This window comes from Camarhynchus parvulus, chromosome 26 (genome assembly GCF_901933205.1).
Source record: "Camarhynchus parvulus chromosome 26, STF_HiC, whole genome shotgun sequence".
Classification (NCBI taxonomy): domain Eukaryota; kingdom Metazoa; phylum Chordata; class Aves; order Passeriformes; family Thraupidae; genus Camarhynchus; species Camarhynchus parvulus.
In genome coordinates this window covers 2946314-3015757 of record NC_044596.1, presented here as the reverse complement: position 1 = coordinate 3015757, position 69444 = coordinate 2946314, and the positions used below count along the sequence as shown (strand labels likewise).

At 47.1% G+C, this 69444-nt stretch overlaps 4 protein-coding genes across 10 annotated transcripts; 2 read left to right on the top strand and 2 right to left on the bottom strand.

Annotated features, from left to right (window-relative positions):
* Nucleotides 1-14361: 14361 nt before the first annotated feature.
* C26H1orf116 (chromosome 26 C1orf116 homolog) lies at nt 14362-22935 on the bottom strand. The gene is made up of 4 exons (XM_030965865.1): nt 22481-22935; nt 19199-19328; nt 16640-16802; nt 14362-15650 (listed from the first exon to the last, which is right to left on the bottom strand). The coding sequence occupies exons 2-4, from the start codon at nt 19283-19285 to the stop codon at nt 14533-14535; spliced, it is 1368 nt and encodes a 455-aa protein (XP_030821725.1). The 5' UTR covers nt 19286-19328; nt 22481-22935; the 3' UTR covers nt 14362-14532.
* A 4580-nt stretch (nt 22936-27515) lies between these two features.
* YOD1 (YOD1 deubiquitinase) lies at nt 27516-31554 on the bottom strand. Of its 2 annotated transcripts, none has more exons than XM_030965750.1 (2): nt 31321-31554; nt 27516-30743 (listed from the first exon to the last, which is right to left on the bottom strand). In XM_030965750.1, exons 1-2 carry the CDS (start codon nt 31526-31528, stop codon nt 30037-30039), a joined length of 915 nt encoding a protein of 304 aa, XP_030821610.1. In that variant the 5' UTR covers nt 31529-31554; the 3' UTR covers nt 27516-30036. The 2 variants fall into 2 exon arrangements, with proteins under 2 accessions (XP_030821610.1, XP_030821611.1); XM_030965751.1 differs by lacking the exon at nt 31321-31554 and adding an exon at nt 31050-31194.
* Nucleotides 31555-31710: 156 nt separating this feature from the next.
* PFKFB2 (6-phosphofructo-2-kinase/fructose-2,6-biphosphatase 2) lies at nt 31711-51460 on the top strand. 6 transcript variants are annotated; one of them, XM_030965746.1, is made up of 16 exons: nt 31711-31745; nt 32929-33054; nt 33147-33243; nt 33556-33622; nt 33756-33830; nt 33948-34004; nt 34415-34539; nt 35499-35706; nt 38128-38274; nt 39760-39864; nt 40517-40646; nt 43180-43242; nt 43754-43827; nt 45101-45343; nt 46535-46598; nt 48321-51460. In XM_030965746.1, exons 2-15 carry the CDS (start codon nt 32943-32945, stop codon nt 46559-46561), a joined length of 1530 nt encoding a protein of 509 aa, XP_030821606.1. In that variant the 5' UTR covers nt 31711-31745; nt 32929-32942; the 3' UTR covers nt 46562-46598; nt 48321-51460. The 6 variants fall into 6 exon arrangements, with proteins under 6 accessions (XP_030821606.1, XP_030821605.1, XP_030821603.1 ...); XM_030965745.1 differs by lacking the exon at nt 31711-31745 and adding an exon at nt 32174-32342 and having other exon boundaries at nt 45125-45343; XM_030965743.1 differs by lacking the exon at nt 31711-31745 and adding an exon at nt 32174-32342.
* Nucleotides 51461-56614: 5154 nt separating this feature from the next.
* On the top strand, nt 56615-66048 carry LOC115913499 (complement component receptor 1-like protein). Its single transcript, XM_030965544.1, has 13 exons — nt 56615-56627; nt 56773-56964; nt 57790-57889; nt 58403-58488; nt 58908-59120; nt 60306-60488; nt 61451-61639; nt 62016-62213; nt 62862-63044; nt 63466-63654; nt 65297-65476; nt 65591-65760; nt 65893-66048. The coding sequence occupies exons 1-13, from the start codon at nt 56615-56617 to the stop codon at nt 66046-66048; spliced, it is 2052 nt and encodes a 683-aa protein (XP_030821404.1).
* Nucleotides 66049-69444: the final 3396 nt, after the last annotated feature.

Here is a 69444-nt window from a genome sequence, read left to right as displayed (position 1 = left end):
GCCCATCCCGCGTGCCCTGCTGCTGTGCCTGGCTGTGCTGTGGCCAGCAGGATGTGGTGCTGTGGCTCTCTCAGGAGTGGCTGTTCCTGGGTCCCATGAGGAGCAGGTTTCTACAGAGAAAGGCTTTATTATTGACTTATTATTTATTCATTATTTTAATATTTATTTATCATTTATTTATAATTTATTATATTTTATTTGTTTGTCATTATTAATTAATTAATTATTAATCATTATTAATTAATTAATTAATAGTATTTTGTTTTTTATTTGGAGGCTTTAGTACCCAGCCTTTGGCAGGGGCAATATGTTTGTTAGTTTTACCACAGATTTACACATTTCACCCGTCATCTCGTGTGAAAAACCACCAGACTCGGGTATTCCTGGGAGTGCTGTAAAAGCACTGATGAACACCTGGATACCTGGCAAACATTCCTGCCTTAACCCCCCTCGTTGTGCCTTTGCCAGAGGAGCAGTTCCATGGATCTGTCTATTTACCCTCTGCAGTTTCTCAAACTGCAAAATAACCTTCAGCTCCTCTTCAGAGCCAAACACCTCCCTGTGCTGCACTTGCCAGGACCAGGATGTCAAATCCCAGGGGTTTGCATCATCACTAATCAATAACACCACCCAAACCTATTCCGTTTCTTTGGAAAGCTCAGCTCTCCCACCCCTGAAAACCTTCACCATCACCTCAGCTGCTTGCTAATAATGAAAGGAAAATGTAGAATGGTTTGGGGACTGTTGTATTTATGGGGTGCCTCGTGGCAGGGAGGAATGATGAATCTGACTACATGTTCTTAGAAGACTAATTTATTATTTTATGATATTATATTAAAGAATACTAAATTAAACTATACTAAAGAATACAGAAAGGATACTTACAGAAGGCTAAAAAGATAATAATGAAAACTCGTGACTCTGGAAAGAGTCCCAACATAGCTTGGCCCTGATTGGCCAATGAGTCAAAACAATTCACATGAAACTGATGCAATGAAAATGAAACAATCTCCAAACACATTCCAAAGCAGCAAAACACAGGAGAAGCAAATCAGATAATTATTGTTTCCCTTTTCTCTGAAGCTTCTCAGCTTCCCAGGAGTAAAATCCTGGGCGAAGGGATTTTTCCAGAAAATATGAATACCACAGGGGACCACCCAGGCCATGCCACCCACCATGCCACCTACCCTTGTGGATGAGCAGCTTCAGGGGGGCTGTGAGCTCAGTGTGCCCACTCCTGGCCCCACACCAGTACCAGCCTGCATCCTCCTCCCTCAGCTGTCCCAGCAGCACCGTGGAGCTGCTGGACATCTGTGCCCGCCCTCGGTGGGACTCCAGCACGAACCCCTCGGTGTCCAGCAGCACCTGGCAGCTCCCTGCCCTCCACCTGCACAGGTATTTCCTCTCGTAGGTCCCCTGGGGGTCGTGGTGGCACCGGAAGGACACTGAGCCCCCCACTGTGCCGCTGAGGAATTTGGGTCTCCTGGGAAGGGTGGAGGCTGCAGGAGAGGGCACAGAGTTAGAATTTCATATCCTTCACCCAGCACTGAGCCCCCCATGTGTGGGAATCCATAAAATCAGAGGGTTTTGGGAAAGCTGCAAAAGGCCTCAGAGACAGCAGAGCTGTGACTGGAGCTAAGCAGCAGCCATGAGATTGGTCAGCAGAAAAATTAAAAAAAAAAAGTAGAAAATTAAGGACAAATAGAACAATGATCTGTGTATTAATGCTTGGCTAGAATAACTCCCTAAGCTGCAGAAAAGTATATCTAGTGAGATATACCATATTAATAGAATAGAATAGAATATATTAGAATATATAATATATAATATATAATATATAATATATAATATATAATATATAATATATAATATATAATATATAATATATAATATATAATATAATATCTAGGGAGCTCTAAGCTTAATAATGGAGCTCTGTGCATTGTGTTTTAAGGCTGACAAGCAGGTATTGTATTCAAAATAAGCAAACATTGTTTTAACCAAAGGTACGTGTGCTTATAGCGGTTGGATAGAACTACTGTCAATATAGAATATATACTATACACATATAAATACTGTCAATATGCTTTTGCTTTGTGTGATTGGTCAAAAAACTTTTAAAGTAAGTTGTAACATTGAGTTCTTTGTCTGCTGCCTGGGATGTGAGCTGGTGGCATCTTCCCATTGCCATAACCATGTAATGAGACTGGTGCTGGAAAATAAAACAGCTCAAGGCACGTTCCCAGCAGTCCTGTCCTGTTTGTGATTTGGACGTAGCGACAGCGAGCCCCCATCTGTGCCACTGAGGAATTTGGGTCTCCTGGGAAGGGTGGAGGCTGCAGGGAGGGCACAGAGTTAGAATTTCACGCCCCTCACCCAGCACTGAGCCCTCCATGCCCTGTCCTACCTGTGGCCACCTGCAGAAGCACCTCCTGTGGGCTGTCCTGACCCTTCAATCCTTTTGTCCCACACAGATACAGCCCCGAATCCTCCTCCTTTAAGTCATTGATCAGGACTTTGAAAGCTCCAGAGCTCTCCTGGGGGGTGATAACGATGCGTCCTTGGTACCTCCTGCCCACAAAGCCGTCGGAGCTGGCGATGGGAGTGCAGCTGCTTCTGCCCACTTTGCACCAGAACCTCTTCTGGTCACTCTGGGTGTCCCCAGAGGGGCACAGTACTGTGACAGAGCCGTGGAGCTGCCCCTGGATGAGCTGGGTTGGCTTTGGCACCGTGGCATCTGTAGGGAGAGAGCAGGACAGGGACTGTCAGCACACAGAGCCCCCCAAACCTGCCCCATCCTTTTGGCTCTACCACTTATCTCAGGCCATGCTGCTGAGCTCTGCTCTAGGATAACAAATATTCATCTCTTTAGCTTAAAATATCTCAAAAAATATCCACACACAGTTCACACCCTGTAGGTCCAGCAGTTATTTCCTTTACCTCCCCAAAAGCCATTCACTCAGACACTTCCCCTGTGCCCCTTCCCCAGAGCCTCCAAACCTGTGTTTCCAACAGGCAGCAGAAGGAGAATCCTTTCACATTTCTGAACAGCTGATTTGACTAAATCTGGGTGCTTTTACACCCCAAAATTATAAAAGTTATAGAATAACTTTATATAAAAATATATTATAAAACTCTATTATCTGGCTTGTCACCGTCATATTTTGTGGAAAAATCCCTTTGCCAGGATTTCTCTCCTGGGAAGCTGAGAAGCCTCAGAGAAAAGGAAAACAATAATTATCTCATTTGCTTCTCCCATGTTTTGCTGCTTTGGAATGTGTTTGGAGATTGTTTACTAACAGGTGATTGTTTCATTGGGTTTCTGCCGTGAATTATTTTGATTTATTGGCCAATCAGCAGCCAAGCTGTGTTGGACTCTGGAAAGAGTCCTGAGTTTTTCATTGCTATCTTTTTAGCCTTCTGTCTGTATCCTTTCTGTATTCTTTAGTATAGTTTAGTTTATTATTCTTTAATATAATATAGTGTCACGGACCTATTTTGTGAAAAATACTTTTGCTAAGATTTTTCTCTTGAGAAGCCGAGAGGCCTCAGAAATGAAATGTGAACAATAATTATCTGCTGCTGTGGAATGCAACAGGTGCATCTTTAATTGGTCTCATGTGGTTGTTACTAATTCATGGTCAATCACAGTCCAGCTGTCTCGGACTCTCTGGTCAGTCACAAGATTTAATATCATTCAATTTCTTTTCTTTTGCTAGCCTTCTGATGAAATCCTTTCTCTTTCTTTAGTGTAATTTTAATATATAATTTTCATATAACATACATCATAAAATAATAAATCAGCCTTCTGAAACATGGAGTCAAGATTCTCATCTCTTCCCTCGTCCTAGGACCACTGCGAACACCACCACAATTTAGACCATAAAATAATAAATCATCCTTCTGAGAACATGGAGTCAGATTCATCATTCCTTTGTCCGGGCACCCCACAAATACAAGACTGGCTAACAGCAAAAAGCTGAAGCACCTGACCCCAAAGCTCTCCCAGGAGCCCAGACAAAACCCTACCTGCCCAAACAGCCAGGGTGAGGCTGGTGTAGAGCCCTCGGTTTGTGCTGCCAATGCCACACCTGTAGGTGCCCGAGTCGCTGCTCCTCAGCCCTGTCATTGTCACTGTGAAGGTGCCATTCTGGGGGACATCCCTCAGGGCCACCCTGCCCTGGTAGTGGCTGGAGGTGAAGCTGCTGGAGATGATGGTGGAGCAGGGCCCGTTGGCTGATATTTTACACCAATATTTCCGCTGGTGTTGGTTGGCTGGCGTGGGAGTGTAGAAGCACTGGTGGGTGATGGAGCCTCCAAGGCTTCCTGCCAAAACCCTGGAGCTGTGCAGGCTGCTGGCCACGGGCCCTGGGGGACAGACAGACAGACAGACAGACGAGGGTTGGGTTACTGCCAGCCAGCCAGCAGAGCCCAGCACGGCTCCTTCCAGGCAGGGCTGGGGTTCTGAGGGCCAGCAGGGCACTCAGGGATCAGGAAATCTATTCTGGATGTGGTGTTTCCTCTCCCTAAGTGCCCCTGGTATCACAAAAAATCTATTTTGGACGTGGTGTTTCCTCTCCCTGAGTGCCCCTGGTGTTACAGTCTCACTACTGTGAGTTCTGCAGCTTTTCATCAGTAAGGCACAAAATGGCCAACAATCTCTTGGTACAAGGTCTTTTAAGCCTAAACGATCTAATTAAGAAATGCCACTTAGATTATTTTCCCTTTTAACTCAATAACTGATCTCTCAAAGCCCTCAATGCAGAATTTTCTGCCCAATTACAAAACATCCCTCAAACTTATGAAGAAGAAGGAAGAAGAAGGTGAAGAAGAAGGAAGAATAAGGTAAAGAAGAACAACTTGATTTTACCCTAAAACCTCCATCTTGCTTCATATTTATTTCTATATTCTAAAACCCCAAACTTTAAAGTTTTCCACCCTGTGACATTACACACTTCTAACCAACTCCACATCCATAATCCCAGTGCTATTAATAAATTTTGGAAACCTTCTCCACAGCCTCAGGTCAATTGTGGTGTTCTCTGGTGAGTCTGTGCCTTTCAGCATAATAATAATAATTAAAAAAAATTAAATTTAAAATTCTGAGCATCCAGGATTCCAACCCAGGTGGAGGTGTTGGGTGTCCAGGGGAGGATCCAGCCTGGTCCCCAGGTCCAGCTTGACCTGTTCCTGTCAGGGGCTGCCACTCGTGCCTTGCTGACTCTTACCTGGCAGCAGAGCTGCTAGAAGGAGGAGAAGCACCATGTCCAGCCCTCCTGAGTGTTCCCCTGGGCAATCCTCACCGTGGGGAGGGGATTTTGCTGATTTCTGTGTTATCAAGCAGAAGAGAGAGATTGTGGCAGCCTCTGCAGTGCTCTGGTGGCCACTCAGGGCAGGGCTCTGCCTCCCTGCTGAACCGAGGCTCTGACCTGTCTTGGGCCAAAAATAAGGGAATTTTAAGAGGAAAAAAAGAGTTAATGGTGCTCTGCAGATCTCACACTCCTGCTCTGAACCCTGGTTTGTGCTGGTTTGGGGCACAGCTCCAGTTTCCCCAGTTTGTGCTGGTTTGGGGTTTGGGGCACAGCTCCAGTGCCCCCAGTTTGTGCTGGTTTGGGGTTTGGGGCACAGCTCCAGTTTCCCCAGTTTGTGCTGGTTTGGGGTTTGGGGCACAGCTCCAGTGCCCCCAGTTTGTGCTGGTTTGGGGTTTGGGGCACAGCTCCAGTGCCCCCAGTTTGTGCTGGTTTGGGGTTTGGGGCACAGCTCCAGTGCCCCCAGTTTGTGCTGGTTTGGGGTTTGGGGCACAGCTCCAGTGCCCCCAGTTTGTGCTGGTTTGGGGTTTGGGGCACAGCTCCAGTCCCCCCAGCTCTCCTCACTCATGGCAGAGCCTCAGCAATTCCCTCACTGCAGCCAACAGAGACAGAATTTGTAAAAAATGGGGATTTTCACTCAAAGTCATAATTCCCACCAGTCTGGAGGACTTGAAGCAATGAGACCTAATAAAAATTACCTGTAAAGAGATGAATGGCTTTTTTTTTTTTAATCAAAAAATCAGTAAAAATGTAATTCCTATGCTTATTTAATTTTTTCTGATGTCCAGCAGTACAATCCCTCTTTTCCTTATTTCTGCTCTGCAGGACAGAACCCTCAGCTCCATTTTAATCTCATTTAATGTTAGTTTTTAGGCAAGGAGTTGTTTTTTAATGCTAACCCACAAACAGGCATTAAATATAAAGCAGAAAGAGACAAGAGCTAGAGAAATCCCAGGAGCAAACCATGAATGGTTGGGGTTTTCCTGTCTTTATTTCAGCCTTATATTGTGAAAATGTTTTTAGGATCCATTTTTTGCACCATCCAGAACTGGGGTGCATTTTACCCCATCCATATAATTTTTGGTTTTGGTTGTTCTTGGCCAAAAAGGGCAGTAATTTAATTTATAGCTTTAAAAGGAAAAAAAAAATAAGGGCACAGTGGGGAGAAAAATCATCCTAAGTCACTACCTTTATTTTTATAGGAATAATTATGTTGAATTTCAGAACTGGTACATCCTGTAGGTGAAATCTTTCTCCTACAATCACTCTACAACAGCACAGTTCTCAAAAAAAATAGTATTTTAAGGGCAAATTGAGATTCACCTACCTTAAAATGTGATGGTTCTGCTGGCTGGAAATTTTCTCTTCCTCCACCTCCAGCTCGGATTTTGTTTAATAAAGTTGTTTTTGCAGCTTGCAGCTCAGTTAGTCTTTGCTTTCCTCTTGATGTTTAATTCTTTTTTTCATATATCGATGTGTAAATTTTAAAATGGGTGCACTAAAAATCTTCTGAGGTCTTGGATTGATGAGCAAAGTGGAGATGGTCAAAATGCTCAGAGGAGTGGCAGAGATGTCATCAAAAAGACCCCAAAATGGTCTTTTTAGCTACCTAGGGATGTGATGACACCATGGAAGGGGAAAAAAAAGGTGAAGAGGCCAGGAGCAGAAATTGCAGAGTTTGAGAGGAATTCCCCTGCCCTACAGACAAAATGCTTTAATATAAAACACGCAGTATGTCACAAAATGGTGTTTGCTGTGAGCCACTTCCAGGCAGAACTTCCCACCAAGAACTTTGTGAAAGGTTCCTCAGACCCCTGTGGTTTGATTGGCCCTTCCCTGAGCTCATGTCTGTGTTTTGATCCTGTTTTGGGGTCAAAAAGCTGATTTCTGCTTCCATTTTTGCCCTGAACCAGTCCCTGAAATGTGAACAGGGTGGGTTCAGACCGTGGGGTGTGAAGAACAAACTCAGGGCAGTTTGTTCCATAAACACAATTCCTCTTTTGCACCAACCAAAGGATTGAGAGGAGTTTATTTGTTATTTATTGATTCATTTAGAGATAGCTCCAAAGCTACAGAGGCATTTCAGTCACTGCCAGGGACTTGGGGCTGCTTTGCCTTTCATTAAAAATGATGGATTAAAAATTAAAAATTCCCACCTGTGGCATCTCTGAGAGGCCCTGGGCTGGCTCCAGCACCCTGAGTGTGCCCAGGACGTGCAGGACAGCATTCCCTGGGTTACTCCTGAGCTCTCAGAGGAGCCCATCCCACCCGAGATAGCTCTGATACTTCAAAAAGCATAAAATCAGCAGGATGGCTCCTGAAGTAGTGCTGGAAACATAAAAAGGTTTAATAAAAGGTAAAATAACAAAGCTCTTCTAGAGAAAAACCGACCTAGGGATAAGGAGGTCCTTGCTCATGCTAAAACACCCCACAAAATTATTTTCTTTATTATTATTATTTCCTTTATTCTCTTCTTTTTCTAGTGAATTATCTAGGCTGGACCTCTTGGCCTCTGTCCAATGGGCAGCCCCAGGTCTGAGGTGAAATCCCCCAGGTCCTATGAGGTGTCTTTGTACCAAATGAAGGAGAAAAACTTCTGGGCTTTGTCACAGACATATTTTATGAAAAATCCTTTCCTTAGGATCTTTTCTCCTGAGAAGCTGAGAGGCCTCAGAAATGAGATGTAAACAATGGTTATCTGCTGCTGTAGAATGCAACAGGTGCATCTGTGATTGGTCTCATGTTGGTTGTTTTTAATTAATGGCCAATCACAGTCCAGCTGTCTCGGACTCTCTGGTCAGTCACAAGATTTTATTATCATTCTTTTCTATTCCTTTCAAGCCTTCTGATGAAATCCTTTCTTCTATTCTTTTAGTATGGTTTGAATATATAATTTTCTTTTAATATATATCATAAAATAAAAAAACAGCCTTCTGAAGCATGGAGTCATGATTTTCATCTCTTCCCTTGTCCTGGGAACCCTGTGAACACCACCACAGGGCTTTTTACCTTTTTAAGCAGACCAAAAATAATAACAAAATTTGGTCACTCCATCAACAGGGAGCACATTCCTACCCCTGGGTGAGGAGTGGGAAGGGTTCAGGGGGAGATTTAGAGATTTTCTCAGTCCTGTGGGCTCCAGGGCCTTGATCTTCCCCTCTGTTTTCTGTGTGAGACAATCCCTGAAGCACTTTGGAATCTCCCTGGCTGGGGATAAATCTCCACTGAGCCGTTTTGTGCTGTTAATGGCGATATGATTAATCCTGGATTGCAGTAATTGTTGTGTTTTGTACCAAACCCAGGCCATAAATTCCCCACTCTTGGCTGGGCTCCAGCAGAACTGAGGGCATTTATTGCCCTGGGAGCAGCAAAGCACCAGGATTGGCTTTGTAGGAGCAATAAAATGGGATAAAAGTGCCGGTGGGAACCCCCTGGGAATAATCAGTGTTATTTCAGAGAACCATAAAATCATGGAATTCCAGGAGACCTTCCTGGGGCAGCACCACTGCCTCGCACCTTACACTGCTAAAGGAGAGTTAAATTTAATTAACGTAAAGTTTAAAAAGTTTTTAAGTGACATTTAATTGAAAAAAACTTAAGTTTAAATTTAAATTAATTCAGGTAATTAAAAGAGAGTTAAATTCTTCTGGGCTGTGCTTGTAAAGGAAATTCCTCTTCCTTCCTCTGACAAAGGTGCTGGAGAGGGAATCTCCTCCCTGGAGCAGCACCAGGACAGGCAGAGGCTCCATCCCACCAATTCCATCCCTGTGCAGATGTGGAGGTCACTGCCAGCGCCTCAGCCCAGCCTGTCTGTGCTCAGAACTGCAATTAATTAATGAGAATAACCCCTGGCTGCTCCTCAGTGCCCAGTTAATGATTAAACCCCTGCTTGGAGCCAGCCAGGGCTGGCTTGGTGCACATAAACCCCTCTGCAAGGAACAACACCGCCCCTGTCTGTCTCCTGTGTTGGGAAGAAAAGAGCTGAGCCCTTGGGGAGCTGGAGACCTGCAGGGTGATCCCAAACCCACCAGGATTTAACAGCAGGAACTCCAGCTCTAGCTCTGCTTTAAGATATTCTCAGGTAAATTTGCATCACTGGCAAATGGAGGAAAGCAAACCCCAAAGCAATAAAATCTGGCTGCTCTAACACAGCAGTGGGAGGCTGCAATGGCCCTGGTGGGGCTGCTCTTTGCAGGGTGTTGGTCCTGTGGGGCCAAGCACGGCTTGGGTGGGAGCTGCAGTGACGAGCTTGGGCCTTTTTCCATTTACAGTTCCATTAGGAACAAAGAACAGGGCCAAAAAGAGAAAAAAAGGATAATGGATGCTGCTGAACCAAGCTGGGGAACAGCAAACCTGGGCTCCAGGATCCAGCTGGGATCAGTGCAGGATCCAGTTGGGATCACCCCAGGATCCAGTTGGGCTCTCCAGGATCCAGCTGGGATCTCTCCAGGACCGATCTGGGCTCTCCAGGACTGATCTGGGCTCTCTCCAGCCCTGTGGGAGATGCTGGAGGTGTCTGAGGCTTTTTAACCCCATTCCAGCACAGTTTGGGCAACAACCAGGAGCTGGGGCTCTGCCCTTTCACAAGGAGACAAGAAGAACCTTCTCCAACCCCACCATGCTCCTCTTCATTATCCTTTTTTTTCTCTTTTTGGCCCTGTTCTTTGTTCCTAATGGAACTGTAAATGGAAAAAGGCCCAAGCTCATCACTGCAGCTCCCACCCAAGCCCCACAGAACCAACACCCTGCAAAGAGCAGCCCCACCAGGGCCATTGCAGCCTCTCACTGCTGTGTTAGAGCAGCCAGATTTTATTGGTTTGGTGTTTGCTTTCCTCCATTTGCCAGTGATGCAAATTTACCTGAGAATATCTTAAAGCAGAGCTAGAGCTGGAGTTCCTGCTGTTAAATCCTGGTGGGTTTGGGATCACCCTGCAGGGCAGGGTGAGGGTCTCCACCTCAGTCTCAGCCCCAAGGCTCCCCTGATGCAGCCCTGGAGGGGCTGTAATTAACTGCAATTAACACAAATTATTTCTGGGTGCAGCTGCTGCTCCCTGACACTGCCAGAGTCCCACCAGCCACTGCTCCTGAGTTTGATCTTTGTAATGAAAGATGTGCACAAGGATGTTTTTAATTGGGACAGGAGGTCTTGACAGGCTCATGTAGACATGGAAATGACAGGTCTGAGCCAGGGTGGGACTGATGGTTAGGAATTAGATGAATATTCTGTGCAAAATGCAAAGCTGGGTGTTTTCTTTGTTGTTTTTGACATTGTTAACTCATAAACTCAGTCTGGATATTCTGCCTGGAGACACTGAGGGTACATTTACCAACCCTTCTGAGACTTGTTCCTTCTGCAAGGCTGTCATCTCTCTTCCTGGCTGTTTTGTGTCTGGGCCCTGCTGGGATTTTGCCTTTCAGGCACAAATCAAGTTAAGTATGCCCAGAATTCAATTCAGAGAATCACAGAATGGTTTGGGTTGGAAGGGACATTAAAGCTCATCTCATTCCACCCCCTGCCAGAGTATGAAGCCTGATTTTGATTTCAGGGGTCCCAAACAAGACCCCAGGAGTTCTGCTGGGCTCTGCCTGAACCTGGGGGTGGATTTTGTTTGTGTTGCCCCCACCCAGCCTTGGAGCAAGCTGGGATAGGGAAAGGGGGATGGAACTGGAGGAGCTTTGATGTCCCTTCCAACCCAAACCTTTCCATGATTTTATGGTGATGACAAACCAAGAGCCTCTGTTCCTTACAGGCAATTTAATTTCCAAACTAATGCAGGCTTTCTTTGGAGAGAGGGGCTGACCCGTGGAGGCAATTACACTGAACAATTAACTGATGTTAATGAACTGCTTGCAGCACCGAGCTGCACTCAGTGCTTGCCATCCCTGACCTTGCAGCAGCAGCAGCAGCACCTTTCCAGGACAGGCTGGGGATACCCAACAGGCTCAGGCTGGCACAGCCCACACCAGGCTTTGAATCCCTCTGGAAGCATCCCTGGAGCTGCAGGGCATCCTCCTCAAGAGCTGCATCACCCCAAAGGTGTGCACAAGGTGCTGACCCTCAGAAAGAGTCCAAGGAATGTGAGGCAGGCAAAGGAGCAGGGTTTGTAGCTGAGCAATGAATTGAATTATTCTGGGGCTGTCCCAGTCCTCAGCCAGGCTTTAAATCTCTCTGCAAACATCCCTGGGGCTGCTGAGCATGGAGAGAAGGGCAGGGCATCCTCTAAAGAGCTGCCCACACCAAAGGTATGCACAAGATGCTGACCCTCAGAATCCAAGGAATGTGAGGCATTGAGGCAGGGAAATGCTGGTTTGTAGCTGAGCCATGAATCCAGTCATTCAGGGACTGGCCAGGCTGATGCCAACCCCTGCAGCAGCAGGAGAAAAGTTCCCAGCAGCAGCAGCAGCAGGCACAGGGAGCAGCAGGAAGGCGCCTGCAGGAGCTCCAGGTGGAGCTGAGGTGGCCTCGATCCTGCAGGAGCAGGACTAGGAGAAGGAGTAGGGCAGGAGCAGGAACAGGAGCAGGAGCAGGGTCAGGATCCCTCCAGAAGGAGAAGGAGAAGGAGAAGGAGAAGGAGAAGGAGAAGGAGAAGGAGAAGGAGAAGGAGAAGGAGAAGGAGAAGGAGAAGGAGAAGGAGAGGAGGAGGAGGAGGAGGAGGAGGAGAAGGAGAAGGAGAAGGAGAAGGAGAAGGAGGAGGAGGAGGAGGAGGAGGAGGAGGAGGAGAAGGAGAAGGAGAAGAGAAGGAGGAGAAGGAGAAGGAGGAGGAGGAGGAGGAGGAGGAGGAGGAGGAGGAGGAGGAGGAGGAGGAGGAGGAGGACCTGTGAGGAGGAGGAGGAGGAGGACTGGGAGGAGGAGGAGGAGAAGGAGAAGGAGAAGGAGAAGGAGAAGGAGAAGGAGAAGGAGAAGGAGAAGGAGAAGGAGAAGGAGAAGGAGAAGGAGAAGGAGAAGGAGAAGGAGAAGGAGAAGGAGAAGGAGAAGGAGAAGGAGAAGGAGAAGGATCCCTCTGCCAGGAGCAGGAACAGGAGCAGGATCCCTGTGCCAGGAGCAGGAACAGGAGCAGGATCCCTGTGCCAGGAATAGGAACAGGAGCAGGATCCCTGTGCCAGGAATAGGAACAGGAGCAGGATCCCTGTGCCAGGAATAGGAACAGGAGCAGGATCCCTGTGCCAGGAATAGGAACAGGAGCAGGATCCCTGTGCCAGGAATAGGAACAGGAGCAGGATCCCTGTGCCAGGAATAGGAACAGGAGCAGGATCCCTGTGCCAGGATCAGGAGCAGGAACAGGAGCAGGATCCCTGTGCCAGCAGCAGGGCTCGGCTCTGGGTGGCACCAGGCACAGTCATGGGCTGCTCTTGCATCAGGCCCCAGCCCTGGGGCATAAACAGCTCCGTTTCTAAGGGCTACAAACACATCCAGGAGGTAAAATTCCATATTCCCCTGGCAGGAATAAACAGCTGGAGGAATGGGGCTTGCCTGTGGTGAGTGATTCAGCCCAGAGCATCCAGCAGCTCCAGGAAAGGCACAGAAACGTGGAGTTCATGCCCAGAGGAATGACCCTGCTGCTCCCTGGCTGTTGTTTTAATTTGTTCTCTTTTGTTCCCACTTCATACCAGCTCCTGTTTGTGAGCATCCCCACGTCACAGAGTGATAAGGGATCTTTGGGAGTGACATTTCTCCTTGGAAATCTGAACAAAACTCAGCCTTCATGACACCAGCACACAATGGCTCTGACTCAAGCCAAGGATTGGAAGAGAAGCCTTTTGTTTCCAAAACAACCTGGTTTTAAGAAATGTTTAGGTTCTGTTTCAGGGCAAAAATGCTTTGAGAGAGTCCTTAATGCTCTCCTCCTTTCTCATTAGATGAACAAGGTGAGATTTCCCTTGGGACTTGCACCATGCAGTTGCTGAGCAGTCAGAGCAGAAAAAAGAATGGTCAGAGGGGAGGAGCACAGGGATGAAAACACAACTTTCACCCAGGCAGGAGCCTGGCTGACCCTTTTATCTCCCCCTCCTCTCCTCACAGTGCTCTTGCTGCCTTTGAAGTCAAACATTTGCAGGTGGAAGTGCCCAGCCCGAGCTGATGGGGATGGGGGGAGCCCCTGGGGCTGGCTCAGGCCTGGCAGCAAACACAGGAGCAGCAGGAATTCCACATTCCCTCTTTGTGCCTGCAGGGAGAGCTGGCAGTTACAGAACCATGGAACAGTCTGGGTGGAAGGGACCTCAAAGCTCTCCTTGTTCCTCCCCTTGTCACAGGCAGGGCCACCTTCCACCATCCCAGGCTGCTCCATGGAAGATTTTGCTTGTGCTGATCAAATAATTCAATTTTCTAGGTGGGACAGACCAGACCTGGCTCATCCTTTCACTCAGAACTCTTTGTTTTAAACCCCTTTTGTTTTTCGGTTTTTAAATATTTAGGGGGCATTTATTATTTACCTGACTGGGACATAAATCTGTACCACATGGCACCTTCTGATCACACACAGGTTTATTAGGGACATCAGCCACCTCTGCTCCCCAGGGTGAGCAGCAAGGTGTTGGCAGCATCAGAGGTGCCAGGACAGCTCAGAAGGGAGGAGCTGGAGCTGTCCCAGCCTTGCATCTGCCCCATTTTGGGCAGCACTTCTGGATCTGACACCAGCACAGCCTCTGCCTTCCTCAGCCGTGTTTTCCTGCAGTTCAGGCCTCTTCCAGGTGCTGGATGCAGGTGGTCAGGGCTGGGTGGGAGAGCAGGGTGTGCCAGGGAGGCAGTGGCATGTCTGGGCAGCCCTCCAGCCCACCCAGCAGGCAGTGATGGTTTTGCAAGGCACTTTCACATGGCAGGTGAGTGCTCAGCTCTCAGAGGCTGTGATAAAATTAATAAAAAAAAAAAAACCCAAAAAAGTCCTAAAGGAGCAGCAAAGTCCAGCAGTTCTTCCCAGAGATGCTTTATCCACAGGCAACCCTTTTGAAAACAAGCCAAACCCCGAATTCCATGGCTTCCCTGATTTGATGGATCCCCAAATGCAGTAAAGCCCTTACAGGAGAACACACCCCATCCACGCAGAGAGCTGCTTTGTATAAATATCCCATGTACACCTGCTATATACAAAATATCCTGTACACGCCGCCTTCCTTTATTCCGTGTGAAGCTCCCAGCACCTCTGGGAGCAGATGCCCGTGCCCCAGGCAGTGCAGGCAGTTGGATTTGGGGTGAAAAAATCCCCTTTTCCACCAGCCCCACCAGCCGCTACTCCTTGAGCAGCCCCAACTTCTTGAGCGCCTCGCGCCGGTTCTCATCAGCCGCGCCTTTGGGCGAGATCTTCACGCTGACAGCGGAGCGTGGCGGCCTGGGGAAGCTGGGCAGAGGGTGGGATCTCCTCTTGCTGCTCTTGTCCTTCTCCTCCTGCTCCTTGAGGCCCCCGAAGTCCTTCCCTGCCCCGAGGGAGGCGGGCCGGGGGCGGCTGCGGAGGAAGCTGGGCGCCAGGCGCTCGATGAAGGACATCTTGCCCAGGGAGCTGCTGCTGCTGTGCCCGTTCTGCTCCTTGGCGCTGCCCATGGAGCTGCCCAGCCCCACCCCAGAGCGCTCCAGGGTGTTGGATTTGAAGGGGATCTGCCGGATCCCCGGCGCGGAGCCCTCCCCAGGCTGCGGTGTCTCCCTGGGGTGGGGATGGAGGTGGGCGCTGGGCTCCCTCCTGTCCTGGGACAGTCCCAGCTTCTCCAGGGCCTCCCTTCGGGCTTTCTCCTTCTCCTTAGGGTCGAGGTGGCCTGAATTCCCCTTCTCAGCAGTGCTGTCGCTGGCAGGGCTGGCCTGGGAGGCGGCTGAGGGTGGAGGGGCTGGTTTTACCTTCTGGTTGTGCTCCGGCACGGGGCTGCTCCTGCTGGTTTTCAGGATGATGTTTGGTGGCAATTTCCGCGGTTTGGGGGCAGTTGGAGGCCCACGCTTGGCATCGGGGTCCTGAGGGGCCTCCTCCAGCGTGGATTTCCCCAGGTGGCCCCACGAAGTCCACGTCTTGGTCTCCTTGGGTGCCTCTCCCTTGGCATCTGAGCGCTGGCTGCGTGACCACTCCAGCTCATCCTGGAAGGGGTCTGGAGGTTGGATAATCACGGACTTGGTGTGGCTTCCCAGGTCCAGCCTGCCCTCCCTGGGCACCTCCTGGGCAGGTTTTCCTGCTGGCACTATGGGGACACCTCCTTTGCTGCCAGAAGCTCCATTTGCTGCAGGGATGTTCCTGGGAAGGCTGGAACAACCTGGGCCTGGAGCAGCTGCTGGGGCTGAGCTGGATGGGGCAGAGATGATTTTACCACTCCTCTGTTCAGCCCCACGCTGCTGAGCTCTGCTTGCAGGGGGAGTCCCGTTCCCCAAATCTGGGAAGAGAGGGAGTTGGAGTCATGCTCTGGACACAGAACACCCCTCACCCCTTCTGGGTCAGCACAGGCACCCAGGAATCCCCTGGCTCCTCTGATGTGGAAACCCAGGGCACACAGGGAATATTTCTCTGTCTGCTCTGGGGTGCCCTGAGCCCCAGGGGAGCACTGACTTTGACCCTCATCCATGGAGAAAGTTTCCTGGACTTCAGCATAGACTGGAATCTTTCCTAAAGACTTCAAGATAGACTGGAATCCACAAAAGTGTGAAATAGATTATAGAGAGCAGTGTAGGTGTAGCACTTGGTGAGAAATTGAGGTTTTGGGATTTTTAGTGTGCAAGATGGAGGGCACAGGGTGTTGTCCTGGGTTTCTTCTTCTTCCTTATTCTCCATGGGTTTGGGTGGCATTTTGTAATTGGGCAGAAAAGTTGGCATTGAAGGCTCTTTGGGATCAGTTATTGGGTTAAAAGGGAAAAGAATCTAGGTGTCAGTTCTTAATTGCATGGTTTAGTTTTAAAAGACCTTGTAACAAGAGATTGTTGGCCATTTTGTGCCTTCTAATGAAAAGCTGCCAAACTCCCAGTAGTGAGACTGTTTTAGTGATAAAAAATAATGAATATCTGAGTCAGAACATGAACTGTCATCTCAAGTGCCTTCAATCCAGACCCAGAGAAACCCAGAACTGGTACCCCCACACTCTGATCCATCACTGCTGGGGAAATTGGATCTTTTGGGCCTGACAAAACCTCATTAATTACTGTCATTACTGACACTAAGCAGGATCCCTGCAAGGTATTTATATATTGTAGAATTTCAAAGCCATTGAGTATCAGAAAATTTTGTAAAATATTCATGTCTAGAAAGGATGTGTATTGTACACATCTGTGCTTGAGAACAAGGCCTGTATGAAACTATTTTGGGGAAAGAAAGAAATAGATTTTTATATTTTATACTAAAATCTTATCTGCAGAAGGGTTTCCAGCTCACCCCAGGGCACAGGGCCTTTCCTGGGCTTGGAGGGCTCCCCGTAGTCGGTGTCATCCGTGGACACCCCACTGTCCCCCTCTGCATCCAGGGAGCCAATGGTTTCCTCCAGGAACATCAAACACTCCTTTTCTTCCACAGATAAATAGTCATAGCTGTTGTCACTCTGGAAAAAAAGAAGATAGAGCAGAGCAGATAAGAAAAAAGATGTTTACTTTATACTACATATATATAGTGTGTATATATAGTATATAGAAATATAAATATATATGTATGTATTTATTATATAAAATATATAAATGTCTATGTATATATTTAATATATGTGATATGTATATATTTATAATATGTATGTGTATAAATAGATATAAATATATATAAGAAAGAGATGCTTACTTTATACTACATATATATACAAAAAATATATATACATATATAAATATATATGTAGTGTGCATCTATAGTATATAGAAATACAAATATATATGTATATACTTATTATATATACATATAAAATATATAAATATATATGTATATATTTATAAAATATATTTATGTATATATTTATAATATATGTGTATATAAATATATAAAAATATATAAGAGAGGTTTACTTTATACTACATATTTATGTAAATATAAAAATATATGCAGTATATATAGTAAATATAAATATATATCTCTATTTATCATATATATAAGAAATATATTTACTTTATACTACATATATATCATATCTATACATATATAAATATATATGAGTATATATTTATAATATATATATAATATATATGTGTATATAAATATATATAAATATATATATAAGAAAGAGGTTTACTTTATACTACATATATATGAGAGGTTACATTATACTACACACTCATATAACTTCATATATAACTTTATATATATTAATATTATATATTTTTTAATATATAATATATTATTATAATATTTTATATATTTATATTTAACAGGTAGTTTAGAGAGCCTCTGACAGCTGCTTGGCCAGTGGCTGTTCAATAATGAGTATTTACAGATCCAGAAAACTTGCCAAGCTCCTCTAAAAATAAGAAATATATATAAACTTAAAGCCTTTTTTATATTACCCTCCTTTGTGGGTCAGAAGATGGATTATTCTGAACTTGGGAACTTGGCCTCTAATTTCTTTAAATTGACATGTGAGCAGATGTAGGTACAGACACCTGTACTGCTCAGCAATGCTCAATCTTAGAAAACACCACCAACACTGCAGGGCTCTGTGCAGGGGATGAACTCTCCTTGTTCTCCCATTCATTCCTGAGCCAGAATTGTTTAATTTTTGTTTTATTTTGAGCACCAGGAGATGTTATTGCAGTATCAGATATCAAGGTGATTCCTGCAACCTGTCATGAACAAAATGAGGCTTGGGACAGGATGGAATGTGCATCAGATCAACAAGCACAGGGCAGGAATTATCCCAGGTGGAGTTGTTTTGCAGAGACACCTTATCCAAATCTTTTACCATGCAGTATCACAACCAGTTCTTCCATCCCCATTAAACTCAGAGGGTTTGGTTCTGGTTTGCAATACATCAAATGGAAAAGCTGCCAGGACTCAGCTGCTCTCACACGTATCAATTATGCTCCAAGACAGCCAGGATGTAATTAGCCCATCAATCTTGGGATCAGTGTTGGGACACAAACAAGCTTTAATGGACAGATAGTGAAAAATTACACATCTACACCCATGGTCCAAACTCATCCCTGCCTTAACTGGGGAATTCATCTGGTGCCAGGCAGGAGGAGCTCAGCTCGCTGCCTCTGCAGGTGTTGTCACTGCTTGGAGCCAGCGTGACCCAGTTACACAACTGGTCTGATCCCTGCACCCCTGGCAGCACAGGAGCCTCCCCAGGGGCAGGAGCCCCTCTCCAGGGGCAGGATCTCCTCCCCTCTCCAGAGAGAGGATCTCCTCTCCAGGGACAGAATAATCCCCTCTCCAGGGATCCCTTCTCTAGGGACAGGATCCCCTCTCCAGGGCTCATCTCTCCAGGGATCCCCTTCTCCAGGGACAGAATCACCTCTCCAGGGGATGGATTCCCTCTCCACAGATCCCCTCTCCAGGTCTCCCCTCTCCAGGGACAGGATCTCGTCTCCAGGCATTTCTTCTCCAGAAACAGGATCCCCTCTCCAAGGACAGGATTCCCACTCCAGGGACAGGATCCCCTCTCTAGGGATGGGATCCCCTCTCCCGGTCTTCCCTTTCTAGGCTCCCCTCTCCAAGGATCCCCTCTCCAAGGACAGCATCCCCTCTCCAGGGATTCCCTCTCCAGGGATGGGATCCCCTCCCCAGGGCTCTGTCCTGCCCCAGAGCAGCCCCTGCAGCACCGAGGGCTCCCCACACACCTGGCAGGATGGGAAGGCTGGGAGTGCTCTGGGGCAGGAATTCAGGAATCCACCTGGTCCTGCTGCTGTCTCAGCTGCCTCCAAAGCACCGACAGAGAGCAGATTTGGGCTGAGATCTGCCCAAAATCCTTCCCCAGCCCAGAGGGGCGAGCTGGGCTGGGCACCCCAGGGTTACTCACCCGCTGGGAGTGGTTGGAGGCCGTGCTGACCATGCTGTCACAGCTGCCAGAGTTGCAGCCAGCCATCCCCAGCTCCTTCCTAGGCATAGCCTGGGCTGCCCTGGAGGCTGGCACAGCGGGAATACCCTGGCTGGAGCAGGAAAAAGGAGAAAAATTACGTTGTGAGGTTCCCCCAGGGGTGACTCAAGCATGCTGGGAGGGAGACAGGCTGGCTCTGCTGGATGGAGGAACTGTGCTCCATCTTCAGCTGCTGGATGGAGGAATTGTGCTCCATCTTCAGCTGCTGTCTCCAGGAGAAGGCACAGCTGGGCTTTTAAAAATCATCCTTGAAGTTTTCCTCAAAATAATTGGGAATAGGGAAATCTCAGCACAGCCAGCTCGTGTTGGTGGCTCTCTGCTCACCTCACAGGGGTGGATAAAGCACAAGAAAAGCTGTAACCCTGGCTCAGGAATCCCAGCACAGCCCCAGCCCCGACCCATGGGATCTCTTTCCTCTGCCACACCCCGTGCCAGCCCTGCAGCTTGAACTTGTGAACGTGCTGGCCCAAAACGCTGCTGGTTACTCACATCCTTGCGCTGTCAGGAGCTTCCTCCTGGCAAGGAGCTGCCTCTGCCACCCTTCCTTGGGGGCCCTGCGGAGGTGTCCCCAGGGAGGTGGCCCCAGGGAGGTGTCCCTGGGCCTTTGGGGCACGCCTGGGTGTGTTTGGGCACACGGCTGGCACAGCCTGTGGGGAGCAGGGCAGGCTGGGGGGGTTCAAGCAGCACTCCAGGGTCCCCTCTGCTCACAGCAGATGCAGCCCAGACCTCCCATCACCAGTGGGACCCCAGCGTGGCAGCAGCTGCCTGACAAACACCCTGGATTTGGGTTTCTCACACTGGGGCAGGGTGCTAGGGGGCAGAGGGCACGGTTATCTTTGCCCAGAGCTCTGCTGAGCACCCACAGAAGGTGCCATTAATGAGGCATGCAAAGCACTGAGCTTCCAAAATTCCCTGGCACCATCAACGGCACCACAGAAGGTGCCATTACTGATGGATGCAAAGCACTGAGCTTCCAAAAATTCCTGGCAGCACCAATGAGTCTCCTCCACAGGCACCACCCTGTTCTTGGGGAGGGATTTGGGTTTCCCCCCAGCCAGGGGGCAGAGGGCACAGTTATCCCTGCCCACAGCTCTGCTGAGCACCCACAGAAGGCGCCATTACTGATGGATGCAAAGCACTGGGCTTCCAAAATTCCCTGGCACCACCAATGAGTCTCCTCCACATGCACCACCCTGTTCTTGGGGAGGGAACTGGGCTGTGGGGGCGAGAGGGAGCAGCAAAACCAACACCAACAGCCCCTGCACGACACACGGACCCACGCGAGAGGATTTGCTCCTCGGGAGACACAGGAGCCCTTTGTGCTCTAACCTGCAGGCAGGAACACACTGCTGCTTGTTTTTTTTTTTTTCCTGGTAGCAGGATCAGGGAATTAGATGCAGAGATAAAGTGAGCAGAACTGGCTGCTTGTTCAGAGTGTTAGACCCTGAAAGAATTCCTTTGTAATTGGAATACGCCGCAAAAATCAGATTTCGACACCCACGCCCTGACAGGTCTAATCCTTCCACGCAGGAGGAGTTTAATATTTGAGGCTCAGCTTTGCATTATTTACTGCTTAAGTGACGTTGAAGTAAGTGGTGGCTTTGGAACAGCAATTCCCTGGATTCTTTGAATTCAGATCTCTTCACAGCCAGGGATTTGAGCTGTGAGGAAGCAGAGCTGAGCTTGGGGACTTCAGGCCTCTGCAGGGTTTTGCTGTGCACTGGAGCATGCACAAAATTTAGATTTATATCGAAACTAGAGATACAGATTTCTAGATTTACATCGACCCCTCGGTAGCAGGGGGCTTGGCCATGGTTGTTGGGCTGCTCCTGGCTGCCTCCCTCCCAAATTTCAGGCAGCAAAACCCCCCTGGGGAAGTGAAAGCTTTGCTGGAACTTGAGTGTGCAGCTGCTTGGGGCCAGCAGGGAGGCGTTTTCTCCACGAGGATCCCCCTCACCACTAAAGAAATAATTTCCTCTCATTCAAAACCAGCATTTGAGGGACCTCAAGCAGCTGCCAAGGCTTTGGCACCCACTGAGCCCCAGCTCATGGGAGGCAAAGTCCAGCCCGAGCTCGCCAGGCACTGCAGAGGATCTGCACCGAAACAAGAAGTTCCTTTTCCTACCCATTAGTTCTCTGATGTGATTACAGCTCCAGCACACTCATCCAGCTTGGGAAAGGGGAAAAAAATCAGTGTTGAAACCCTCAGTTTTAATGATTCAGAAGGATTTTAGTTCCTTCTTTGCCACAACAGTAACAGCCACAAACTAAAAACGTGACTGAGCGTTTCATTTAAAAGACACAGGACCCAAAAAGCTGGTTTATAGCTGGGTTTCAGTGGTGTAGCTCTCTTCCCCAGCTGAAAACATATTTGGAAGAAGCTATTTTTTATCAAAACCCATAGGCCAGGTCCCTCAGCTCTTGCGGCCATTGCCATAACTGTCCTTTAAAAGCCCACGGAGCCATCAAAGAGGTGCCGGGTAGCAATTAATGCTAATTGCTTTAGAGAAGAGGCTACTTTCTTTCAGCCAGCACCACTCCAAGTTCTTCATCCCGGGTTAGCACACCTCGGTTTTGCTGGCTGGGGCACAGCAACCAGACCCCTCCTGCCTGGGAAAGGCCGTGCTGGCCGGCCCCAAACACAACCCAAAGCAAACCCCCCTGTGCAGGCACCGTCCCAGCTCTGAGCAGCCCAGGGGATGGATCCCAGCCCAGGGGATGGATCCCAGCTCAGGGAATGGATCCCAGCTCAGTTCCAGCTCTGGGCAGCCCAGGGGATGGATCCCAGCCCAGGGGATGGATCCCAGCCCAGGATGGATCCCAGCCTGGGCAATGGATCCCAGCCCAGGGGATGGATCCCAGCTCAGGGGATGGATCCCAGCCCAGGGGCAAAAGGGTCAAGGGCAGATCTGAATTTCCTTCTATCTCAACAGGTAAATGAAGCACCCCAGCAGCTGCCTGAGCTGTTTGCTGTCCCGAGCACAGCTTTCCCCAGCTTTCCTCCCACCACCATCACCTCCAAACCACAAACCTCATCCAGCTTTGCTGGTGAATCCCCCACCACATTTCACCCTTGCAAAGCAGAGCCCTGCAGGTACCCAGAGCCCCCCAGCCCCTCACCCTCAGCCCATCCAGCAGGAGAAGCACAGAGAGCAAAGCACAAGCAGGAACAGAAATTATTATTAATCCGTTTTGCAGTTTTACCAGGCTGTCCGTCGTTCCGTGCTGCCCAATTCCTTGTCCCGGCCGTGCCTATCCCAGGACTTCTTTGCTTTTCTGGGCTAACCAAACACAGCCGGGTTACACATTAACTCCGCTCCGCCGCAGATAAGGTGGAGTGCTCGGCAGGTACGTCCTGACAGGCGATCCCTGGCCCCTCACCTGCACCCAGGCCGGCTGCAATTCATCCTGCAGCCCTGCCAGGCGCTTTTCCTGCTGTTCCAGCCTGGATCCCAGCGTGGCTGAACCCCCAAACCCGTCCGTGCTGGGTGTGAGCTGGGGCAGCTCTGCTGGTGCCACCCAGCTCCTCCACTTCCCTGCTGTCCCCTGCTGTCCTGGCACGGCTCTGGCCGATAGGAGACTCCTTAATCCGACATCCTGTTCTGCAGCATAGCTGCTGGCTGACAGCGGAGCCCCGAGCCCAGCCTTGCCCTGGGTAATTGCCGGGTTCTGCTCTCCGGGATGCCGCAGCTCAGCTCTGCAAACAGCCTGGCCCGGGACAGGTCGCTACTTGCATTTCACCACAGCTTCCCAGAGGCCAAAAGTTTGCTGCTTGCAGAGGGAGGAGGTTGTAAAGACAGGCGGGAAGTGTTTTGGGGAGGGAAGATTCGGCACGGATTGATTTACTTGCCCAGGTCTGCGCAGCTCCCCGGCTCCTGCTGCCTGTCCCGACCTGCAGCTGCTTTTGCCCCAGTGGGCACCGTGCCCTGTGGGCACCAGAACCTTCCCCGTGCTGGGGACTCCTTCCCCAGGCAGCTCCTGCAGCTCTGGTGAAAGCTGAAGCCCCCTGAGATGCCCATCAGGCTCGTCCTCACACTGACACTGTCTCAGAACCTCTGCTGGGGCATTTCTCCAGCAGCATCTCCTGCCCTGAGCCCCTGGTGCCACCTCCAAAGAGGGCCCCAGGTGTCCCCACCCTGTGCAGGGTGACACCGACCCCCAGGGGCAGGCAGAGAGCAGCAGAGCTCCTTCTTACCCCGACTTTGGGCTCTGTTATTAAAATTGGAGCTTTTCCTGCTGATTAGCAATGCTTTGGCCATCCCCCACACACAGCATGGATTTGTACCTGCTTGACAAGGTGCTGCTCACTGCAAATCTACAAACACCCTGCAGGAAATTTCCAGGGCTGACACAGCTGCTGGATTCATTCATATTTCCACGCTCCAATGATTTTTTTTTTTAAACTGGTATTTTTAGCAAAAGGATTTGTTAGCACACATGTTCCCTGCTCCACAGAACAGGGAAGTGGAAACATCAGCTAATTAAAGCCAGGGGAAGATGGAAGGAGAGCAGATGAGCCAGAGGCTCCCACTGGCAATGCTGAGCCAAGTGCTGCTCCAGAAGGGAACATGTGCTGCAGAGCAAATCAACAAAGCTGAGAGCCCCAGCCAGCCCCAGCCCTTCCTGCTGTCCCACACTGGCCTGGTGAGGGATGGGGATGCAGCCAGAGCTGCTGGGGCATTGTCAAAACCAGGGATTGAGGGCAGGGTTGGTGCCAGGGCTTCAGGAGCTGTGAGTTTAAACATGGTATTAATTAATGAAGTGGGTTTGGTTGATGCACCCCAGCAGCTGCCTGAGCTGTTTGCTGTCCCAAGCACAGGTTTCCCCAGCTTTTAATGAATTCATTTTAATTTGAAGTGGAAGCTTTAGAGCTGCATGGGTTTCGTCGAGTTGTGCCCGGTGCTGAGGCTGCTCCGAGAAGGGAGGGAAGCAAAGCTGGGGTGATTTTGTTTTGCAGTGCCAGCAGGGTGTGAGTGAGCAGCAGCACAGGGCAGGGGTGTCTGAGAGCAGCAGGGCTCCAGTCTGGGCAGCCCAACAGGCAGAGCTGGCAGGAAAGTGTCAGGATCCATTAGGGGAAATCTGGAGCCTCTCTGAATCAGAAACCCAGAAAAAACCTGTTCTTTTTCCACATTCCTCTCCTTCAAATAAATATAAATATAAATTATAACTATAAATATAAATATAAATATAAATATAAATATAAATATAAATATAAATATAAAATTATATATAAATATATATAAATATAAATAGCTGTAACCCAAAATTTCAATGAATTCATTTTAATTTGAAGTGGAAGCTTTAGAGCTGCATGGGTTTCGTCGAGTTGTGCCCGGTGCTGAGGCTGCTCCGAGAAGGGAGGGAAGCAAAGCTGGGGTGATTTTGTTTTGCAGTGCCAGCAGGGTGTGAGTGAGCAGCAGCACAGGGCAGGGGTGTCTGAGAGCAGCAGGGCTCCAGTCTGGGCAGCCCAACAGGCAGAGCTGGCAGGAAAGTGTCAGGATCCATTAGGGGAAATCTGGAGCCTCTCTGAATCAGAAACCCAGAAAAAACCTGTTCTTTTTCCACATTCCTCTCCTTCAAATAAATATAAATATAAATATAAATATAAATATAAATATAAATATAAATATAAATATAAATATAAATATAAATATAAATATAAATATAAAATTATATATAAATATATATAAATATAAATAGCTGTAACCCAAAATTTCAATGAATTCATTTTAATTTGAAGTGGAAGCTTTAGAGCTGCATGGGTTTCGTCGAGTTGTGCCCGGTGCTGAGGCTGCTCCGAGAAGGGAGGGAAGCAAAGCTGGGGTGATTTTGTTCTTGCAGTGCCAGCAGGGTGTGAGTGAGCAGCAGCACAGGGCAGGGGTGTCTGAGAGCAGCAGGGCTCCAGTCTGGGCAGCCCAACAGGCAGAGCTGGCAGGAAAGTGTCAGGATCCATTAGGGGAAATCTGGAGCCTCTCTGAATCAGGAACCCAGAAAGAACCTGTTCTTTTTCCACATTCCTCTCCCTCCAACAAATACAAATAGCTGCAACCCAAAATAAGGTGTGATTTCACACAGATGGCATGAAGGATATGCCAGGAGTCAAATGATGCAGAGAAAACTTCCCAGTGCCCTGGAAGGACTTTGGCAGCTTCGCAGCCCTGCTGAGCCTCACCCTGTTCCTAAACACCAGGGCACAAGTGACTCAGGCCTGGCCCTGAAGGAAAAGCATCCACAGGCGTCACTGATAAGATTCCTGTCAAGGTAAGGAGGTTTTTGTGACTCTGTGGGACTCTCGGGCACTTTCCTGCACCCAAATTGCAGGCACAGCCCGTGTGCTGACAAATCAGTTATGGCAAATTGCACATAGTTAATGCCTCCTGTTGTATAGCACTCATCAAACCTTCCTATGGCCAAGGAAGGTTTTATCTATTTATTAAATAAATATTTATTATATAAACATTATTTATATAATATTTATATAAACATTATTTATATAATATTTATTTTCTCTGTTTCACAAAAAGGAGCTGGAGAATGTAGTTAATGCCTTCTGTTGCACAGCACTCATCAAACCTTCCTATGGCCAAAGAAGGTTTTATTTATTTCTTATATAAATATTGTTTATATAATGTTTATTTTTTATCTCTGTTTCACAGAAAGGAGCTGGAGAAGGGAGCTGAAGTGTTCCCATAGCTTGCTTACCTTTAACACCAGAAGGGAGAAAGCTCTCAAGCTTTAATAGTTCCCCAACATTTTCCTCAAGACTTTAATTAAAAATAATAAACAAGGGCACTGTGGTCCTGGACAACCTGATTTTGTTAACTCCTCTGTTTTATTCCTGTTTCATTTATACTACATATATATAATATATATATATACATATAAAAATAGATATGTAGTATATATATTATATATAAATATATATATATGTGTATATAAATATAAGAAAGAGAGAATATATAAATATATATAATATATAATATATTAAAATATATAATACATGACTATATATTAATATATAATATGTAAATATATATATTTATACATATTTATATATATATATAATACCTATAAAAATATATAAATATATATAAGAAAGAGAGAATGAGAAACAGCAGGAGTGATTTCACCCAGTTTGAAGGAATTTTATTTGGAACAAACCTGACAAGCAGTTTTAGAGCTGGATGCAAAGTTTGATTTAAAATGCAGGCAGACATTTAATTGCATGGCAGCTGCAATTTTGCAAACAGCAAGCTGGCTGACAACTTTTAGTTCCTCTTCTGGAGAGTTTCCTTGGCAGGGAGAGGCTGCCAGGGCTGGCCCATGGGCGGGTTCTGCAGTGAAATCAGGCACACACAGATGATTCAGCACTCAGTCTGTGTCAGTCTGATTGCTCAGAACCTCCAGCAGCAGCAGAGAATTTCTGCTCTCCTCATTCAGCCCCTCCCCAGAGAAGGGCAAACCCAACACTGTGGGGTCAGAGAGGCTCCAGCTGCCCCAGAACAGATCCCAGTTCCAGAGCTGGGATATTCTCCAGGAGAGCAGGATGGGCACAGGACACTGTCCCCAAAGTGTCACAACGGCCCCCTGTGACAGTGCTCAGGGAAAGGGACAATTGAGATGTGCCATGGAACAGGATGTTCCTTTTCTCAGTGCTCTTTTGATAGGAGTTTGCTCAGAACTTCAGAATTTTGGTTTGTCCTTCAGAAATTCCAGTTATTACTGATTTTTCTCCCCAGACTGCTCTTTCAGTCTATTGCATCCACAGAGTGTTCTGTGTAATACTGGACACAAACATATGTGAAGTTGGTTTAATAATTTGTATCTAAGATTCTGGAGGGATGTAAAACTCTCTTTACACCTGAGTCCTGCTATCTCAGGTACCATATTTCATAGAATCCCAAAGTGGTTTGGTGTGGAAATCCCATCTCATCCCATTCTGATATTCAGAGTTCATCCCACCACTAGAAGGATGCCATTTTTGGGACAATTCCCTGGCTGTGTCATTAAGAGCAGGAAAATCCTAGCTAAAACATACTAAAAAACACTCTAGTAAGAATTTTTAAAAAGAAAAAGAGTTGTACTTTAAATCTATCCAGACTTTATGTTTGAAATAATGGAGATACTTTTTGTTTGGGAAAGTTTAGGAGAGTAAGGAGAAATTTTTCTTGCAGTCAAGGATTTGTTCTTTATCAGCCTGTAACAATACCAACTTTTACAACCACGAATTACAGGTATATCTTTTTTAACCAAAGAGATTTTATTTTTCTAGGCAACAAAAGAGAACATCCAAGCAGTGATAGTGACACGTCTCCCTCCAAGGGAACTGATTCTCTGGTAGCAGATTCCCAATGCAAACATGATCTAGCAAAGCTCAACACTCTGGATTAAATAAAGCTCATTTTTCAAATACTGCAACTGAGAAATACCAGGGAAAAAAAAAAAAGGTTTCACACACTTAGAGAAATCCATCCAGGACACAAAGCTAAAATCTAAGGGTTGCTCCCCAAAGTCAAGGCAGACAATAAATATGGATCTTCCACTTGTGTTTCAAAGCCACCTGGTGCACCTCTCTGAGGTAGGTATTGTGTCTGTGTGACAGATGGCAAAGGGGGACGATCAGCTCCTTGTCCCAGGCGTGTCCCTGCTCCCCTGGCACAGCTCAGAGCACACCTGGGGCTTGCCAGTCCCTTGGTCTCGTTCCTAGCCAGGATTTCAGCTCAAGTAGTTATAACACAGTGTCATCTTCAAGTTCCTTTGAACTGTCAGGGATTTCTGGAGGTTTTTAAGCATCAGCTTCTACAGGGCTGGGTTTAATGTTGGGTTTTGGGGGGGGTTATCTTCTTCTCCTAATGACAGGCTAAAAGCAGAGTGGGGTTTAACACTGGAAGCTAAGTGGCTTTCTATAGGGAACTCCCAACAGTGCTAATGTGTGTTTTAATACTGAATTAAAAACAAACCCAGGTCCACAGTGCTCTGGGTGATCCTAGAGCTGTTTAATTATTCATGCCTTAATTCAGCAAAGCACTTAAGTAATTATGTTCTTTCTTCAGTAAAACCCTCCTGTATTTCAAGATCCAACTGGGAGCCTCTGCTGAGAACCAGAAATAGGATTTTAGCAGAAAAGGTGGTGTGGCTGCACCAGTTTGGTCGGGTGCCTGAGGGAACAGAGCCCTCTCAAACTGGGTTTTAGGTTAAACCCACGTGGGTTTATTTCTGCCTCAGTCTGAGGATGCTCCTTCTTGTTCCCCAGTCTAAAAGTGCAAGGAAGGTCACTCAAAACAGTAACAGAAGAATGGCAGGCAAAGGATATTTTAAAATTCAAGAAATAAGGATGTGTCGCAGGCATTTCAAAGAAAACAAAAAAACAAAACAACATAAATCCCCTTCAGTAATATGCACCTTTACAGCACCTTTTAAAAGCCCTCCAAAGCACTTGCTGTTAAGCTTCACAACCCCACTGTGAGGTAAAATAATTCCAATTAAACCAATTTCACCTTCCCTGATTCTGAACAGTCCAAGGAGTGGGGTACTTTCCCCAGCTTATTTTCATCTGAATATTCAGCTGTGATATTTCATTATCACAATGAAAGTCTTGCTACTCCACAGTCAGTGGTGACAAATCAAACACATTAAGGCAGAAAGCAGATGGAATTTCAAGCCTCCCTTCAGGCTCTGGCCTTCAGAGGGCAAAACTTTTTACCAGCAAAGAGTGAGAACTCAACCTTAAAGTGCTCATTCACAGTATTTGGAAACTGGAACAGCTTAGTAACACCATGGCCTTAATTGGCTCTACTCAAGTAAAATATTCAATGCATTTCACAGATGCAAATTAAGTCACTTCCCTAACTACTCACTTCCCTCTTGCAGGAATTTCCAATGCTATTATGAAGAAGAATCCCAAGTATTCCAGGAAACATGCTTATGCTCTGATACAGTGTAAACACCAGGGGGTTGAGAGTTATTTTTCAAGCAACTAAAAACTACCTACGGAGGATTAATAAGTTTTATTCAACACTTATCCATCTACTCATTAATTTAAAGGCTACCTTAAAGCTTAGAGGCCATTGCTTTCCCTAAAGTTCTCTGCACACAAACTACACAGTCTATTCCTGATGGCATAGGGCAGCTCAGAGCTCCTTTTTCCACTACAAATTGTATTTTTGATACTGTACTTGGTATTTCCATTATAAATCATGCACCACACGAGCAGTTTCCCCTCTGAGAGCTTTTCATATGTGCAGAGCCCAACTCTCAGTGTGAGTGATGCTGATATGTGTGTTTCCCAAAGCCTCAGATTAACTGAATTCCCCTGAAAATGTACATTCAGCACCTCAGAGGTGGATTTTACACAGGCCTGGCTGTGTCTGGCTGCTCAGATCACACATTCAGCACCTCAGAGGTGGATTTTACACCAGTGTTGGTGTAAAATCCTGGCTGAGGATTTTTCAGCAGTGTTGGACAAGCCTGGCTGTGCCTGTCTGCTCACACACACACACACACACACACACACAGAAGCTGATGCAATCAAGGTGTGGCTGCCACTGTCCACCACCAGCCCAAGTGCCATCCCTACTCCCAATCCCCTATTCCCCAACCTGCGCGTTGGCCACCATGAAGTTAATTTAGTTAATTAGTTAATAAGCTTTTCAAGCTCTGTGAACGGAATTTTATGATTACAAACAGCTTATCTGGGACTCCAGAATCTGATTCCAGAGCGCTGAGGTAGTCGATGGCACCCTCCTCGTGCTGCTGAGAGCTCACACCTCCCCGAAGTTGGTGTGTCCAGTCTCCCTGGCGTGCTCCCTGGCCTCCAGCTGCCCCGTCAGTCCCTTCTGGCACACCATGCAGCGCAGGGCGAAGCGATTCACATCCGTGAACTGCCTCTTCCTGCGCGCTTCATCCGCCAGCTCCAGAGCCTGGGCCAGCACCACATCATCGCTGCTGGGGAAGATGGTCTGGGGAGGAAGGTCCGAGGAGGGCAGGCGGCGCTCCAGCGGGTCGTAGTGGATGCCATCGTAGATGAGCAGCACGCGCTTGCTGTAGCCGGCGTCCTCGCCGAAGCGGTCGATGCGCACGGTCTGCGTGTCCACCACGCAGATCTCGCACTGGTAGAACTTGGAGAGGATGGACACCTCGATGGCTCCTCCCCAGGTGTCCTCCCTGCGGATCCAGTCACAGTATTCCCTGTTGGTTTTGCCCAGCACGGCCTCGCAGTACGACTCGGGGTCGCTGGCCACGATCTGGGCGATGAGGTTGCGCATCTCCGGGGCGCAGCCGGGGTCGTACACGCCGCCCTCCACCACGTAGAACACGCTGGTGAACAGGCAGGAATTGTCTGCTGGCACCACCCTCCTGACCAGCACGGGCACGGCTTCCCTCACAGGCTGGGACATCGCTTTTTTGGCCACCACTGGCGAGCCGGGCTCGGGTTTGGATGTGTCCTCTTCCACTATCAGAGTGTCACCTGCCACACAGGAGGAGGGACATAAAGGGGGGAATTAAAGCTGCTGCTGCTCCTCCAACACAACAACACGGCCGTGCTGGCATTGCTGAGGGTCACAGAAGGGAATCACGGAATGGTTTGGGGCCTTAAACATCACCCAGTCCCACCCCTGGCAGGGGCAGGGACACCTTGCACCAGCCCAGGCTGCTCCAAGCCCCGTCCAGCCCGGCCTCGGCCCCCTCGCCCGTTTCCCCCAGCTCGGTATCCCGCCGGGAAACAGCCTCGCCCAACAGCCGCCGGCACCACAACGGTCCCCGCGGGACTCACCTGGCCTGGCCCGGACCCCGTCCCCTCCAGCCCCGCGCGCTTCTCCCTCCGGAGCCCCGGGACGCAGCCAAAGCACCGGCGGCGCTCGCAGCGAGCAGGAAGCGCTGCCGAGCCGGGCGCTGACGCCTCCCCTGGCAGCAGGAACCGGCCCGACCGCCGGTTGATGAGGGGCGTGTGTGCCACGGCCTCTTTAATTAACGTAATTGCAGCCGGCGGGGCGGCAGAGCCCTCAGAGCGCCGCCCGCCTCCCCCGTCCCCGCGGGGCCCTCACCCGAGTGGATGCCGAGCTCGCCCAGCCGCCGCTCGCCGTCGCTGAGGTCGAGGCTGCGCGGCGGGAAGCCGAGCAGGAGGCGCTGCGCGGGCGCGGGCACTCCGGTGAGCGCGGCGAGCGCGGCCTGCATGTCGCGGAGGCGGGAGTGCGGCGACAGCCCCGGCAGCGCGTGCGAGCCGCTCCGGGCCTTGCAGCGCAGCCGCAGCATCCTCGGGGCCGCCGCCGCACCGGCCGCCGCCGCTTCCGCTTCCGGCCCGTGCCGCCCCCGCTCTCGCGAGAGCACGCCAAGTCCCACCCCCCAACCCCAACAAGCGGCCAATCAGAGCGCGCGCGTGGCGCCCGTTCATTTGCATAGCACGCGGCTCATTTGCATAGAGCCCGTCTCGTCGATACGGCACGCGGGGCGTCTGATTTGCATACAGGAGGTGACACCGCCCACTTAATTTGCATGGAGTCGGACACCGCCTTGCCATCTCATTCGCGTAACGCGAGGTGTCGCCGTGATTTGCTGTCCCCTCCCTTCCGCGATGATTACCTCCGGTTTGATTTGCATAGCCCGCCTGAATTTGCATAGAGGCGCGAGCTCCACTCCCCTTTCATCACCGCCCATCTCATTTGCATGGCGCGCGTGCTCCGCTTCCCCTCTCGCCCCGCCCACCGCCCTTTCGGTCCTATTTCCATACAGCGCGCGGCTGCCCCGCCCTCCAGATCTTATTTACATACAGCGCGCGGCTGCCCCGCCCTCCAGATCTTATTTGCATACGGCGTGCGGCTCTCCCGGCCCCATTTGCATACAGCGCGCGCCCCCGCGCGCGTGACGCGGGCCGCTTTTCCCGCCCAGCCGCGCCCCTTTTCCCGCGTGTGCCGTGCCCGGTTTCCGTTCCCCAGCTCCGCCGTGCGCGAGCCCCGCCGCTCATTTGCATGCGATTTGCATGCGGCGGAGCGGCGGCGCGGAGCCATGTCGGCGGCGCCGCGGGGCTGCGGCGGGGCCCCGCGGGGCAGGGCCGGCGAGAAGCAGTGCTGTGAGTAACCCCGGGGCCACAGAGGAGCGGAACCGGTACCGGGAGGGGGATAGGGCTGCGCGTTCGTCCCGAGCCTCGCGCCCCTCCCGCGGGGGTCCCTGTCCCTGACTGTCCCCTCCCGCTCGGATCCCCATCCTGCTGCCTGTCCTGGCTGTGCCCTCCCGTGTTCCCCTGTCCCCAACCTGCTGGATGCTGCATCCATCCCCGTCCCGAGCTTTTCGCCCCAAATCCGCCTCTCCGCAGCCGTTCTGGGAGCTTGCTCGGGCTGTTCCCCGAGAGAACGTGACCGTTTTGTTAAGAACATCTTTGGTTCGCCCTTGACGGCGCTGCCCGGGCGGTGAATGCTGTTAACACTGAAAGCCCCATTAGGCAGCGGTGCTGCCTCATTAACAAACACCTGGAGACCGCAGAGCGGTCACAGCAGCTCATTAACGACAAGGACACACGGCGAGCCCGTCCTGGGATGCTCGGAGGTGCTTTAACCACCGGGAGATGGGATAACGCCGTGCTGAGTCTCACTTTATGCTCTCCAGCGCCCCTGACGCTGTTTTGGGGTGGTTTGGGGTTTTTTGTTTTTCTTTTGCAGCATGGGCTTCCTACATGACCAACTCCCCGACGCTGATTGTGATGATCGGGCTGCCTGCCAGGGGCAAGACCTACATGTCCAAAAAGCTCACCCGCTACCTCAACTGGATCGGGGTGCCCACCAAAGGTGGGTGGGTGTGTGGGGGGACATCCCTGCCTTGTGCTGGGGACATCCCTGCCAGAGGAATGCCCTCACCCTCCCCTCTCCCGTGTGTGAAGTGTTTAATTTAGGGGTGTATCGGCGTGAAGCAGTGAAGTCCTACAAGTCCTACGACTTCTTCAGGCACGACAACAAAGAGGCCATGGAAATCCGCAAGTGAGTCGCTGTCGGGGCTGGGGGCACTGGAGTTTTGGCAGGCTGTGGGTGTGAGGAGCAGAAAATAACCCAGAGTCCCTGGGGAAGGGAAAAGGAACAGCACAGCCTGCGCAGGGATCCTGCCAGGGATGGGCGTGGGGGTTTGGGGTGGCACAAAGCTCAGGTCACAGTGGAGGTGCCCCGAGATTTTTGGGGCTCTTAGGACGGTGCAGGGCTGTGAGGGAGGTGTTTGAATCCCTCCCTGCTGGCTCAGAAGCTTTGCTGTGGGCATGCTTTCCATCAGCTGTGACCATCCCTATTTCTGTCCTGCAGACGCTGTGCCCTCGTGGCTCTGGAAGATGTGAAGTCTTATCTCTTGGAGGAGTGTGGGCAAATAGCTGTAAGATCCTCTGCACTAAAAATAGTTTTACATCAGGGCAGTTCAAAGCTGCCTGGAGTGTTCAGGCGCCTGATTTGGGGTCTAAAAGTCTTAAGATAAACTTGCTCAGTGCTCCTTCCTCATTTTCTGCCAGGTGTTTGATGCGACCAACACGACTCGGGAGCGCCGGGACCTGATCTTAAACTTTGCTAAGGAAAATGCTTTCAAGGTTGTGCTTTTATTGTGTGTGTGATTAATTGTGATTTAATGTGCAGTCACTGTGGCTCCCTGGCACAGGAGCTCTGGAGTTTTGGCTCTGAAATGTGCTCCCTTACCTTTTCCCTAGGTGTTTTTCGTGGAGTCTGTCTGTGATGATCCAGAGGTCATCGCTGCCAATATCCTGGTGGGTGCTGCCCTGCCCAGTTTGGGTGCTCAGTGCAAGGTCACAGGCTCAGGGAGCTCCTGGGGATCTCTGCAAACGCCTCCCTCTTGCCTTTCACCTGCCCACTAAGCAGCTGGGATTTGCAGGTTTATTAAAAGCCAGAGATGCCGTTATGTGAGAATGTGGAAATCAAGTGGAATGGGTGACCTTGAAGCTGTGCTGGCGAGGGAGGGAGGGCACAGCTCTGAGCCAGGGTGTCTGTCAGGGCCAACCACTTCAGTGCCTTAAGAGTCGCCCTTTGTTTCCTCTCCAGGAGCAGGTTTTTCCTCGGGGCACCGTTCAACAATGTGGATTTGTTTCAAAAGGGGGGAATGTTACTCATCTTTTGTTCCCTCTTGAGTTTGCTTAACTCACAGCTGTCTGTTGGGCAGGAGGTGAAAGTTTCCAGTCCTGACTACCCGGAGAGGCACAGGGAGAATGTGATGGACGATTTCCTGAAGAGGATTGAGTGCTACAAGGTCACCTACCAGCCTCTGGACCCGGATGAATATGACAAGTAAGCAAATCCCTTGGCACATCCCTTTGTCCTTGGGCACGGGAGCTGCTTTGCTGTCAGGATGCTCCAGCACTTCTGCTCTCCCCAGGTGTGGCTGTGTGCAGCTGAATCACAGGTCCCAAGTGAGATTTGAAGGGATTTTTCTCTGTGTGCTGCAGAATCACAGGATGGTTTGGGTTGGAAGGGATCTCAAAGCCCATCTCTAAGAGCCATGGGCAGGGACAGTTCCCACTGTCCCAGGCTGCTCCAAATCCTGTCCAACCTGGCCCTGGGCGCTTCAGGGATCCAGGGGCGCCCACCCAGGGCAGGATTTTTAAGCCCAGCAGTTCAGAGCCTTTCCTAGAGAAGCAGTAGCTGGGTGACACCAGGTGCTCGTGCCTCATTTTTCAAACCACCCATGTGTGTGTTTTTATTTTATATCCACTCCAGAGATCTCTCCTTCATTAAAGTGATCAACGTGGGGCAGTGGTTCCTGGTGAACCGAGTGCAGGACTGTCACAGACGTGTTGTATGAAAAATCCTTTCCTTAGGATTTTTCCTCCTGAGAAGCTGAGAGGCCTCGGGAACAAAATATAAACAATGATTATCTGCTGCTGTGGAATGCAACAGGTGCATCTGTGATTGGTCTCATGTGGTTGTTACTAATTAATGGCCAATCACAGCCCAGCTGGCTCGGACAGAGAGTCCGAGCCACAAACCTTTGTTATCATTCCTTCTTTTTCTATTCTTAGCTAGCCTTCTGATGAAATCCTTTCTTCTATTCTTTTAGTATAGTTTTAATATAATATATATCATAAAATAATAAATCAAGCCTTCTGAAACATGGAGTCAGATCCTCGTCTCTTCCCTCATCCTGGGACCCCTGTGAGCACGGTCACACAGGGCTACATCCAGAGTAAAATTGTCTATTACTTCAAACAAACGACCATGTGGGTGTTTTTATTTTATATCCACTGCAGAGATCTCTCCTTCATTAAAGTGATCAACGTGGGCCAGCGGTTCCTGGTGAACCGAGTGCAGGACTACATCCAGAGTAAAATTGTCTATTACCTGATGAACATCCACGTCCAGCCACGCACCATCTACCTGTGCCGCCACGGGGAGAGCGAGTACAACCTCCTGGGCAGGATTGGAGGGGACTCTGGGCTGTCACCCCGGGGCAAGCAGGTATGTGGGAGTCAGGGCTGATGCCTTGGAGTGGTTACCCTTAAGTTTTAGCTTTTGGGTTTCTTAGATTCTGTGCTGGCTCAGTGTGGGACTCTGAGCTTTGTGTGAAGTGTTGTCTCACAGACGTCTTTTATGAAAAATCCTTTCCTTAGGATATTTTCTCCTGAGAAGCTGAGAGGCCTCAGGAAGAAAATTTAAACAATGATTATCTGCTGCTGTGGAATGCAACAGGTGCAGCTGTGATTGGTCTCATGTGGTTGTTGCTAATTAATGGCCAATCACAGTCCAGCTGTGTCTCTCTCTGGTCAGACAGGAATTTTTTATTCATTCCATTCTTTTCCTTTGTTTGCAAGCCTTCTGATGAAATCCTTTCTTCTATTCTTTTAGTATAGTTTTAATATAATATCATAAAATAATGAATCAAGCCTTCTGAAACATGGAGGCAGATCCTCGTCTCTTCCCTCTTCCTGAGACCCCTGTGAACAGCACCATAAAGTGTTAGTAAGTTCTCTTCATAGAATCACGGAATCACCAGGTTGGAAGAGACCTTTAAGATCATTGAGTCCAACCCAGCCCTAACCATGGCACCCAGTGCCACATCCAGTCTTTTTTTGAACACCCAGGGATGGTGACTCCACCACCTCCCCAGGCAGCCCATTCCAGAACTTTATCACTCTTTCTGTAAAAAACTTTTTCCTGACATCCAACCTAAATTTCCCTTGGTGCAGCTTAAGAGTGTGTCCTCTTGTTCTCTCAGTGCTGCCTGACATATTCAATTCCTTTAGAATTCCTGACCTTTTCTCAACACTTTTATCATCTATCCTTTCCTCTCTACAGCAGTATCTCCTTCATATTCTGTCCTAATCACTGCAGAATCATCTGCATTGGATTTCACTATGTATGCATCACGTTTTCAGTCTTTAAAATTATTGCAGCAAATTTCCTCTTCCTTGGCCAGGCTGATCCCCCAACATTCCTTTCTGAAGCCTTACATAACTTACACTTTCAAAATAAGACTCAACTGAAAAATGCAGTCCAGTAGAATCAGAAAATGCTTCAAAGTACAGTTGAAAAAGGAAAATAGAAATGTTGGAAATAATAACACTAGAACATAAGCAATACCTTATTGAAAATGTATTCTGATATAAACTGTATCTGGTTTTCAAACAGGGTAGTTAGACAAAAGAATCCTTTTCCAGCTGGAGAATCAAAAAGCATAAACAATGGTGAATTGAGGGGAGCAGACCAGGAGGATGGGATTTGATGACCTGAAGCTGTAATTGGACAATTAACCCAATATGGAAATGGACCAAAACTTATAAAAGTGTAAAAACTCATGACTGGGATCCATCCTGGGTGTAGCCCTGGCCAGGCTCTTGTACTGCCCAAGGTGTATCCTTTAAAGGCTTTTCAATAAATTTTATTCTTTTAACTTTATTCTTTTGACTCTGTTCCAGATCAGCCTCTCTAAGCATCACAGGGGCTGGACAAGACTAAGAGAATAAGAGTAGGTATTTATTAAAGGCCTAAACAGATACACCTTGGGCAGTCAGAAGCCTCCCAGAGGCTGCACCAAGATGAAATTATGGCCATGAGTTTTTCAGACTGAAATAAGTTGGGTCCATTTGCGTATCAGGGGTTAATTCTGCAATTACAGCTCCAGGTAATGAAGTCAGATACCCCCAGTTCACTTTTGTTTATACTTTTCTCCTTGAGTTCCAAGCCCAGAGGGATTGTTTTGCCTGACCAAAATGTGAGGATGGTAGTTAACCTCCTTTATACAGAGTTTAGTTAGGCACAAAGGCAGTACAGGATTTGAAAATTATAAAAGTTAAAATAAATCATAAAGGTTAAAATCTGAAGGCATCAGGGCTCCACATCCCCCAAGGATGCTCTGAGCAGCTTCAGTTCCCCTGTCCCCTCAATGCCTTAGGATTTTAGCTTTTTTGTATTTAATATATTTGTAATCCTGCAGTTCTTTAGTGCATAACTCCAAACTCCACACACAGTGGGAGCTGCTGCTTCCCCATTTTGGGCAGACACAACAATTCCTCTCCAGGCCTGGCAGTGAAGGACGCCTCACTGCCTCAGGGCCAAGAGATGTGAACAAAAGTGAGTTGTGGGGAGCAAACTTCATTAAATTACTTCATTATCTGAGGATAAGTTACTTGAAGCTGTAATTAGAGGATTAACCCCCAACATGCAAATAGACTAAATTTATAAAAGTGTGAAAACCTGTGGCCTATAGTCCATTTTTGGGTGTATCCCTTGGGGGACTTTTTCTGCCCTAAATACACCTGAATATTTATCTCCAATAAATATACCTGCTTTTTATTCCCTTAATTTAGTCTGGCCTGTGTTTTTAGGGAGCCCAAAAAGGCATCACCCTCCTCCTAACCTCCCTGGGGCTTTTCTCCCCAGTTTTCCCAGGCTCTGAAGAAGTTCATTGAGGAGCAGGAGATCGTGGACCTGAAGGTGTGGACGAGCCAGCTGAAGAGGACAATCCAGACAGCAGAGTGCCTGGGGGTGCTCTACGAGCAGTGGAAGATCCTCAACGAGATTGATGCTGTGAGTGAGAGGCTGCTTAAAAACCTCAGCTTTTCTACGTGGGGAATAATGTTTAAAGCCAAATCAGTCACCATAAACCCAGTTGATTTGTGTTGGAACCATGGATGGTGAGAATTTTCAGTTTTCTGTGCAGAGCACTGCATTTGACCTGTGGAGAAGGTTTCCAAAATTCATTAACAGCACTGGGATTATGGGTGTGGAGTTGGTTAGAAGTGTGGAATGTCAGAGTAGAAAACTTAAAGTTTTAAAACTTAAAGTTTTAGTACTTTAAAATTTAAAGTACTAAACTTAAAGTTCAGTAATAAATATGAAGGAAGATGGAGGTTTTAGGGCAGAGACAGGTTGTTATTTACCTTCTTCCTTCTTCTTCATGGGTTTGAGTGGGGAATAATGTTTAAAACCAAATTAATCACCATAAACACAGCTGATTTATGTTGGAACTCTGGATGCTGAGAATTTTTAATTTTCTGTGCAGAGCACTGCATTTGATCTGTGGAGAAGGTTTCCAAAATTGATAAACAGCACTGGGATTATGGGTGTGGAGTTGTTTAGAAGTGTGTAATGTTACAGGGTGGAAAACTTAGAGTTTGGGGTTTTAGAATATAATAATAAATATGAAGCAAGATGGAGGTTTTTAGGGCAGAGACAGGTTGTTGTTCTTCACCTTCTTCTTCACCTTCTTCTCCATGGGTTTGGGTGGTGTTTTATAATTAAACAGGAAAGTCCACACTGTGGGCTTTGAGAGGTCAGTTCTTTGGTTAAAAAGTAAAATCATCTAGGTATCATTTCTTAATTAAATAATTTAGCCTTAAAAAACCTTAGAACAAAAAATAATTTACCATTTTATACCTTCCTAATAAAAGACTACAGAACTCATGGCTGTGAGGCTGTAGCACTAATAAGAAACAATAAACACCTAAGTCTAAACATCTCAGGTGCCTTCAATCTTAACCCCAACAAAAGCAGAAAAAACAAACAAAACCCCCACAATTTCTGTTGATTTACAGCCATGTTTTTGTATCACAGATTTCACCCTTCCAGGATGGGGTTTGGGGTGGTTTTTAGAGGGCTGAGGGTGTTGAGAGCTGCCAGGTCTTGCTGGGGACATTCCAGGTGGTGTGGAGGAGGAAAAGAACACTGAACATCCCAGACATCTGTCACACCCTCCTGCCTGGCCAAAGGTTGCTGCTCCCACTCTGATTCTCTCAGCAAATTGCAGGGTGGTTGCTGGGGAAGTGAGGGCTCATTTTTCATCCCTGGCAAACACCAGGGGTGTAATCTTTTTTTTTGGTTTTGAGATAAAACCAAAGCCCAGCCTCTTCAAACCAGCCTGGCACCCGCGCAGGGGGCAGGGCTGGGTCACTTGCAACACCTAAAATTTCCATGCCAAAAAAGGATCTCGACCTCAGCCTCTGCTTTTCCTTCCCTCCCTGTTGGCCCTCTGATGAAAGGAGGTTTGTGCTAAGCAGTTTTTCCTTCCCTCAGGGGGTCTGTGAAGAAATGACCTATGCAGAGATCGAAGCCAAGTATCCAGAGGAGTTTGCCATGAGGGATCAGGAGAAATATCTTTATCGTTACCCTGGAGGGGAGGTGAGGACCCTAAAAAACAACAACAACACACAGTGCAGTGAAACAAACGTTTATGTGGGGGGTTGGGCTTAAAACTGACTCAATTTGAAGTTATTCTGCCAAGATTTGTATGCGAAATTGCAAATTTTCATCCTAATGAAAACGTTTGGATCCCAGTTGTCTTTTGGGGGAAATATTTCTTGATTTCCCCCATTGGGGTGGGCAGATGATGCTTTTCAATCCATTCATTTGGCCACTTGCTGGGTGCTGCCCTCAGACACCACCAAGGGGTTCTGCATCCCAGAATTGTCACTGAGAAACCACCTGGGAAACAAAATTATCCTGGGTGTGGCCTGGAGTCATTTCTGGCTTTACTTCACAACCTGTTTAAATGAATCATTTGCTATTTTATTTGGATTTTTCCCTGACTGCACTCATTGAGTTCCCAGTAATCTGAACCCTCCCACGGTCTGAGGCTTCTGACACTGAATTTCACTTTCTGCTGTTGCCTTTTTTTGGCTTTTTTTTACTATTTTTACCACACCACCCGTAACCTCCTTGAACTTTCTGCTGCTTTAACTGATATTTCCCTGAATGTGACTGTGTTAATTGCCACCTCTGTTTAACCCTGTGTTTACACAACCCCTTGACCAATTCCTGTTTGGTTTTCCAGTCCTACCAGGACTTGGTGCAGCGCCTGGAGCCAGTAATTATGGAGCTGGAAAGGCAAGGAAATGTCCTGGTTATCTCCCACCAGGCAGTTATGAGGTGCCTCCTGGCTTATTTTCTTGACAAGAGTGCAGGTACAAAAATAAAGGGATGGTTCCTCTCCCTGCTTCCCCTCATGGGGTTTTTGGGAGGGTGGTTTGGAATGACTGGGTGGATTTTTATTTTATTTTATTTTTTATTTTTTATTTTATTTTTATTTTTATTTAATTTTAATTTTATTTTTATTTTATTTAATTTTAATTTTATTTTTATTTTATTTTGTTTTATTTTTATTTTTTGTTTTATTTTTATTTTTTATTTAATTTTAATTTTATTTTTATTTTAATTTTAATTTTTATTTTTTATTTGTTTTATTTTTATTTTTTATTTAATTTTAATTTAATTTTAATTTTTTATTTATGTTAGTTTTATTTTTATTTAATTTTAATTTTATTTTTATTTTATTTTTATTTTATTTCTATTTTATTTTTATTTTATTTCTATTTTATTTTTATTTTTTATTTAATTTTAATTTAATTTTAATTTTTTATTTATGTTAGTTTTATTTTTATTTAATTTTAATTTTATTTTATTTTTTTTTATTTTATTTCTATTTTATTTTTATTTTATTTCTATTTTATTTTTATTTTATTTCTATTTTATTTTGTTTTTATTTTAACAAGGTGGGGTTTTTTAACAAGCTGTTTAAATAAGGAGGAAAGGAAGTGTTTCAGCAGTGCTTTAACCCCTGAATTGCAGCAGTGCAAGGAGCTCCCCAGGGATGTGCTGCTGTTTTGCTGCCCAGATGTTGTTTCTGGAGCTGTTTTAGCAGTGCTTTACAGAATGTATAAAGGACTGGTTTTTAATGTAAAGAAAAATTAAAATTCATCATTTTCTGATGAATTAAAGAGCCTCAGTGGCCTGGAAGGGGTGGCAGGAGTGCTCCATCCCAGGGAAATGCTGATTTCTTGCACAGCACACACACCTGGAAGGTTCCAGTCTCCTGCAAGCTCCAGTGAGTGGCACTAGAGCTTCATAAAACTTTTAATGACGTTAATAAACTTGTAAAAAACTTGATAAACTTCCAAATACAGCTCTGAATAAATCTCCTGTGGGCCCATGGTGGCTGAGGTGCTTTCCCAGCCGTGTGCCACTGGAGAGGTTTCCTCTGGCTGGTTCTGTGCGCTGGAAATGGAATTATGGAATTATTTGGGTTGGAAAAGCCCCTTTAGAGGGTGGGATCCAACCCCTGAGCCAGCAGGCCCAGCCAGCCTGGCCTCCACTCTCATTCCCAGCTCCTGTATTTGATTTTCTGTGTGTCACTGCTGTCCTGAGTGACTGTCTGGGTGCCATCCACAGGCTCCCGCTCCCAGCACAATTCCCATTCAATCCCGGAATGGTTTGGGTTAAAAAGACCCTTGAAAGGGTTTAATCTGTGTGCCATCCACAGGTTCCCATTCCCAGCACAATTCCCATTAAACCCCAGAATGGTTTGGGTTAAAAAGACCCTTAAAAGGGTTTAATCTGGGTGCCATCCACAGGCTCTCACTCACAGGACAATTCCCATTCAATCTTGGAATTATTTGGGTTAAAAAGACCCTTGAAAGGGTTTAATCTGGGTGCCATGCACAGGCTCATTCCCAGCACAATTCCCATTCAATCCTGGAATGGTTTGGGTTAAAAAGACCCTTAAAATGGTTTAATCTGGGTGCCATCCACAGGCTCCCACTCCCAGCACAATTCCCATTCAATCCCGGAATGGTTTGGGTTAAAAAGACCCTTGAAAGGGTTTAATCTGTGTGCCATCCACAGGTTCCCATTCCCAGCACAATTCCCATTAAACCCCAGAATGGTTTGGGTTAAAAAGACCCTTAAAAGGGTTTAATCTGGGTGCCATCCACAGGCTCTCACTCACAGGACAATTCCCATTCAATCTTGGAATTATTTGGGTTAAAAAGACCCTTGAAAGGGTTTAATCTGGGTGCCATGCACAGGCTCATTCCCAGCACAATTCCCATTCAATCCTGGAATGGTTTGGGTTAAAAAGACCCTTAAAATGGTTTAATCTGGGTGCCATCCACAGGCTCCCACTCCCAGCACAATTCCCATTCAATCCTGGAATGATTTGGGTTAAAAAGACCCTTGAAAGGGTTTAATCTGTGTGCCATCCACAGGCTCATTCCCAGGACAATTCCCATTAAACCCCAGAATGGTTTAGGTTAAAAAGACCCTTAAAAGGGTTTAATCTGGGTGCCATCCACAGGCTCTCACTCCCAGCACAATTCCCATTCAATCCTGGAATGGTTTGGGTTAAAAAGACCCTTGAAAGGGTTTAATCTGTGTGCCATCCACAGGTTCCCATTCCCAGACAATTCCCATTCTATCCCAGAATGATTTGGGTTAAAAAGACCCTTAAAATAGTTTAATCTGTGTGCCATCCACAGGTTCCCATTCCCAGCACAATTCCCATTCTATCCCAGAATGGTTTGGGTTAAAAAGACCCTTAAAAGGGTTTAGTTTGACCCCTCTGTGGTGGGCAGGGACATCCCAGTGCTGCTGTGGGGCTGGGGAGGGGACAGGGAGGCTGTGGCATCCCAGGTGACCCCAGAACATCTTTTTGTGCCCTAGATGAGCTGCCCTACCTGCGCTGCCCCCTCCACACCATTTTCAAGCTCACACCTGTTGCCTATGGTAAATAACTGCTTTATTTTCAGTTTTAATTTGAATTCCTCTCCTGGTTTGTGTGTGGGGATGTTATGGGCAGGTTTGGGTCTAAGTGTGGCAGCACCTGGCCATGCTCTAAAAGCTTTGGTAATACATAAAGAGGTTATTTCCTGGTTAATATACAAAAAGTTAACATAGAAAAGGGTTCTGGAGGGGTGGGGAGCAGATGTGGAGGTGCAGGGTCTTCTCCCCTGGCCTCTCTTTTAAACAATTGGATTTTCCCTGTGGCTGAGGAAGGCTGTGCCTCCAAACTTGGGGTGCAGTCAGTTAAAATTGGCTTTTCTGTGCAGCCCAAACAACTCAGGGCTGTGCTCTCACACTTTTTAAAAACCACCAAGTGTGAAGTTCTGTTCGTGGGCTGGACTGTGGATTTATGAGCTGGGGTATTTTTATAAAGAAAGAGATTTATTCCTATTCATTTTCCCTGCTGTTTTTTAAATAAATTACTCACATAAACCTCTCTTTCTCTTGGGTGAAGGCTGCAAAGTGGAGACAATTACCATGGATGTGGAAGCAGTGAACACCCACCGGGAAAAGCCCTCCCTGAACTCAGTAAGTTTTGCTGCACCCCTCTGGCTCCACCTTTTCCAAAATAAGTCACAAACCCTCTTAAACACTTGCTCAAGCTGCCTGGTGCCATTCAGTGAGCAGAAGGATTCTCTTCAGAAATAACCCCCAAAAGCAGAATTAATTTTAAGGTGCATTGGTGCTTCCCAGGCCAGGGGGTTATTTTTCAGAGCTGTTATAGGGAGCAGAAATGAGCAAATTTAGGGCATAGATTTTAAACTCCAGGTTTTGTTCTCAGTTTTCAATGCAGTGTTTGTTGCTGATGCTTACTGGTAATTTCAAAAAGACTTGGCAAAAGGGTTAAAGTGGATTTTTCTCTTTGTCTTGATGAGTTTTCTCTTTCCGAAATCCTCTCTCTGCCATTGTTTAAATTACTGCTGCCGTTGTTTAAATTGCTATTTAAATCCACCTTGTAACCACCTCAAAAATCTGGGGGAGATCTCTGAGGGCCTTGATTTTGCAAACCCCGTTTTCCAAAGGGACTGTAGGGAAAGCCTCAGTGATTGCCTCTAATTAATTCCCCCAATTAGAGAGCACAAACCAGCTCTGCTGGCTCACAGGAACTCTGAATGCGTCTGATTTTAGGTTTTATCCATTCAGGCTTTTTGTTGTAGTTTATGAAGATCCCTTGGGCTGGGACCTGGTTATTCTTTTGTGCTGAGGGACTGGGGAAATTGGGAACCTGCAGCTGTGCCTGGAGGCTCTGTGGAGCTGTCAAATGCCAAACTGAGGACATGGGGCATGATTTGTGTGGATCCTCGTGGTTTCCAGCATGTCCCTGCTCACAAGGGGTTGGATTAATGATGTTTAAAGGTTCTTCCAACCCCAGCCACTCTGGGATTTATCACTTTTCCAACTTCTCTGTGACCCCTGCATGGAAATCATTGCTGCCCACTTGGAGGCTGCTTCTGTTCTTTGCTTTGCTTTGGGGCAGAACAAACAGGAAGAAGGGAGAGTTTTCCATTTGCTTATTTTTTTTCACTTAAATTCTTCGTGCAGAGAGAAAGAAAAACAAACAAAAAAAAAAACCAAGAAAAAAACCCCAGCACCCAAACAGAGCCACCTAAGCAAAACAAAAGTCCCAAAGGGAAGTAAAACTGCTGAAAAATCACTTTCCAGTTGTCCCCAGGATGGATGAAGTTGTTTCCCAAGCTGCTGCAGAGCTGGGGAAGGCCCAGCCCGGTGCGGGGTCCCTCAGGGTGGGCTGCTGGAGGTGTGTGACGTGGCTTTAAACTCTGGTTCCCCCTTTTCATTCCTGGTGATTCCCTCTGTGTGGGATCAGCACGACCTCCCCAGCAGGCAGAGCCCTGTGAGGATGAGGAGGAACAGCTTTACCCCGCGGGCCGGCGCCGACACCGTAAAGCGCCCGCGGCACCACAGCCTGGGCAGCAAACCCCTCCACCTGCTGGGGCCTCTCCCATCCCTGGAAGCTCGAGGGCCTCTCCCATCTCTGGAAGGTCAAGAAGGGGCTGAGCAGCCACAGCTGGAAGGCACTGTCCAGGTGGTACCATCCCTCTGCTTCCCCTCCCCACCATTGCCCGAAATCCAGACCCAGGATCTTGAGCAGGGTCTCTGTTTCTGCATTGAAATTATCCAGCCTGAATTGAATTAAGGAAAAAAAAAAAACAAACTGAAAAACCCGTTCAAAACCAACCCCAAAACATCAAAATTCCCCTATCCAACTGGAATTGCTGAGCAGCCACAGCTTGAAGTCACTGTCCAGGTGGTACCATCCCTCTGCTCCCCCTCCCCAACATCACCCGGGGTCCTCTGTTGAATTTGCAGGCAGCCCCAGCAAGGGAAGAGATGAGAATCTTGACTCCATGTTTCAGAAGGCTTATTTATTATTTTATATTATATATAAATATATATATTATATTATTTTATATTTTATATATAATATATATTTATTAAAAGAAAATTATATGCTAAAACTACACAAAAGAATAGAAGAAAGGATTTCATCAGAAGGCTTGCAAGGAAAGGAAAAAGAATTATAACAAAATCCTGTGACTGACCAGAGAGTCTGAGACAACCAGACTGTGATTGGCCATTAATTAAAAACAACCACATGAGACCAATCACAGATGCACCTGTTGCATTCCACAGCAGCAGATAATCATTGTTTACATTTCGCTTCTGAGGCCTCTCAGCTTCTCAGGAGAAAAGATCCTAGCAAAAGGATAAAATATTCATAAAACATGTCTGTGACAGTCCTCTCTGAAATCCAGACCCTGCCCAGGATCTTGAGCAGGTTTCTGTTTCTGCATGGAAATTATCCAGCCTGAATTAAATTAAGGAAAAAAAACAACTGAAAAACCCCTTCAAAACCAACCCCAAAGAGTCAAATCCCCCCATCCAACTGGAATTGTGGTGCCAGTCTTTCAGAGTGGGGCTCCACGCAGGCAGGTTTCCATCAGTGCCACGGGGTTTTGGCAGCGGGGTTAATTCTGGATAGGATTTTGCTTCTGGGCTAAAACCTGATTGGAAAAGTTACAAATACCCTCTTTGTCCCAGTTTTTTATGCAGCCAAGTGCTGTCCCTGCCTCCTGCTGCAACACAACCCTGCCCTGGGCTCACAGGAAATGTTGGGGCTGCTTCACTCCTCCCTCATGTGCTTTGCTGCTTTTCCTATTTCAGTCTCTCTAAGATGCACTATGAGCCCTGCTGTGCTTCTCTGTTTCCTTTGCAGCCTCCAGAGGGAAATGCTTGCCTCTGAGTACCACTGCAAGCAGCTTGGGTGTGCTCTCTTTGGGGTTAGTAAGTTGGATTTCTCTTGATTCCCGTTGCATGGAAACCACTCTGGGCAAAGACAGACCCATGGAGCAGAAGGAATCTTGTGCTGGATAAAACCTGAGATTTTTGGGGGGACCTCAGTGGGGGCTGAGCCTGCTGATCCAGGGGCTCCAACTGGGCTTGTGCTGGCTGCTGGAAATTGTGGTTTTAGCCCAGCTTGCTCCATCCCTGGAGCAGGACATGGGGTGGCTCCTGGTGCTGAGCAGGGCAGGGTCCCCAGGACAGGGTGTGGTGACATTGCTGCTCTCAGGGATTTTGTAGGAGTCACTGGATCGTGGATTTACCTTTGATTTTCACTGTCTGAGTGTGTTCCTGGTGTCTGTTGGGCCCTGAGTGAGGCAGAGGAAGGAGGTTTATCAAAGCTCTAAGTATTTATTGTGGTTAATTTGCAAGGTGGTCACCGTGATGGTTCTTGGGTGGTTCTGGCAGTGGGATTCCCCATGGAGAAGGTAAATTAAAGTGAGCAAGCCTGAGTAACCAACCTGCCTCCTTCCTCCTGAGCTTCCCCACCTCTCTGAGCTGTGTGGGCTCAGGCTGAGGTGGGAAAACCCTTCAGGGTTTGGCAGGAGGCTGGATTGTCACTGTAGGACACAAAACAACACGAGCACACACACTGCTGCTCTCAAGGTGAAGAAAAGGGACGTTTATTTTTCTGACTCCAACATTTATAGATTTCCAAAAGTGCCCCTGGATTGGAGGGTGGCAGTGCCACCTCTCCAATGACACTGGACAAACCAACAGCCCATCAAATTTCTCCTCCTCCATAAAAGAATGTAAAACAATCAGTTATTTACAGAAAGTGTGTGAGAAAGCTCGTTACAAGAATGTAAACATCAGAAGGCTTAAAAGAACTTAAAATAACAATAAATAAAATAATAAATATATAAATAATAACTAAATAGGGCAACAGGGTCTTTGGAGGATCTCTGGGGTCTTTGAAGGATCTGTGGGCTCTTGTTGCTTTAGGACATGAAATAAAACCACGTGGACACTGGAATCTCCAAGGTAAAAAAGAAAGAGGTTTAATTTCTGACTCAACATTTATAGATTTCCAAAAGTGACTCTGGATTGGAGGGTGACAGTGCCACCTCCCAAACCAACAGCCCATCAGATTTCTCCTCCTCCATAAAAGGAATGCCAAACAATCAGTTATTTACGGAAAGTGTGTGAGAAAGCTTGCTACAAGAATGTCAACATCAGAAGGCTTAGAAAATCTTAAAAACTCAGGGTGACACTGAAGGGTGATGTAAAGAATGAAACAGGTCTTTGTGTGTCAGACAATACCTTTTCCTGACCTAGAGATGAGGCAGCTGAGAGGTGTTTAAAAACTTTTATTCCATTTGCAGTCTCATTTGAAGAATTCACACCATCACAATCAGGAGCCAATTATTTCCTAATTACAATACGCTGTAAGCATTTCTTGGCCTATCAGCTTTTTGCCACACCATGCTGTAGATGCCTTAAAGCCAAAAATCTAAAACTACCCCTCGTGGGTCCCACTACACACATTTCCCACATTTGTGTGCTTGGATGGAAGGGATGAAGCAAATCCTCAGGTGGTTCCTGCCTTGGGCAGCAGCTCCATGGAGCTGGACTCACCTCTCCATGAGCTGAGCTGCCTCCTGCTTTACCCCCTCCTGCCTTCCTTGCTGTGACCTCTCCTGTTTCTCTTTTCCCTGCAGAAAATGGCCACTTTAGGAGTGTAGGAGCTCCTGCTTTCCCCTTGGATCCAGCTGGGAATTCCAGCACCAGGAGGAGCCGGGACTGGAGCATCCCTGGGGCATCGTGAGCCACCCTGGCCAGTACTTGCCTTGAACTGTGATTTTTGAGCCTGTCTGCGTCTTTTTCTTTCCAAATGCTGCAATGTCTCTCCATGGGGCTGGAGAAGATTTCCTGTGGAGATTTTCCAAGCTGCTTTTAGTGCTCCTAAGCCAACGCATCCCCGGGTGTTGAAATCGTGTCCCACGCCTTTCCTCCTGGCCAGGTGCCAAAATTAACCACAGTGGGAGGACAAAATAATCATGTTTTCACTCGCTGAGGCAGCTTTTCTTTGGAAAAGGCATTTCCAGGCCGAATCCCCGAGGTTTTATTTCTCCATTTCCAAGTTATTTCCAAGTTCAGACTCAATTTTTTTCTGGTTTTCAGCCGTCCAGGGAGCTCCTGGTAGGGTTTGACTTTCCCTCCTTGAGTGCTGGTGTGAATCCCCCAGTCTGAGCCAGTTTCTGCTTGGATGTTTGTTCCAGGTTTTTGCTTGGATCTGACACTCAGGTCAGCACATCCATCCCATGGGAGGGACAGATGGGATAAACCCTCCTGCCCCTCTCTGGGAGCAGCACAGCTCCCAGTGCTTTAAATCCCACCTCAAGCCCTATTTTAGCTTCTCCTCCCTACCTAAACTCCATCCTCTCGCTCATTTTTCCTGCATTTTTGGGGTGTTTTTATGCATTTACCCCAGAAAATGGGAGCGTGGCTGGGACCAGCAGGGCTCCTGGGCAGGGTTTGCAGGAAGCACAAGGTTTTTTTTACCAGTTTCCTTTATTTTACGCCAAATTTTTAGGCCCACAACAAGCTTTTAACTTGCCTCTGAATAAGCTGTGAATGTTCCCAATGCTGCCTTTCATAGTTTTAAGCTGTTGTAGAGTTTGGAGCATAGGTGGTGCAGCTCTATGTGCCCATGTCTTGACTTAAATCCTTCTTTAAATCCCCACCAAAGCCCAAATTTTCAGTTCTCTCCCACCAGTCTTGACTTGCATTTTGCCAAACTCCGTTTTACCCCACTCCAGCTGTTCTTGCAATAAGGGCAGGACCCTCAGGTTGGGTGAAGAAAGGAACATTTGGGTCCAGAGCAGGAGGCTGTTCTGGACCTGCTGTTCTCAGGTGACTCCAGGATTTATCTGAGCAATTCTGGGCCTCAGGAATTGCTTATTTTAAACGTGTAAATAAATGTTGGATGTACCCACAGCAGGGAAAATAAGCCCTGGTTGTGGAGGAGCTCAGCAACCCCAGAGCTTGAGGCTTAACCTGGGCGTTTTGAGCTCAAACTTGGTTGTTTTAAACACTCCCAGAGTTGTAATTTGATAAAACTGTGATAGAGAGGACCAAGGCACAAATCTGGACCCCTCAGGATTTCTGAGGAGCAGAAAAATGTGTTGATCTAAAGCAGTTGTGCCACAGAGGGGTGAAGTTTGCTGGTGAGAAATTGAGTTTTTATTCGTTTTTCTCCTCAGGGTTTTCCCCTCCAGGTCTGGTTTTGGGTTTTAAATGTTTTTATGCTTAGAAATAAACCAGAAAAAGGAAAAAAAAAAAAAAAAAAAATGTTGAAGGAAGAGATTTAGAGCCTGTCCATGGCGGCAGTCCTGACTGTCACACTCCAAAGTGCTGTGAACGCACAAACCCGTCCTTGTCAGGCTGGCTGCTCTGACCAAACCCCTCCTGCTCTGGAAAAAGGAGTGGAAAATGTACTGTAGGATGTTTACACACAAAAATGCTGGGATAACTTGCTGAAGAGTTCAGGATGTTCATATCACTGAGCAGTAAATGATTGTAAGGAGACAAAAAAAGAAAAAATCTATATTTTTACCTGCTGGGATTTGTGAATGTCGCTGTTGATTTGTTGTTGGTGGTCGTGACTTTTTTTTTGTTAATCACTGCTGAAAATCTGGTGTTCTGCAGTTTGGGTCAGTGGCTCCTTTTGGGGCTGTGGGGTGGAATTTCATCTTTCTCTGCAGTGTTTGTGCCTCAGTGCTTTCATTAAAGCTTTTTCCTCCTGCGTTCTTAGCCTTGAAATGGTTTAAAGCAAACATACCTGGAGCAGAGCAGCAGATCTGGGAGCAGATCATTGCCCTGAGGGGCTGCAGGGCTGGGGTGATGCCATGGGCATCTCCTGGCAGCTCCCTGTGCCAAGGATTTCCTTGAAACCACCTGATTCCCTTGGCACTGGGCCTGCAAACACCCCAGAACAAACAGAGCTTGCACAACGAGGCTTTTTTTTGAGATGTTTTTTGGTGGAACAGCTCAGCAGCAGCTCGTGCTGTCAGTGGGGTCAGTGCTGCGGGCTGGGTGGGTTTGGAGGTAAATTTGTAAAAAAATGTAAATTTGGAGGTGTGGAGGTGAGCCTGGCACCTTCCTGAGCATTCCCCCAGGACCGGGGGGTTTTGTGACCCCCTGATTTTCTGTGCCTCTGTTTCAAGCAGCACAGGTGGAGCTGGCTGCTGTCACCTTCAGTGGGACCTGCCTGCCCTTCTGTGTGTCACTGCAGAGAAAAAGGAGCACAGGGGCTAAAAAACTGCTCTTATCTCTGGGAAAAACTGCAAAATGGGGGAAAAGAGTTCAAGCCAGCCTGGCTGGCTGCTCTGTGTGCACTGGCTGTGAGCTCAGAGCTGTCACCTCTGCCAGGTGTCCCCTCCCCGGCAGCTCGGGTGGGTGACACTGAAACCCAGCCTGGCCTGGCTGCCAAGGGGCAGCTGAGGGAGGAGAGGCACCAGCACCAGCCTGGCCAGGGCCACCTGCCCTGGGGGTGTCCCCAAGGCTCTCCCTGTGCCCCTCTGAGGGTGAGCAGTGCCAGTGCCACCCCTGCTGTCCCCGTGCTGTCCCCGTGCTCTGTTTGCACTGCAGCTCTGCCTGGAGTGTTTGGTCAGAGGGATCTCACCCAGCTGCTTGTGAACTTTACTGTTCTGCTGCCTTCTAAGTGGTTTGGTTTTTTTTTTTTTTAGGTTTAAAAGCTGCAGTGTCTGTCAGCTCGTGCTGTGCGTTGTGTGCTCTGTGCACTTGAGCATAAATATCTGTCAGTGTTTATTTACAATAAAGAGACTTAAAAAAACACAGATAATGTCGTCTGTTCTTTTCCATTGTTTGCTCTAACTCTCCACTGGGTGCTGGTTTTCTCAGGAGCTCAGGGAGTCTCTGGGATGTGTTTGGAGGAAGAGAGGCTGCAGGGGTGGGCAGGTGTCCTCTGGTTTGGGAATCTGAGTTCAAAATGGGGGCTCTTAAACCCTACTGCTGTTCCCCTTCTCTCCTCACCTTGAAGGGTGTTTTTCCTGGAGGTCAGGATCTCAGGGTCTCCATGGAACTGAGCTTTAAAAGGTCCTTTCCAAGCAAACCATTCTGGAATTCTCTATGTGTTCAGCTCTGAGTGATGCTCCCGGTGCCCTCCTGTGCTGCTGAGTTCCAGCTGGAGCTGCTCCATGGCACTGGGTGGGGGTGGATGGAGAAACCCCTTTGGAATGCTCTCTGAACCCCCTTTGGAATGCTCTCTGAACCCCCTTTGGAATGCTCTCTGAACCCCCTTTGGAATGCTCTCTGAACCCCCTTTGGATTGCTCTCTGAACCCCCTTTGGATTGCTCTCTGAACCCCCTTTGGAATGCTCTCTGAACCCCCTTTGGAATGCTCTCTGAACCCCCTTTTGGAATGCTCTCTGAACCCCTTTTGGCCATGGCTTCCTGAGATCTGAGGGTGTCAGAACAGGACATTCCTCTGGATGGCTCAAGACCCTGGCAAGGTGCTCAGAGACCTTGGCACGGAGTAAAAACACCTGTGCCTTTGATTTTAAACCGTGGAAACGATTACCAACTTTGTGTGAGGAGTTACAAGCCGCAAGGGTTTGGATAGAATGATAGTGAATTTGTCACAGGGTGGAAAAGTGGAATTTTGGGGTTTTTAGAATGGGGATTCAAGAGGCAAGATGGAGGAATCTGGGCATGTTCTGTCTTTCTCCTTCTTCTTCTTGTCCTCCATCTTCTGCTGTAATGGTGACACTTTTGGATTGGTTTAGAGTAGAGACAGACTGTCTAACATAGGTGATAGGTATTGGAAAATTATTGTAAATAATGTACATGTAGTTTTTAGTATAAAAAGCCAATACCACCCCAGAGGTGGTCAGTGTGCCTCGAACCAACCTGCTGGGCAGATCTCAGCAGGTCAGAGAAAGAATGGAATAGATAAAAGAAAATAAACAACCTTGAGAACCAGAGCAGAGGAATCTTGACTTCTTCAGTCTTGGGGCTGGGAAAAAAGACTTTTTAATACCTCAGGAGCCATTCCAGCAACACAAAACCTGAGAAGAGGGGATGGACTCAGGGTGGCCTTGCCCTGGGGTGAAGCAGCTCCCCTGGCACCCCTCAGTGCACCCGAGGTCCCAGTGGAGCAGCTCAGCAAGGATTATTTCAGAGACTTGGCACCTCCGCACATAAAAACCAAACAATTTCAACATCTGCTCGGGTTGCATTCAGTTTTGTCGGGTTTTGTTCTGTGGGAGGAATAAACTCTTTCCTTCTTGCTCGGGAGGAGTTAATGATTTATGGGTCAGCGGACCAGCTCTGATTTCTGCAGCACTGAAGTTTCTCTCTGTGGGGCCAGATCTAAGCATGTGGGCACTATAAAACTCCTCCTTTGCCTGGGGAGCTGGAAGAGAGCAGACCCTGTTCCATCCTGTGTGTGCTGAACACACCAGGGCTCTCCATCTCCTGCCTCCACAGCCCCAGGTAAGACAAAACCCAGCCTGGCAGCTCCAAGGGCTGCTCCTGGGAGCTGGGCTGCAGCTCCTGTGCAGCTCCAGCAGGCACCCAGGCCAGGAAATTAAATCAGATTAATCCAGGAGGGGAGGCAAGGGCTGAAAGAAAGGCAGAGGAGTGAAGCAGGCATGGGAGGTGTTGGGTTTAGGACAGGGAGCAGTGAGGGGGATGCTCATTCCCAGGAGGGAAGCAGGCACTGGGAGATTCTGGAACTTTGGGAGGCCTCAGGCTCATGAATGACCCTGGATAACACAGAGAGGGCTCTTCCAGCTCCCTAGGGGTGTCAGGTGAGTGCAAAGTGCACTTCAATTCCATTTTGTAAAGCAGTTTGGTGTGATTGACCTGTGAGCCTTATAGCTTGAAATATTCACTTTACTCAGGGAATATTTGCACAGATTGATGGATCTTTTTGCTTGGATAGTTCTCTCCCTGAGGGTGATTCATTGTTAGGGAGCTCTTCTGGTGACCCCAGCAGGATTTGTCCTGACTAGGAATTTATTTCCTTCCAAAGAGATTTATTACTACGAATAAAGTATTTTACTCCTAAATTTCCAGAAAAAAAATTCAGCTCCTCTTCCTTCTGCTCCTCTCGTGTGACTGTAGGAACTGCTCAGGGGTGGAGAAATCAGACCTGTGCATATAGCTGAGTATAAACACCCCCAAATACCCCTCTGCTCCCTTCACAGGTACTGGGCCAGGAGGGGAATGTAGTGACATCTGTGGGACCTGCAGGCAGGAATAAACATGTCAGCTTTGGAGCTGGGGAGGCAGAGGAGCTGTGCAGCTGTGCTTGGGTCGCTCCTCACTGCTGCTCTCATTGTCACTGTCCACAGTAAGTGAATGAGTCCACCAGGATGGAACGAGACCCCTGGAGGAAAACCTTCTCCTGGGTTCTACAAGACTTGAATCCTTCTCTTTTCCTCATTGCTTGTGCACTTCAAGGGCTCTGTAAATCTTTGTGATCAGCTCTTCCTTTGCCTTTTTTTTTTTTTCTTCTTTCTGCGGGAAGCAGGTACAAAACTATCTTAGCTGAGAAAGTGCAATAATTTATGCTAAGTGGGGAGAAGAAATGCTTCATCTGGACTTTGAGATGCAAGGAGTGGGCCTGGAGGGGTCAGATCCCTGCCAGCCACAGGCTGCTCTTCTCTTTGCTTTGGGGCACTGAGGGGGTCCTCAGAGGAACAAACCAGAACAATCTGTGACATGGGCTTGTGGTGTTTGTGAGGTCCCCAGGACGAGGTGAGAGATGAGAATCTGACTCCATGTTCTCAGACGGCTGATATATTATATTATATTAATTATATTATATTATATTATATTATATTATATTATATTATATTATATTATATTATATTATATTACATTACATTACATTACATTACATTACATTACATTACATTACATTACATTACATTACATTATATTATATTACATTACATTATATTATATTATATTACATTACATTACATTACATTACATTACATTACATTACATTACATTATATTATATTATATTACATTATATTATATTATATTATATTACATTACATTACATTACATTACATTACATTACATTACATTACATTACATTATATTACATTACATTATATTATATTATATTACATTACATTACATTACATTACATTACATTACATTATATTACATTATATTATATTACATTACATTACATTACATTATATTACATTACATTATATTATATTATATTACATTACATTACATTACATTATATTACATTACATTATATTACATTATATTATATTACATTACATTACATTACATTATATTACATTACATTATATTATATTATATTACATTACATTACATTACATTATATTACATTACATTATATTACATTATATTATATTACATTATATTATATTACATTACATTATATTATATTATATTACATTACATTACATTACATTACATTACATTACATTATATTACATTATATTATATTACATTACATTACATTATATTATATTACATTACATTATATTATATTATATTACATTACATTACATTATATTACATTACATTACATTATATTACATTATATTATATTACATTATATTATATTACATTACATTACATTATATTATATTACATTACATTATATTATATTATATTATATTATATTACATTATATTATATTACATTACATTACATCACATCACATCACATCACATCACATCACATCACATCACATCACATCACATTACATTACATTATATTACATTACATTACATTACATTACATTATATTACATTACATTATATTACATTACATTATATTACATTACATTACATTATATTACATTATATTATATTACATTACATTATATTACATTACATTATATTATATTACATTATATTACATTACATTATATTATATTACATTACATTATATTATATTACATTACATCATATTATATTACATCATATTACATTATATTATATTATATTATATTATATTATATTATATTATATTATATTATATTATATTATATTATATTATATTATATTATATTATATTATATTATATTATATTATATTATATTATATTATATTATATTATATTATATTATTATATTACATTATATTATATTATATTACATTATATTATTATATATTACATTACACTACATTATATTTATTATCTTATACTATACTAAAACTGTACTAAAGAAAGGAAAGGATACATCAGAGGGCTTCACAAGAATGATAATGAAAGCTCGTGACTGACTCCTCAGAGTCTGACACAGCTGCCTGTGATTGGTCATTAATTAAAAACAATCCACGTGGAACCAATCAAACATTCACCTTGTGAAAAAAACGCCAATCACTTGTTTTTAGAATTTTAAAAGTTTAATAGTAATAAAATGGTTATAAAAATAGCAATATAATTAGAGTAATAATAATTTGGACAATTTGGATTAGGACAATATGAGAAAGAGTTACAGACAGTCTGGGTAGCTTTTCTGGGCAACATAAGCCCGAAAAAGGACCCATGTTAACAGAGGATTAACCCTTAAAAACAACAGCCTGTTGCATATTCATACACCTCATCCATGATGCATAAATTCCATTCAAACACAGGATTCTGTCTGATCAGTGTCAATTTCTTCCTCTGAATCTTCAGGGCTGAGTGAGGTGGGAAGAAGTTCATTTCTTCTGATACAAGAGCAATAAATTCCCTTTCTCTGAAAGATTTAGGTGTCCTGTGGCTGCTGTCTGGTGCGAGTACCTCATTCCTTTCTTAAAAAAATATCTCACATACATGGTTTCTATTTTATCATTATGTTATAACCTAAAACAATATTTAACACACTACTTAAAAAAATTAATACAGCATAACTTTCTAACATAACACATATAATATTCATTTGAATGTTTGCAAAAAGCCAGTCATAAAATACCCATTTTTCACACACCTCTTGGTAAACGATGTCCAAGCCACGTTCCAAAGCAGCAAAACACAAGAGCAGCAATCAGATAATTATTGTTTTCATTCCTCTCTGAGGCTTCTCAGCTTCCCAGGAGAAAATCCTGGGCAAAGAGGATTTTTCAGAAGATGTCATGGTGACAGGGCTCTGTGTCCCCAGGTCGCTGTCTCCCTCCACCACGATCACCATCAGCAGAGCCCAAGCGGCGGCTGGAGGGCATCGAGCACTTCCCCTATGGCTACAGGGTTGAGTTTGTCTGCAGGCCAGGCTACGTGAGAAATGCTCGCGTTTCCAACGTCCTCACCTGCGGAGTGAACGGGGTGTGGCGTGGATCGAGTGACATCTGCATTCGTGAGTGTGTCTGGGGTGTCCCTGCCCGTGGGTGTGGGAGTTTCGGGGTCCCCGGATGGAAGACGAAGGAATGAATCTGACTCCATGTTCCCAGAAGGCTGATTTATTATTTTATGATATTAAAAAATACTATACTAAAACTATACTAAAAGTGTCAGAACATGCACCTGTTGGTAAACAATGTCCAAATCACATTCCAAAGCAGCAAAACACAAGAGAAGCAAATCGGATCATTATTGTTTTCATTTTTCTCTGAGGCTTCTCAGCTTCCCAGAAGAAGAATTCTGGGCAAAGAGATTTTCCAGAAAATATGACAGTGACACTTAGGTTGGTACAAGATCATCTCTAGGGTCCCTCCCCAACCATTCTGGGATTCTGTGGCTTTTGGTTTTGATTGCTGATGCAGCCAGCTCCTTCTGTTGGAGCAGAACCCAAAGTGAGCCCTGGGGATGGTGGCAATGAGTGACCCGAAGGGAAGCACTGGGTTTGTTCCTGTGGGTGCTGGCAGGGAGGGCAGGAGCTGAAATCACCTCTGGTGCTGGCTGTGCTTCACTGCTGACTCAAAGGATGTCCTTCTGCTCAGGCATTTTGAGCCCCTGTGTCTAGAAAAGCATTTGAGCTGCAGAGGGAGGGTGTTTTAGCTGGGCAGAGATGGTGCCACAGATCTCTGCAAACCCCAGCTCATGGGGCAGGTCTGGCCAGCACTGGGAATAACTTTGGGTTGGAGGGAACTCTGCTCCATCCCCTGGCTCAGAACTGGGCAACTCTTTGGCTTTCCTGCCAAGAAACTGAGCTGGGAGCTGACTGGAGCCCTGTTGTCCCCAGCCAAGGCGTGCAGCTACCCCGGGGAGCTGGCCAATGGCAGACTGGTCATGCCTGGAGCGTTCACCTTTGGTTCCAAAGTGAACTTCACCTGCAACACTGGGTAAGCCACGAGCACCTGGGCCACAGGGCTTCTTCCTCTCCAGCCAGTTTTCCAAAGCTTTTCCCCCCTTTGCTGTCAGAGCCTCCTCCATGTAGGTAATTACAGACCCTGACTGGAATACCTTTTAAGTTTTCTTTTGGGAGCTTTAAGACTGACTGTGAGTGTCTTAATCTCCTGCTTTGAGGCAGCTCTTCCCAAACTCTGGTTCACCCTCTTGGCTCTTTTCAAACCATTCCAAATGTTTCAGGGTCCTTTTGAAGGAAAGATGTGAATACTGAGCTCGGAGCTGTAAGTAGTTGACAAAGTTTATGCATTTCCTTAGAAACATGTCATTTTTTAAATTAAAAAGATGTTTTTGTCAAAAGCCAGTGTGTCCTTGAGAAAGTGACACTTTCTGACCAATTTCTGATCTCTGGAATTCTGACAAAGGAGCCCAAACCTTGCTGCTGGTGATGTGGGTGACACATCAGGACTGAGTCTGTGGGACAATTCCCTCTCCCCTGTCTCACACAGGTACAGACTGATTGGAGACTCTGAGATAGAATGTGTGCTCAGAAATGAGGTTCTTACATGGGACAGAGATATTCCCACCTGTCAGGGTAAGCAGAGTTCCTTAATTATCTATTCTTTAATTATCTGGGATGTGGCTGGGGCTGGATAAAGAGGCTGTTGTGTTGCTCTGCTGAGGATTTTGGTATCTCAGTGGCATCTGCTCAGGATTTTGGCATGGTGAAGCCTAGAAAGACGTTTTTAATCTGTGTTTCCCTTCCTGCAGAAATGTTCTTTCACTCTCTGGGACTGATGCAGCTGCATTTGAGCCTGGGATATCCCAAACCCTCTCAGTGCCCAGCCAGAGCTTGGGGCTGGTGCAGTTCCTCAAGACCTGCCTTTGATTTCTGACCCTTCTGCTACCGCCTGTTTCCACCTTTTTCTGGCCAGATCTTTGGTTTAAAACTTATTAAATTCTTTTTTTCCCTCTTCTTCTCATTCCCATGATGATCTTCCCCTTCTTCCACAGCGATTCCCTGTGCACCCCCTCCAGAAATAGCAAATGGGCAGCACAATGGGATGGACAAGGACCATTTTCAGTATGGGGACTCTGTCACCTACCAGTGCCACAGGACCAGGAAGGGAGAGAGACCTTTCTCCCTGCTGGGAGAGGCCTCCATTTTCTGCACAAGCAAGGACAACCTGAACGGTGTGTGGAGCAGCCCAGCTCCAGAATGCAAAGGTGAGCTGCTCCCACATCCCAGCACCAGCCCCTGCACTGCTGCCTGCTCCTGCTCTGCTGTTTCCTCCCTTGGAACCTCCTCTCCCCTCCATCCTGCTGGAATGGAATCACCTCTTGCAGATGGGGCCCTCCGAGTGTGGCAGCTGTGACAGGAATTGGGGTCGCCCCTCACGGCCACGGAGTCAGCAGGGAGGTGGGAGTGGGATTTTACTGTGCTCACAGGGCAGGGGATCCCTCTCGCCTGCTGTGAAACAGAACAGCTGCAAAGAATTCCCAAACCTGTTCCCCTGGGTTCCTTTTATGCTTTGCCTTAAAAACCTGTGCTGTAACATAGGGTAAGATGTACAAAACCACCGCGTCACTCTGCTGCTGTCCTGGCCGTTTTCAGCCCTTCTGCAAAAAGGTGATGGGGGCTTTTTCAAAACCCTCATATCCCATATATCCCATGTATCTGTCTCAGTTTGGAAAGACAGGTGTCTGCTAAGGAAGGCAGGAGCCTCCCCTGAAATGGAAAATGTAAACCCCCTCCCTCCAAACTGTTATAAATTTGAAATTAAGGGGATCTCAGGCAAGAAATAAGGGAGCAGGAATAACAGTTCTTTAATAGGGAAGAAAATAAAAGGATAAAATAAACAATGCAGTGAACTAAACCAACACTGCCAGAGTCAGAACCCAAGCTGACACCCTGTGGGTCAGGGTGCTGGCAGCAGTCCCATTGGAATTGTGGCTCAGCCCTCCTGCAGTGTCAGGGGTGGTTCTGCTGGAGCAGGGATCCTGCAGAAAGGTGCAGTCTCTGCCTCTGGAGATCCAGGGGAAGAGGCAGCTGCTGTTCCTCTGGGCAATCCAGTGCAGAAGCCATGCTGGTGTTCCAGAATCTCCAGATTCTATCCAGGTAGGAATGCTTGGCTCCTCCCTCTGGGCTCACATCTCCCAATGGGATGCTGTAGCTCTTATCAGCCATGCAGGGACATTCAATGGCCTCTTATCAGCAGATGTCTCCCCAGAAGGAGGAGTGATTGTGGAAGAGATAAAGAAAAACTGCCCAATTACGAGAAGATAACTGCCACACCTCTAACAGATGGCAACAGAATACACCTTGCCTTGCAATCTGGGACAATATCATAAACCTCACATCTCCTGTCTGGAGCCTAACTGCTGCTTCCCTGTGTGCTTCCCCTGGCCCAGTGGTGACCTGCGAGCAGCCAAGAGTGGAGAATGGGAAGCTGCTGAGTGGATACCAGCCTGACTACAGCTTTGGGGACACGGTGGTGTTCGACTGCAACCTGCGCTACAGCCTGAGCGGCAGCGAGGCCTCCACCTGCAGGGACAACGGCCTCTGGGAGCCCCCCCTGCCCCTCTGCCAGCGCAGTGAGTCTGCAGGGACAGTGCTGTACTGCACTAAATAGTTTATTTAGTTGTTGTTTTGCACTGGGTGATTGGAGATTTGCACTGAGTCGTCTTTATATTGCACTGAACAGTTTATATCACATGGTTTGTTCTTCCCCTCTCTTATCACAGGCTTTTTCCCTCTTAAAACCCCCTGAGCTGGCCTCTTTCCCACCTTGGAAATACACGTAGTATGCTGGTGTCCATGTGGAGAATTTCTGGTCTTTTGCCTCTGTCCATGTAAGATCGTGTGGGCTGGGGTCCATAGCTGCTGGATTGGACCTGAACAGCCCACCCAGACACGGATTCTTACACTGGTGCCCAACGTTTGTTGGGGATTCCTACAGTTGGTGCCCAATGTGGGTTGGGGATTCTTCCAGGACAGCACCCCTGGGACTCCCCCCTGCTCAGGGAGTATCAGCTTGATTGGAAATTACAGATTGTTGTAACAGTGAAAATCATTGTGTGGTACAAAATCATAGTCCTGGAATGGTTGGGGTTGGGAGAGACCTAAAAGCCCATCTCATCCACCTCCTGCCATGGTCAGGGACAACTTTCACTAGCCCAGGCTGCTCCAAGCCCTGTCCAACCTCTCCTTGGACACTTCTAGGGTTGGGGCAGCCACAGCTTCTCTGAGCATCACCCTCATAGGGAAGAATTTCTTCCCAATATCTGATCTAAACCCATCCTCCTTCATCTTAAAGCCTTTCCCCTTTGTCCTGTCACCCCATGCCCTTGTGAAAAGTCTCTCTTCAGGGGGAAAAAAATCTGTATATCTTCATTTGTTTCCTTTGCATTCCCTCTTTCCTCTTCCTGAACCTGGATGATTCAATGCATCTCAGAATGAACAAATGAACAATGTGAGCCTGTGGTTTTCACCCGAATTCCCTCCATGCCAGGCTCTGTGGTGCAGCACTGTCCCTAAACTGCTGTCTCACCCCCAGGCAGCTGTGATGACCCCCCAGATGTGAGGAATGCTCTGAAAACCAGGCTGGCTGGCAACCTGTTCCCTGTGGACACCGTGGTCACCTACGAGTGCCAGCAGGGCCACCACTTCAGAGCAGGGCTAACCACCTGGAACATCAGCTGCCTGCAGGACTTTGTGTGGAGTGAAGCCCCACCTCCGTGTGAAAGTGAGTGCCTGGGGCTTTTGTGACTGCCAGAGTGTGTGAAGGAGCTGCACGTGGGGTGGTGACAGCCTGGGGGACAGGGGGATGCTCCAGGGCCCAGTGTGGTCTTTGCTGACTCTGGAATTCCTTTGATTTATTCCCCAGCTGCAGAGTTGGCTTTGCTTTATTTGCCAGCTCCTTGAACCTCTGGAAAATACCCATTGTGCTCTTGAGGGTGCACCACCAACATTCCACATCCCAGGAACGCCCAGGGATACTTTTGGGGCAGATTTAATATCATGATGTGTCTGTCCGTCCATCCTTGTGTTCACAACAAATTTCCCGTCACCCGCTTGGCTTTACCGTGGTTTCACCCTCGCTGATGTTTGGCATTTCCCAGGAGTTCCTTGCCCAGATCCAGACATCCCAAATGGAAGGCCCTTGCACCCATGGCAAGTGAAAGAGGTTTATGAGAGCGGGGACAGGCTGGAGGTGGCGTGCAGTGAAGGATTTGCTTTCAAAGGCCGCGGCAGCAGCATCACCCTCCTCTGTGGCAGCGATGGTGAATGGGATCCGGCAGTGCCAGAGTGCATTCCAGGTGGGACAGAGTGGTGAGATGAGCATGACAGAAGCCATGGAGAATTTTCCCCCCACTCCAGGTGGCCCCAGGTGTACTTCTCCTGGGTTAATGTGGAAGATACAGGCAGCAAAAGGTCCAGATGGGCCCTGTGGAAAAAGGGCAGGGTTCTGGCAGGGCTGAGCTGGTGTCTGGAGGGGTGCAAGGCTGGTGGGTTGGAAGCTTCTAGAGGCTTGGGAGGTTCCTGAGGAACCCAGGGAGACACTTACCCCGCTGGAAGGGGATGTGGTTTGTGTTTGGGGCTGCTTTGCTGACATGAGGCTGGGGAGCAGAATATGTTCCCAAGGCATTTCCCCTGTCAGGAGAAAATGAGTAAATAACTGATACTGCTCCAACTCCTGACCCAGCACCACAGCAATATCTTGAAAAACTCAGGAAAACCTTGCCAGGAGGGAAAAACCTGCTCCACCTCCCAGGGCAGGCAGATTAGAGCATGGACAATTCCCTGTGCTGACCCTTCAGGGTTAGAGAGGCAGCCTGAGACCTGCACCTGGGGCATGGTCACTTTTCTGCCATGGTTCAGATTTGTTGGTAGCTCTTCTTCATAGAAAACATGACTGGAGTTCTTTTTGGAAACACACAACATCCTTTCTTTCCCATTGTTTCTAGAACCACATTGCCCAAAGCCAGACATCCCTCATGGAAAGGAGGTTTATAAAAGCAGCAGTGACTACACAGTGGGGACCCAGGTGAGGCTGGCCTGTGAGGAGGGCTTTGTCCTCAGGGGCTCTGAGTCCATCACCTGTGGGGCTGATCTGAGCTGGGAGCCCGAGGTGCCCTTCTGTGACAAAGGTACGTGTGACACGCAGGGAACAAGAGATCTCCTGCCACCAGTGGGTGATCTGCCTGCAGCTCCTGCTCCTGGGGACACGACCTCAGCCAAGTGTCCCCTCCCCAGAGCTGCAATTAGAATCATTGAAGTTGGAAAATACCTCCAACATCATCAGGTCCAGGCTTTGAGTGAATCCCACTGTGCCACATCCACGTGTTTCTTGAACACTTCAGGAGTGGGGAGGCCACCACTGGAAATATCCTGATATTTCTGGGGTGCTCTAAGAGGCCAGAATCCAGGCAGCAGCTCCCTGTGAATTTGCCTCACACCAACCACAAAATGAACTTTGTGCTGATTTCACAGAAATGTTTTTGGTTCTCACCTGAAGGTGCTAACTGCACTGCACGTGTCTTTCTTTCTCAATTCCGTTTTTTTACACAGTCTGTGGGCCCCCTCCCCAGATTGCCTTTGGGCAGCACTCTGGCAGAGGTGGCAGGGAGTTCTCTTATGGCTCCAAGGTGACCTACAGCTGTGCAGAGGGGCTGTCCCTGGTGGGGGACGAGTCCCTCTACTGCACCTCGGACGATGGCAAGAGCCTGGCGTGGAGTGGACCTGCCCCGGAGTGCAGGGGTGAGTGGTTTTGGTAGTAAAAGATTTTAAAATCATAGAAAATTCGGGGAGTTAGAAAGAAAGTTTGGCTTAGTAGGCCCTGGGAAAATATTGAAGGTAAGCCCTGGGAAATAATTAATGTGGAGGAGACACAAACAAGGCCTTGTGTTTGCTAGAATATGTGAAACAGCGTCTGTGTAGTCAGTATATGATAAATGATAGATTGTTAGATGTGATTTGATATAATTATTGTTTAAAGAATCATGAGAAACTATGTTAGGGGTTTGAGGGGGATCATGAGAAATCCATCCATGCTTGGATGAAATCAATGTTTACAATAGAACAATGTAAGTTTAATAATTAATATGTAAGTTATATAACGGTAGAATATAAAAAATGTATATAATATAAAATATAAAATATAACTACAAAATATAAAAGATAAAATAATCATAAAATAGAAATATATGAAATATAACATATAAATATATACATATAAAATATACTTACATATAAATATATTTATACATTTATACATTTATATACATTTATATATTTATATAGAAATATAGAAATATAGAAATATAGAAATATAGAAATATAGAGATATATAATATGTTCAGCTCAAAACCATGTTGGGTCAGATTTGAGTCTGAGCAGCCCTGACACCCAGAGCTCTTCAATAAAAGCACCTGCATGTAATCATTCTGTGATTCTGTGCTCCTGAACGCTGACAGTTTGGGGTCACTGTGGGATCAGGGCATGGCAGTGCCAGCACTCAGAACAACGGGGTTAAAGTGAGCAGGGCTGCCTGCAGATGCTGCTTCCTCCACAGGAGGGGGGATGATCCTTCTCGAAGAGGCAGACTGTAAGAGCCGAAATGAGTGTGGGATTCCAGGCAGCTCTCCAAAATGCAGTTTATTGTATCCAAGGTGTCACAGCAGTCCAGGGTGGTGGGTGACAGAGCTGTGCCTACAGCTGTCAGCTCCACCTGCAGGCAGGCCTGGAGACCCTTTGGTTTTGGGTACAATGCATTATACATTTTTCTTTTGGTTACATTGCATTATATACATTTTCTTTGCTGAGCATCTTCATACCAATGAAGTAGAACCAATCTATACCTTAACTATTATCTATAGCCTATCATAACTACTATAATTACCATATTCATGTTACTGTTCTCCAATCACTAAAAGTTAGTGCATTACAGTTTAAGCTAGAAGTTGTTTTTCAGTTTTCTTGCAGTGGAAAATTCTGAGACCTTTTTTCTACTTGCAGCTTCGCTGACTTGTTTGCCTGTGCTACCTTTCTGCTTGGTAAAAACATCTTCTTGTTTGGGGTGGGTTTATCTTTTGCTCTAAGCCCTAAAAACCCCTTCTAACTAACAAACCCTTTGCCTCCTTGGTTATCCAGTAAGACTGGCTCAGCAATTCTTTTCTTCTCTATCAAAACTTGCTTCCATCTCTATTCCTTCTTCAGATTCTACATTCAAAAATCTTTCTGGCAAGCCCACATATCTGTGTGACTTCCTTGTCAAATTTTCATCCTTCCCAACATCAGACCCTGGTTCTCCTCACCGGGGGCCATCAGAGCTCAGGAGGAGCAGCCCTGCCCGGTCTCTGCTGTGCCCAGAGCCCAGTGCCAGCTCTGCTCTGTCCCACAGCGGTTCGGTGCCCCAAGCCCGTGGTGGAGAGGGGAAGGATGACCCCACAGATGTTCACCTTTCCCTACGGGCTGCTCCTGCACTTCTCCTGTGAGGAAGGCTTCGGGCTGCGTGGTGCTGCCCAGAGCCAGTGCCTGGCTGATGGCACCTGGGACCCGCCCGTGCCCACCTGCCAGCCAGGTGAGTGCCAGCCCTGCCCTGCACGGCCCAGGGGCTGCTCTGCTGGGTCACAGGGAGATTTTTCTCCTCCATCTCCTCCCACTATTGGGTTTTTTGTGTGTGTTTCCCCCTCAGTTCAGTGCCCCAGGCTCCCCAGGCAGGACGATGTTGTGGTGAACTTCAACAAGATGTGGTATGAGGTGAATGAAACTGTGACCTTCTACTGCAGACGTGATGGGCGCTTAGTGGCACCTTCCAAAACCACCTGTTCAGCTGATGGCACCTGGACACCACCACCCACGTGTGTAAGTCCCACCAGCTGCCCCGTTCTTCCTGTTTCTTGCCCCATTTGTAGCTTTGGTCCAGCTTCATGAGAGTGGTTGCTTTGTCACCCCGCACTGGAGTCTCACTCTGCCTTTGTTTTGGTTCTTTTTAAGAGGAAAAGTGAGGTGTGTGAGAGGGTTCTTCGAAACAAAGCAGCTTTCCAGTGTGGAATGCCTCTGTCAGAACTGAAAACCCAGCTGGAAGTCCAAAAGCTCTTCCTGGAGATCCAGAAACTTGAAAAGGAGCTAAGAATCACCACCTACAGCTGACTGGTGGCACTGGGATTGTAAGAATCATCCTCTCTGTGTTGGATCATGACGCTGACTGAGGATTTTTATGACTTTGTAATTTGTGCTAATGCTGAAGTAGCCAGGACAAAATTTAACAATTGGCCACAGATTTGGTCACATGAGGAGTCAATGACTTGTGAGTCAATGATTTGTGAGTCAATTTTTAGAGCTCACCTGGTTCAGTTTGTAGATCACTTTATGCCTTTCAAAGCTTCACATTTAGATCTGTTTGCTACACTGGCAGTGCACAGTTAGGAAGGAACTGAGAGGAAAGTGAATTTTGGTGGTAGAAACAGGCATGAACACGGTGAGAGCCACTCACCTGCAGCTGCTGCACCTCTCCAGTCTATCCCAGTGCTGCCCAGTTCACACACTGCACTCATTAGTGGGAACAGCCCCTTCACTGCCTAATTACTTTTCTCATCACCAAGAAAACCTCAAAGCCTCTGTCCTAGCAAAGCAAAAATGCCAGGTATTCTTCCCAAGCAGGATGGAAGTGCCAGATCTCTGCGTGTTCCCCAAGGACAAATAACAGTGTACAGAAAGAAATGAATGGTTTTGATTTTTTTTTTTCCTGCACCATCCAGTGAAGGGGAAGCACTGTGTGGGCCACGTGTCTTGTGATGGGACCAGAGATTAAAATAAACCTGAAATTGTACAAACAGCTCTGTCTGGGTTTTAATAATCTCTAGTAAAGGGAAGAATTTCTGTAATACATATGAAGTACATATGAAGTGCTAGTCCTATCTCTAGTAAAGGGAAGTATTTCTTTAATACATATGAAGTACAGATAATACATAAAATGTGTATAACAAATAGGTTTATTTAAATTGTATGCAAATAAACAGCTCAATTAGGTGCTGTTCCACGAATGCAGGGATGTGGGGGGTGTTTCCACAGCAGCCTGACCCCCCACCCCACCTGCCCTGGGTGTAAACCTGCTCCAGACACGAGGCCAGGCTGCTGCAGAGCACTTTGAGCTGTGAACCCCCCTCACTCCCTCTGTGCCCAGAGCAGCCTCCCCTGCCTTGCACATCCCAGGGCTGGGGGTGGTGTCAGTGGCGTCTTTAGCCTGTCCCCAACTTCCCACTGCTGCTTCCCCTTCCCTGGCAGGCTCTCAGGGCAGAGGATCTCTCCTTGCCAGGGCAGCTCCCACCCCTCACCATGCCAGGGCAGCTCCTGGCAGTGCTGGTTCTGCTGCTGCTGCCCATGGGGACTCAGGGTGAGTGTCCTCCCCTCCCTCCCTCCTCGAGGTCTGGGCTTCTGGGGCTCTGCTTTCCTTCCACAGGGGCTTTGGGAAGAGCTGATAGAGCCTTGCAGTGCCTGAAGGGGCTCCAGGAAGGCTGGAGAGGGGCTTTGCACCAGGAATGGCCTGGCAGGGAAAGGGGAGTGGGTTTAGGGTGAATAAGGGCAGGGTTAGATTGGGTGTTAGGAAGGAATTGTTCCCTGTGAGGGTGGGCAGGCCCTGGCACAGGGTGCCCAGAGCAGCTGTGGCTGCCCCTGGATCCCTGGCAGTGCCCAAGGCCAGGTTGGACGGGGCTTGGAGCAGCCTGGGACAGTGGGAGGTGTCCCTGCCCAGGATGGGGTTTAATGTCCCTTCCATTCCAAGGTTTATGTCCCTTCCATAATGTCCCTTCCCTGATTCTCTGACTGGTTCTGTGATGCCTCAGCCCTGGGGCAGCCCCCAGAGCTGCCCAAGGCGGCTGGGCCATGGGCAGGCATCCCCCAGGCTGACCTCAGAACTGCAGAAGTGCAAATCTGCTGAGCACTGAATGTCTCTGGGAAGGGGAATAAGCAGCAGTTTCTATCTGGAAGTTGGGGGTTCAGTTAAACCCAAACCTTTCCAGAAACTTCTCCGGGGTGCACAGCCCTGCACCAGCACTGCCTGTGCACTCTGCTTTTATTGTTGATATTTATTGCTTTTACTTCCTGATGCTTCTCAGCCCATTTCCCAAAGCCAAACATTGCTAATGAGGTGCCAATAATTAATGTGGAGGAGACACAAACAAGATCCTTTCCAAGATATTTTCCATGGGGATGGCACCAAAGGCAGCATGGGTGGCACTGCCCTGTCACAGTGCAGGTGTGGGATGCTGCAGCACCTGGATGAGGACCAGGATGTTCTGACAAGTTCTTAACTCTGTCTTGGTGACCTGCCAGCACTGCCTGGCATGAAGAAACCCCAGTGAGAGCTGCTGGAGTTTTATTTTCTCTGTTATTTGTGATAAGCCCCCAAATATTTCTCATGGGAGACATGGAAAGAGGACTTTTTGTTGGGACATCAGAGATGTGCAGGTGTGACAGAGGCCATGCAGTTGTTGTAGAGCCTCTTTTTTTTGTCAGGCTGGAGGGAGCTGCTGACCTGAGCTGAGTCATTTGTGCCCTGTCTGAGCAAGGGCTCCAAGGGAAGGGCAGGGAAGATTTTGATTGTGTGGAAAGAAAACCCTACAGGTTTGGGGTCCTGCTGATGGCTCAGGATGTTTATTAACCCCCAAACCCCTGCCTCAGTCGCTGCAGTCATTACACAGCTTTGCCTCTGTGGATATTGACAGTCTGGCCAGAGAAAGCCAGATAAACTTCCCCAGGAAATGTTTTGGGGAGTTTTGAGAAGGCTGAGAGAAAGAACTAAAACAATCTTGCAGCTGGTGTTTTGAGCAGTTGTTTTCTCATAAGATGTTTACCAAAGGGGGTTTCCTTAATTAGCCAGTGGTGATGGTGTGTTGATTAAATGACCAATCAGGTCCACCTGTATCAGACCAGTGTATAAAAAGGAATGGCTTTCTAACAAAGAGATAAAGTGTATATAACAAATAGGTTCATTTATAGCATATGCAAATAAACAGCTCAATTAAATGCTGTTCCATGAGTGCAGGTGTGGGAACCCAGCACATCCCTCTGGCTGTCCTGGATGGCCAGGACCCCTGCCAGGGGGCTCAGAGACCCTGCACAGAGCCCAAAACACCTCTGGGTTGGATTATGACCCATGGAGTAAATTACCGACCTTAGATGAAGATCAGCAGCCACAACAGTTTAGGTAGGAAGTTATCGTGAAGTTATCACAGGGTGGAAAAGTAGATTTTGGGGTTTTTGGTATGGGGGTTCAGGAGGCAAGATGGAGGGATCTGGGTATGTCCAGCCTTTCTCCTTCTTCTTCTTGGCCTCCATCTTCTGCTGTGATGTTGGCACTTTTAGATTGGTTTAGAGCAGAAGCTCACTGTCTAACATAGGTGACAGGTATTGGGAATTAATTGTAAATATTGTACACGTAGTTTTTAGTATAAAGACATAACACTGCCCTGGGGGCAGGCAGAGTGCCTGGAACTGTCCTGCTGGACGGACCTCGGCAGGGCAAGAGAAAATTTTTATAGATGAGAT

Bases quoted from the DNA above. Each gene is read 5' to 3' on its own strand.
- YOD1 (XM_030965750.1), bottom strand. From the start codon at position 31,528: ATGCTGCGGCTGCGCTGCAAGGCCCGGAGCGGCTCGCACGCGCTGCCG. The intron at 30,744-31,320 runs GTGAGGGCCCCG...CCTGTGTGGCAG, and splicing joins CGAGCTCGGCATCCACTCGG to GTGACACTCTGATAGTGGAA.
- PFKFB2 (XM_030965743.1), top strand. From the start codon at position 32,279: ATGTCGGCGGCGCCGCGGGGCTGCGGCGGGGCCCCGCGGGGCAGGGCC. The intron at 34,005-34,414 runs GTGGGTGCTGCC...TCTGTTGGGCAG, and splicing joins TCATCGCTGCCAATATCCTG to GAGGTGAAAGTTTCCAGTCC. The intron at 43,243-43,753 runs GTAAATAACTGC...TCTTGGGTGAAG, and splicing joins GCTCACACCTGTTGCCTATG to GCTGCAAAGTGGAGACAATT.
- LOC115913499 (XM_030965544.1), top strand. The intron at 57,890-58,402 runs GTAAGCCACGAG...TGTCTCACACAG, and splicing joins AACTTCACCTGCAACACTGG to GTACAGACTGATTGGAGACT. The intron at 59,121-60,305 runs GTGAGCTGCTCC...CCCCTGGCCCAG, and splicing joins CCCAGCTCCAGAATGCAAAG to TGGTGACCTGCGAGCAGCCA.
- C26H1orf116 (XM_030965865.1), bottom strand. From the start codon at position 19,285: ATGCCTAGGAAGGAGCTGGGGATGGCTGGCTGCAACTCTGGCAGCTGT. The intron at 16,803-19,198 runs GTGAGTAACCCT...CTTTTTTTCCAG, and splicing joins CCTCCAACCACTCCCAGCGG to AGTGACAACAGCTATGACTA. The intron at 15,651-16,639 runs GTGAGCTGGAAA...CTCTCTTCCCAG, and splicing joins GAAAGGCCCTGTGCCCTGGG to ATTTGGGGAACGGGACTCCC.